The 72,089-nt window shown below is 36.7% G+C and overlaps 1 long non-coding RNA gene across 1 annotated transcript; it reads right to left on the reverse strand.

Moving 5' to 3' along the window:
- Window positions 1–17,589: 17,589 nt before the first annotated feature.
- Window positions 17,590–38,828, reverse strand: LOC123283112 (uncharacterized). Its single transcript, XR_006523623.2, has 3 exons — window positions 38,681–38,828; window positions 32,268–32,374; window positions 17,590–21,211 (listed from the first exon to the last, which is right to left on the reverse strand). It is a non-coding gene; the product is annotated as an uncharacterized lncRNA (long non-coding RNA).
- Window positions 38,829–72,089: the final 33,261 nt, after the last annotated feature.

Genomic DNA, 72,089 nt, shown 5'->3' on the forward strand with positions numbered 1-72,089 from the left:
ACTTTCACTATATGAAGAGAAAAGTAGCCAAATGAGAACTGGGGTCACAAGGCAAACAGCCGATTCAAAATCTGGAGAGAGGAGAATCCGGAGAGCGAGAGCTGAGACCTGCTTACCTGGAACAGAAACGTCTGACAAAATAAACTGGTTTGAGTTCGAACACTTAAATGGTCATTTTGACAAATTGCTGGGGACTGACTATGGACTAGCATGAGACTGAGAAACTCCTGGAGGCCACAGGCTTAGGGAGACTGCCACATTTTGGTTAGTTCTATCTCCAGGAACCCTAGGAGGTTCCCTACAGTGACAAGCCAAGAAAGATCCCCTTGTGGATATGGCAGGAGAGAAAGAGTAACGATTGTGAAATATGCTCATACCTTTTCCATAACAAAAACCTACACTCCAGGGGGAGAGACTGTATTCTGCCCCAGGGAAGGGCACTCCTCAGACTCCAGCACCCTCCAGTAGTCCTATATCACCTAATAGGGTGGGGGTGAGAAAGCTAAGAAATACTTGTGAAGGTCACAATTCAGAGACTCAGACCCATTTAAACACTGAGATATAATCCTCTGCTTACGGAGTGCTTCGTCTCTGTTACAGCTTACCACAACCACAACCGGGATCCGGTATAATCACAGTGGATTGCAGCTGAAAGAGGTGCAAAATGCAGGCTCTATCTAAGGAGTTCTTAGGAAGCACAAACACATTAGGAAGGTTAAAAGCAAGGACATTAGAGGATTTGGAAGCCTCTGGAACATACAGCTACCGCAAACATTAAACACAACTCAACTCCTAGCCAGATAAACATACATTTTCATAATAGAGGCCTACTTACTTTCATTCCTTTTACCCAAAACACCAGTCTTGCTTTGAAGAAAGCACTCCAAGGCACGCTAAAAGCCAAGAAAAGGCAATTTGAAGAGACAAAGCAAGTATCAGAATGAGACTAACACGGGACAGATAGTTGGGATTATCATACAGAAAATTTCAAATAACTATGATTAATATATTAAGGTCTCTAATAGAAAAAGTTGACAGCATGCGAGACTAGATGGGTAATATAAGCAGAAAGATGGAAACCCTAAAGAAAGAATCGAAAGGAAATGCTAGAAATAAAAAACACTAGAGCAAAAACGAAGAATACTTTTGAGGGGTTAATCAATAGACTGGACAAAGCAGAAAAAACAATCAGTGGTCTTGAAGATTGGTCAATAGAAACTCCCCAAACTGAAACGCAAATAGAAAAACAATGATAAAAACGGATCATGCAAAAACTGTGGGAAAATTTCAAAAAGTATAACACATGCATAGTTAGAATACCAGAAGGAGAAAGAACACATAACATAGCCAAATAAAGAATGGAACTAAAAGTGGACAAAGTTTTTCTAAAATTAATTATAGACAGCAAACTATACATCTAGGAAGCTCAAAGAATGCCGAGCAGGATAACTACCCTCTGATCTAAAATGAGCTTTCTAAACACTTTTCAGCAAAAGTGCTCTCTTGAGATTCAATATTACTGGAAGCCCAATATGTAACAGAAGAAGTGCAACAGAAGAGAAGAACTTGTTTAAGGGAGGTTTGTTATGGGAAGGATGGCACTGCTGACCCTCCGTCCCCATATACCCGCATATTCTAGAACAGCTCTGTTAAATAAAAACATAATGTGAGCTGTGTGTGTAATTTAAAATTTCCTGGGAATCATGTTTTTTTAAAAAAGTAAAAAGTCATAGGTGAAATTAATTTTATAATTACCTTTTATTTTACTTAATATATACAAAATATTATTTCAATGTATAATCAACAAAAAATTATTGAGTTATTTTACACTCTTTTTCTGCTACTAAGTCTTCAAATTCAGTGAGCATTTTTTACTTATGGTACGTCTCAATTCAGATGCTTAATTTTCAATGGAAATACGTAATCAGTATAAAGTTTTCAGAAAAATTAGAATTGAAAAAGTATACTCACATACCCGAGTTGTTCTAAATAAAAGTTCTCCAAACTGAGTATCCATTTTAACTTCTAATTTAAATTAAGCAATATTAAAATTCTAACTAAATCTTAAGTAAAATTAAAATAAAAAATTTCTATTTCTTGATTTCACTAGCCACGTTTCAGTTATTCAATATTCATGTATGGTTAGAGGCTGCCATATTGGACAGTGAATTTCTAGAGCTTCATAGAATACATCTTAAAAAACACTGGTGAGGGGTGGCCTGGTGGTGTAGTGGTTAAGTTCATATGCTCTGCTTGGTGGCTCGGGGTTCACAAGGTTCGGATGCTGGGTGCAGAACTAACATCACTCATCAAGCCATGCTGTTGAGGCATCCCACATAAAATAGAGGAAGATTGGCACAGATGTTAGCTCAGGGCTAGTGTTCCTCACAAAAAACAACAACAACAACAAAAAAACCCACTGGCCTAGCCAAAATACTTCTCAAGACTATCATTCAAGAGGCTAACGTCTTGCTCACCAAGAAGCATTCTACTTAGTATTTGCAATCTGGGTGCACTGATGAAATCCTGTTCCTAGACTTATAAGGTGGAGTTTCAGATGTGGACCCAGTCAAATTCACTGACACAATAATACCCTGAGAAGGATCTGGGAATCCAGCTGGCTAGCCCATATTTCCCTGGCAGCACTTCCTTTCAGCATGCATATTGCTTTCAGAATGTCAACACAACATCACTCTGAGATTCGTTCACCTCACAGATGGCAAAGTCAGCTCCTTAAATTAATCAGCCTAACCTGGAAGACATAATAAGTATGAAATAGATTAGGCAGGAGTTCCCCAAAGGCTTGTCAATCCACCAGCTTAAAGCAGAGCTGATCGTTGCTGTAAGAGATGCAGGTAGTTGCTGAAGATAGCAAATGACTCCCAGCTGGACTGTTGAGAGGAGGAAGGAAGCACCGCTTCTACAAAAGCATCATCACAAAGTGAATTATAATTTCAAGCAATAGCTTAATTGTGGGCAATAGAGGGTATAGTAATAGGAAGTGAAGCCATCAAATGAAATTAATGCTGTCTAAACATAGGCTGCTGTGGTTCATGAACTGCGAAAAGAATTCTTCAAAAGGCATTCAGTCTTGGAAAGAGTGAGAATCTTTACAAAGGGTGGATTTCACTTAGAATTTTAGCTGGTAAAATATCCTGAATCCTGGACATGGGCCTTGTAGTAAAGGAATAGACAAGAGGAATTCACTACCGAACACTCATCTTGTTCCCCACCTCATTTTTTGTCTTAGTCCTTCTACAACCCTAGAGAGTGCAAATGAACACAGACGTGGTGATTTACCTTGAATTTCTTACACCTGAACCCACTGTCCCCAGCTATCTTCCCAAAAAAGAGACTTGATCTCATTATGTTTACCTAAGTTTGTGAGTACTGTGAAAAGGAGTTCTATTTAGTGGAATTAGAAATAATACAAGTTAGATATAAAAGGAACAAGAATAGATTTCAAAGAATCACATTGGATGGTATCTATGTGATTTCACTTGCTCTATTGCAGTTAGAATTTTTATAGCCAATTTAGACACTTACATCAAATATCAAATCAGTGTACTACCTTACCATTTGAGTTTTTTATATAACTACAGTATTTGATAATGTCACCTACCTCTCATTAAAAAAATTAAATTTTCCCCAAATCCTAAGCTTAATAGTCAATGCTCTTCACAATATGTTTCCAATCTTTCTTTCCAGATATATCTTCCATTCTAATCTATGTGCCCAGGGGTTAAACTCAAAATACATAATAACCACTATGTTAAATTCACTGACTGATAAAAATTGATACTAGACAGCTTTTGTCTAAACTACGCTCTCTGAGAGCCCCTGCTGTGCCAGGCAGGTTTGTACTTTCGTTCTTGGATCCTGGAGAGAGACGGTAAATCCCAAGGAAGGGTTTGGGCTGGGCAAAGCGGCAGGGCGCATTGGAAGGGCTAGGGTTGAGGCTGGTTATGAGATACAATCACAGAATTTCAATGTTTTAACACTTAGCACGGCTGTATCAGTGTGCACCAGCTGAATGTCAGCCTGCAATGCTCCCTGAATTATGAATTTCAGACTTCTAAGCATTCCTCATACAGAAGATCAAGTAAATAAGTATTTCTTGAATTGAGTAAAATTTCTATGAATTTTTATGTCTTTCAATGTTTGCTCATAAAATTTCTCTTAGATTGCTCTTTAGTTTTTCCGCTATCCACCTTCAACTCATCTTTTGTGAATTGGCTGCAGCACCAGCTCTGCTCTTAAGCCTTTTCAGATCTCTATAGTTGGAATTAATGGCTGCCTCCCCTCAGGATAACAATCACTAAAGTATATAGCCCTAATGACAGCTACCACCGGAAGCCTTTAAATATGGTTACTTTTCAACTTGTTTAGGAGAGGGTTTCTCATTTATTCACTTCGTAAATCTATAACGTGAGCCTAGCTGAGTGCTTTTCCATAATTAGTGCCAAATAAAGAAATTAAGAAAGAAGCCACAAATGCTGGATAAGTAACCATAGTGAAAATTTATGCCCATTCAAAAGTGCTGCAAACAACTCTTTCGCGTATATTAAACCCAATGAGTGTCTTCCCTTGGAAAAAGATAAGCGATTGTGAGCACAAAGGAGGGAAACCTCAAATGAAGGGCTGCTCTTTTAAGGTGAGAGCTGTGCGCTAGTACTAAACCTCATTTTTATACTTTTATGTTTCAAGCTCGTATCACTTTAATAATTCAGAGTGCTTTAATTTACTTTTAATAGTGGAATAAATACTATAATGACCTTTTTACTGGAAAGGAAAAGAAATGTAATTTGTTCCCATTGTCAGACTGAGTGCTTTTTCTCACCTCTGCAGCAGAGGTCATCCAAGATCAAGCTAAAGTAACTGGAAATCAAAATTCCTTAGTGCAGTGGTGTCAGCGTGTAGAAAAGGGGTAAGTCTCATCACGCTTCTTTTCAAGATGACCTTCCTGTAACGCCCATTTTGCTTTTATATTTTCACATAGTTCATGTATAAAGATTCACTGAAAACTATAAAAATTATTCCAACTTTTGGACAAAATTGCTCTTTCAGCTGCATAAAGAGAACATGGCAACCTCACATCCATTACAAGCTTACTTTCCAACTCTCTTTCAAGATATTCACGGCATTAAAGATTAGCTCTCAGTTTTGAAATAAAGTCTGTAATGTGCCAGACACAGTTACTCTTCTCCCCTGTATATCCTCGCCTTGTTTATTTGCTTCTGCGACAGAAGAGGGGAATTTGTTTAAAAGCACTCATCTTTTCTTTCCCATCAATTCTTTGCTTCCAATCTTGAGTTTTCCAACTCTTTGCTACAAATGTCTAAAGAAACTGGGAATAATGAATCTTCTATTGCTACTTTCCATTTTCTAATTTTTGACTTTTCATTTCAATGTAATCCCTTCCAATAAGGACCATTGTATAGCTGCATGTGGTTTCCCCCAGCATGGGTAACAGAAGTGACTTACACAGTTGGTTACCACCATCTGTACCACCTCGCTTCCCTTAGGCTTCGAGGAAATAACCAAGAAATTTCTTTCCTATTACTTTCTCTCCCCTTTCACCTCTGATCCATTCACACACCAAATAAAGGAACAGATAATTAATTCTCCCCTCAAAAGACTTCCAACATCTTATTTTATTTTGTTAATCCTTCTGTTTCAGTATGATATACTGTTACTCAAATAGTTGTGGGGGCAAATCCGTAAGCTAGTGAGTCTTTTCTAAAGTAGGTACTCATATATTCTTTACCTTTTAGTTCCTATTTTCACCAAAAGTTAATGAAATTACAACTTTTTTGGTATATTTTTGTAGCCTATTTCATGTACACTTAATTTTCATTTTTTTTTCCTCCAACAGTTTAAATTATTTTTATTTTTCTTTCTCTGGGATATTTAGAAAACAAAGTGAGTGTGTTGGTGGGAGGAGACACCTTATAATGGGTTTATGTTTGGGTAGCAGAGTAGAACTGAAAAGCATTTTATGTCTAACTCATATTCTGTTTTGCTGCAAGTTAAGCATTTTTCCTCTTGTTTGTTAAGAAGAAAATAATTTGCATTGTTCTCTAAAGGCATGTGCCGATGTAGAGCACATTAAAAGTTTTCCTGGAACAGATATATTTTCTTCCATGTTCCCTCTTCTACACTTCCATATACTTTATCGTGAAATGTGACAGGAGAATAAAATAAAAGTGACCCTAAAAATTATTTGTAACCAGTGAGTGCCCTGTAACAAATGAACACTTGCTAAATCTTGGTCTTGAAATTTTATGAAAAAAAGTAACAGTAATTTATATAGATGTGGCTATAATTACAGATTACATGCTCAAAAAACTTACTAGCCCCGACTCTTCCTTACAACCAAATATGATGCATTGTAATCTTTCTTCTAGCAAAGAGCTAGATATTTCAAAAATTATTCTTGCTTAATCTTTCCAGTGGTTTATAATCCAAGTCATAAAAAAAAACGTTATTGCTAACACAAATTCTTTCTTTTGTAATTTAAACTTTTAGCTTCTTGTTACTGAGATGGAGACAATCACCATCTTTTTACAACATTGTATTAGATACTGAGAGAAAATAAAACTGTTACCTAGGCCTTTCTTTGTTTAGCTTTATTCTAGTAATAAAATGTTCTAGAAATAAAAAATGTTCATATTTTAACGGCAATCCCCTGGACACTTTCTCATTTGTCTTCTGATTTCAAACTTCTTGACCACATACTGACTCAGGAATAAAGGCTGATCTCTCCTTTAGAAGATTTATGAGTGTTTTCTTTTGTTTTTTGTTTCTTTCGTGGTTGAGCTAGGTGAAGACATCTTATCCCACAGGAATGGGTTTAACCTGTAAACATTTTATGCTTGCTTTTTTTTCCCCTTTGTTCTTACTCTATCTTAACTCTTAATACCTATCCTATTACAGAAAGTAATTATAAGAGTTTTTTAAGAAATGCTTTTTCATTTTTCATGTAGGCAAAGAAAAAGAAAGAGATTACCAACAGATTATGACATTTTCTAAAAACAGTTCTAGTCTAATCAAGACCTTTAGCTTCCAAGTAACGCTTAAGGTTCCAAATGCTCAATATTCAGAAACAAGGTGCTTCTGATCAGGACCCAAGAGAGGGGCCTGGCTTACATAACCTGGAGGCAAATGGACTAGCCTGAAGAAGATAATCTTTGATGTTCAAGTTCATTCTACCATTGATCTAGGTGTCTTAAATCTCTGTACTATTTCCAAAATTACCTAAATTTCTCACTTCATCTCAGAGAAGAATAAAAATTCTTTGATCTGCTTTGCATGGAAACCAAATTCTTAAACCTGTCTACCCCATGCCCAGTTTTCTAAAATGCACCTAAATTAGACAAGTTTCCCGGGGAAGAAGGATGTGACAAGTAGAACCAGTAGACTGTAAATCTATAAGAACCAATGGCTCAATCAACACGTGCATAAAGAGAATATGGTTTCTTTCTAATAATTTATAGCACAAGAACATAAAAACCCAGAATATGCTTTTTGTTTTAAGACCCTAAACACTTGAGGTTTTCAAGATGACAAAGGAAATTACCATTTCTACCTGCTTTCTAAAAAGGAAATGATAAAAACAATACATTCCCACCATTTCATAATTCATTTATAAAATATACATCCCAGATTTGTCTTTCAACAAATTGCAAAGAACAGTACATCATCCATATTGGGCTCTATCTTTTGTCTTAGTGACTTCTCATCTTTCAAATGTTTCTTATTGCTTCTCGTTCCCCAGCAGTTTCCTCACCTGGCAACACCCTATGAAGACCCAAACGTCTTCCTGTTTGACAGAGCACCGTCCCCTTATCCTGTCACCCTAGGGAATCTGTTGAGTAAGTGAATGGATGGAGCTTAATGTGATTTTCTCCCAAATGATTAAAACAGATAAAATATATAAGGATTTACTAAACGTAGAGTTCATTCATTCAACAAATATTTATTGAGTCCATTAACTACTGTTGACTGAAATAAAAAGTCTGGGTAAAGGTTAAATGAAGTCTATTCACATAATCGATGTGAGGAATTCAACTCCAGGGAAACAGTTCAACAGAGTATTCTTTGGAACTGCTCCAAGGTCTACAGATCTGAGCGCAGCTTATATACTTTTTAACAAAGCAGTGTCTGTGCAGGAACAGAGCTTACACATCTAATAGTCATATACTTTAAAGATAACATAAGAGCTCTTTGGTTATACATCAAACGAGGCTTGTAATGGTTATCTGTGTGTGGAAGGAGGCAAGGACAAGGGTTGTTATTTTTCCCACAACCTCTCAGAAATGGGGAACATGAGAACAAGGTACCCTTTATCTTTGCTGTTATAGATCTGTCCAGTTGGCGTCTTCACTCACGAGGTGTGGGGTGCAATGATTCTAACACAGGCTTAGGAGGCCTGCCAGGCCGCTGCCCAGGACTGCGTGGATTTTGTACTGACTTTAAGCCTACACAGCACTCTTGCTAGATTCCCCTGTTAGACCAGGGAGAGGGGGTCCACAACTTCGTTCCCACTACTCAGTCGTAAGTACTGCCGTGAGTATAGTCTACAAAGAGCACTCAGATTAGAAATATCACTATCGGGTGGAATATTTTGGTGTGGGAAACCATTTGAGTACCTTTCAAATTTATTACAAATATTAATGCTCCCTATATGCAAAATCTACATAAAATATCATGTATGTGCGTACTTTATAATGAGAAGGAAATTTTCCCCTTATTATCTTGCAAACAAGTATCACAGAATTTTAGGGCTGAAAGAGGCCTGGAGAGTACTAGTTCCTATAGTTTACCACACGAACAGAAAAGGTGAAGTTACACAGCTAATCATTGAAATAACCAGAACTTAATCTCAGATCTCTTGATTCCCAACCCAATTCTCTTTCAAAAATAGTAAAAACAAAGCTTTTTTATAGGCTATTTTATGACACTATATGCTATTTCTCAACAATACTTTAAAAGTATTAACAATAAGACTTTTTCTTCATGACTCTCAAAAGTACACATCAATTTTATCACCATTACTTTGAGACAAAAAGGGAAAGGTTAAAATTTGCGTTACAATGGAACTCTAAGTACAGTTCAATGAATGTGTCTTATATTTTCAAAGACATACTGTCCTTATCAATTTAAATAAGATCAAACCTTACACATTACTTTGGTCTAAGTAGACCTTTTTTGACATAGAAGTTTCCAATCTAATTGCCAAAAAAAAAGGAACATGAGGGGCTGGCCCCGTGGCAAGTGGTTAAGTTCGCCCGCTCCGCTGCAGGCGGCCCAGTGTTTCGTTGGTTCGAATCCTGGGCGCGGACATGGCACTGCTCATCAAACCACGCTGAGACAGCGTCCCACATGCCACAACTAGAAGGACCCACAACAAAGAATATACAACTATGTACCGGGGGGCTTTGGGGAGAAAAAGGAAAAAAATAAAATCTTAAAAAAAAAAAAAAGGAACATGATCTGTCCTTTGAAATTGCTTACTTATTTCCCAACCATGTTGAAAAAGAGTTGAGGAGTTATTCTCTCTTACAAGCCAAGATAGGATTGGTCACATTTTCTATTTAGCACAGAAGGGAGATCACTGGTCTTTCCTCGGCCGGGTTCTCACCTTAAGGCCCAGCCGAGAATCTTGCTCCACGATGAACTGTGGCGACATGGGGTGGCAGAGAAGAGTGACCAGGCTCCATCCTCTGAGCAGGTGCATGGCTCTCCATTTGGAAGCATTTCCCTGTGCTGAGGAGCCTTCCCGCCATTTGGGTCAATTAATTATTTCCATCCAGGTGAACTATTGTGACTCTTTAATGACCAAAACTTCCCTTGAGCTTCCCTCAAAATTAAACCATATCTGCTTGCTATTTAAAATTAATTTCCTCTGGAATTATGAAAAATATTGTTGATGGCATTTCTCATCCAACTGTCTTTACCTTTTAGTACCATATAAATCAGCAAAAGCATCATGGAATCAGGTTCTTTATCTTATGAATAATTAAGCTCCCAATTTCAGCCAATTAATTTGTCTCAACACTGAAGTCTCTAGATTTAAATACAAAAATCTGAAATTATCAAAGTAATTATACAGAAAGAAAGCACTGATATTAATATTTCTAGACATTTAGGTGAAGCAAAAGGTGAGTAAAATTTACATTAATAAAAGCCCGATTCAAAATGAAATCAAAGGAGCTTAAAATCATAATGGCATGATTGAGGGAATTCAAAGAAACGGAATATATGTACTTTCTCAGAGAACGTTACAATAACAAACACTGAAATCTTACTCCATTGATAATCACATTTCGATTACTATGTAATCCTTGGAGTTATATTTGCTCCATTAATCTCATTACAGTTTATGGCAATGGTTCCTAAATACTGTCAATAGATTTAAATTTTTTTTTTACAAAATACGAAGATGTACAATGCTATTATCATGTGAAATTATAGGCTTACGTTAAAAATATATACCCTTTTAAAAGGAAAATACATATTTTTACTAATGTTATATCATATTCAAAATAACATAAGTTTATTATATTGAAGAAGGAAAACTATTAACTACTAAAATACACTAGTTAGTAAAAATAAATCAGTGAATTAAGGTAAAAATGTATGTATCAGCAGAATATTTTAAAGAAAAAACTTCAGGGACTGGGCTGGTGGTGTAGTGGTTAAGTTTGCACACTCCACTTCAGCAGCCCAGGGTTCACTCGTTCGGATCCTGGGTGCGGACCTATATACCACTTGTCAAGCCATGCTGTGGTGGCATCCCACATAGATCAACTAGAAGGACCTACAACTAGCATATACAACTATGTACTGGGGCTTTCGGGAGGAAGGAAAAAAAGAGGAAGGTTGGCAACAGATGTTAGCTCAGGGCCAATCTTCTTCACCAAAAAACAAACAAACAAAAAACAAAGAGCTGAGAAGCTGAGCACCAAATGCAGTCTGGAGGATATTCAGCAGTTTCTGCTTAAAAAAAAATCAAAAAATAAGGAGGACAGTTCCACTGTAGACCCGGAAAATCAGGGACCCCTGTTGTTAGAGTGTCCACTTCTGACCTTACCCTGACCCTGCTTCTCCTCACTGAGCGAGGAGTCAATGGGGCCAATAGGATGTGCCCACACCAAGCCTTTCACTATTCAAGGCCATGCTCTGGACTCCAAGTCATTGGAATGTCTGCTCAACTGCTTGAGTCCACGTCTGGGGCCTTTGCATGTGTCCTCCTGATTCTGCCTTCTTGAGGGACAATGGTGCTATTTGCACACCCAGCCATGATTATGCTCGGCCTTTTTTGTAATACACAGCCTCTGTCAAATGCAATGGTAGGTTGGTAGGCAACAGGAAGAAGGTGCAAAATGAGTAAGGCCAGCGCAGACCTTTTACAATGCATCGCTCTCATCTTCTCTTCCAGGAGACAAAGCAAAAATCCCTCTTTGCCTCAAGGGCAGCGACAATTGTAATCTGATGAATAGTTTCTCATAAACTGCATTAAGCTATGACTTGCTACCCTTCACTGGGACCATACTCTTATTTTAACAAGAATTCCCAAGGTTAACTCAGGGTCTGCATATTCGGAGAGAGTCTGTGAGGTCAGGGAATTTTCAATAGCCCTTCATATCACACTAAATAATGTTATGTCTTTGTTGGCAGCCAGAAAGCCCTGGGACTAGTATCTGCCAGGCTGCACAGCCGTGACAAAGTATAATAATATGTGTTGTCTCTTTCGGCATGCTAAATGCCTTACAGCACTTCTCCTTGGTATGATGGTGATCATGAATTGTTGGAATTTTATATCAGGCTTTCTTCTTGTGCACACAATGAAATACACAAATATTAGATGTCACCATCAAAAGTCTTCATATTTTTTGGGTATATCAAAGAATCATACTAACAGATAGTCCTCACTATTCTAAGTTCTACTGCCTGATAATTGACCACAGTGGGAGTTACTTATAATGGCTATCAATTCAAGAGCAATTAACGGGCAGTAAAGCTTACAGAGAAAGCAACATGGGTTGGAAGAAAGTGCTTTTAGGTCAATATAGCTTTTAAAATCGTCTAAATTTTAGGGAAGAAAAAGAACCCCTGATGAACCCCTGATGAACACAGAATATTCAATCACTTATAAGCATTCCCATCATAACATGAACATGCTGGGGGTTGGTACAGGAAGAAATTCTCGCTTAATTGGGGAAAGGTTATGTTTCAAATTATCTATAACCTTTTAGATGGTGTTTACTTTATAAGACAAGAGAATATAGTGCTTGAAGAGTGAGCAAACTCTATAACCAGAGGTAGTTTCTCTAGTCAATACTCTCATCCTTTGCCCCAGCTCAGGAAAGCTCAAATTAAAGGAGGATTAAATGACACAACTTTCATTTTGTCTCATCAAATGAATTTCTACTATAGCTTAAGTTGGAAATAAAAACAGTGAAGTGGAAGCTGAAGGTATAATTTGCAGATTGGACTCAATCAAGTTAAAAATAATATTCTAAAATTTTAAATGCAATGAAGTTTGCCCTGAAAATAACTGTAGTTTTTATTTTTGGATATTAGTTTGAATACTCATCTAGGCACATAAATTGGTAAGATCTAAGGCACAAGTATTACAAAATAAAAGATTAGTCCAGTAGGGAAATATTTCCATTAGAGTTTTGTTTATCAATGATGACTTTAAGTAGATCACTAGTATTTTCAAATCTAGTATAGAAATCTAGTATAATACAATGAATGCTCCTGACTATTTTTCTATTTCTTCAAAGATTAAAAGAAACATTCTTAAATTCAGGAAAATATTGTTGGATAATATTAGACACTTTGGTATTATGCAATCTAAAACACAAGTAGGACACAAGTACTTCTTGACTGATATGGATAAATGTTAGAATCTTATAAAAGTCCAAATCATGGAAAAAGTTTTTAATATTTCTCATTCTTCACATCATGAATCTGTTCAAGTATATCCACATTTATAGAGGGACTCTTTTCCAAAGCTCTAATTTTGAATTAGGTCAAGTATCTGAAGAATACTTCTGTAGATTATACTAAAATTACGTTAATAAGGGGTGAGCATGGTGGCGTAGTGGTTAAATTTGCATGCTCCACTTCAGAGACCCAGGATTCACAGGTTCAGATCCCAGCCACAGATCTACACATCACTCATCAAGCCATGCTGTGGCAGCGCCCCACATACAATATAGAGGACAATTGGCACAGACGTTAGCTCAGTGACAATCTTCTTCAAGCAAAAAGAGGAAGATTGACAACAGATGTTAGCTCAGGGCCAATCTTCCTCACCAACAACAAAAAAAATTACCTTAATAAGAGAATGCTAATGAAAGTCTCCTTTTAGTTATGATGCAAAGATAATAAAACTTTCACAACACAGTGCTACTTAATATTTGTGGAGAATATTAATGCTGTTTTAGTACTATCTTGCTGGTTATAATTGTGAAAATTACAAATTGAGATAACAAACAGAATATTATTTGCTCTCCCTTAAATTATTTCCAAACCATAGTCACAGAGTGTGCTAGGTGGGGCTCTAAAGTGGCCCTAGTCATTCCTAGTTCTGGTATCCTTTGTATAATCCCCTCTTCCTTGGGTTTGAGCAGAACCTGAGGCTTGCTTTTAACCAACAGAATATGGCAAAGGTGGAGGGATTTTGAAGATGTAATTAAGGTCTCTAATCAGTTGACTTTATGTTAATCAAAAGGGAAATTCTCCTGGGTGGGCCTGGCCTAATCAGATGGTCCCATTAAAAGAGACTCTGGAGATCAGAGAGACGCTCTGCTGGTCTTGAAGAAGCAGGCACTGTGAGTTCTAGAGCTGAAGGAGGTGAATTCTGCCCACACTGAAGTGAGCTTGGAAGAGAACCTTGAGCCTCAGATGGGAGCGCATCCCTGCTTCACCCTTGATGGCAGCCTTGGGAGACACTGAGCAGACGAACCAAATAAACAGCATTCAGATTCCTGATCTATCGAAACCATGTGATAAATTTACGTTGTATAAAGCACTAAGTTGATTGTAATATGTTACTCAGAAAAAAACCTAATACACTGAGAAACAAAAAAAGGACAAAAATGGATATTGACAAAAGTGAATAACCTTATTATGAAGAATGTTCATAGGGGATGAAAAAATCACTTCATTTTCTTCATCACACATCACAACTAACATCTTTTGGATTTATGCATTTATTTATTTATTGTATGAATTATCCACTAGAATATATGTCTTTGGAAAACAGAGACTTTGGTTCACTGTTGTATTCTAAAAATCCAAATAGTGCCTGACACATAATGAGTACTCAGTAAATATTTAATTGACTAATATCAAAAATATATGATTATATGTTATGTGTGTTTGTTTTGAGACTCTGGATATGTCCAGAAATAAAACACAAAAGCGAAAAGAATCGTTAGTATCAGTTTTACCAAAAAAGCGTATTAACTGATGTTCTAATTTCACCCTCTTTCCTTTTAATTTACTTCAACTCTCTTTCCTCTATCTGCAAGGTCACTTCCATCATGTTATTTCTCTGATACAAACAGAGAAATACACTACACACCTCGTTACAGGAGATGCAGTCTGCCTGGTCCTAGAGACCTTCCCTCACTCAGCTCCACCCAGTCTGTCCAATATGACATCATCAGAACCCAGCTTCCCCGTACGTGTTCTGGTCAGGCAGGTCCCCCGCTCTGTCAACCCCCTGAACCTCTGTGCATTTGCTCTCTTTCTTCCTCAGTTGTGAAATGCTTCTTTCCTTCTTTCATTTTTCTCCCTTTCTCTACCCTTCAAAGTCACGTTTGAACATATAAAATGTCGCCTAGTCACACTGTACTGAACCACAATTTCATCCCTCCAGCTAGTTGTCTAAAACCCTTGATGGCAAGACAGTGTACTAGAAAGAGTAAAACAGAAAGGCGATGGACTCCAGACTGTACTAGTTAGTCATGACGTGACTTTCAACATATAGTGGCCTCTCTAAATAACTTTCTACATTTGATAAATGACATAATAATCTCACATAATTTATAGCATGCTTCAACATTAAATCATCCTTTTAGCACAGTTCCTGACATGTTATGAGTTATTGCATATGAGTCCATTTCCACTTATATGTTTTTCTTCTTCCCCAAAACAAATGGTACAAATCAATGTGTTATCTGTTCTCAATAAATACTTTCTGTTTGTCCAATGATTTCCATTTTCCTCAAGAATATTAAAACTATGACTGACAAAACATCAGATCCTATAGCGTCTTTTTATTGAAGAATAATTGACATATAATATCCTATTAGTTTTGGGTGTACATCGTAGTGGTTCAATATTTATATATACTATGAAATGATCACCAATAAGTCTATTTACCACCTGTCACCATAGAAAATTATTAGAATATTATTGACTATATTCTCTATGCTGTACATTACATCCCTATGACTTGTTTATTTTTTAATTGGAAATTTGTACCTCTTAACCCACTTCATCTATTTTGCCCACCTCACAACCTCGTTCCACTCTGGTAACCACCAGTTTGTTTCCTGTCTCTATGAGTCTGTTTCTGTTTTGTTTGGTTTGTCTTGTTTTTTAGATTCCACATGTAAGTGAAATCATATGGCATTTATCTTTTCTGTCTGACTTATTTCTCTTAGCATAATACCCTCTAGGTCCATCCATGTTGTCATAAATGGAAAATTTTGTTCTTTTGAATGGCTGAGTAACATTCCATTGTATATAAAAACACGCCATGTTCTTTATCTATTCATCTATCAATGGACACTTAGTTTATTTCTACATCTTAGCTGTTGTAAATAATGCTGCAATGAACATAGGGGTGCATATATCTCTTTGAATTAGCGTCTTCATTTTCTTTGGATAAATACTCAAAAGTGAAATTACTGGATTGTATGGTGGTTCTATTTTTAATTTTTTTAGGGAAACTCCATACTGTTTTCCATAGTGGTTGCACCAATTTACGTTCCTATCAATAGTGTACTTGGGTTCCCTTGTCTGCACATCCTTGCCAACACTCACTATTTCTGTCTTTTTGATAATAGCCATTTTGACAGGTGTGAGTTGATATCTCATAGAGGTTTTGATTTGCTTTTCCCTGATGATTAGTGATATTGAGCATCTTGTCACGTGTCTGTTGGCCATCTCTAGTCATCTTTGGGAAAATGTCTACTCAAGCCCTCTGCCCATTTTTAAATTGTTTTTTTTGATATTAAGTTGTATAAGTTCTTTATCTATTTTGGATATTAACCCCTTATCAGATATATGATTACAGACTCTATAGATTTCAAAAATAATTTAATGTAAAGTAAATCAATGAAAATAAATTCTATACACACACACCCCTTTAATGTGCCATGAAAATCTCTATGACTGGAAATCCCTCTCTCATTTGTGATGCTTTTCAGGTTATGCCATGTAGGGATTATAAAGGAAATTCAGTTGAGCTCCTAAAGCCATGCTGGCAAAAATGTCAACCTACTACCAAGAAACATCAGAAAATTAAAGAGTATATTGCTTAATTTCAAATAAAAAATATTTCTATTTAACCTATATTATATATAACACATAACCTAGGATAGCTCGTTTTGGATTTAAATACATAGTTATGATGTTTAATTTTGTTCATCTAATAAGTGGAAAACAGCAACATTAAGTGAAATTCCAAAATATTTTTCCCATGGCTTTTTAAGTTTGTATTTCCATGCAACTATTATTATTTGTTAATTATTGACATTTGGAAGGTTTGCATGCTTCCAAAAATACTAAGCACCTCTGAGGAAATCTGGGGTTTATTAAGTGAAAATCCTGCTATTTAATTGTTTCAGATTCATGAGAGAAGCACTCAAGGTCAACAAAAAGAGCTTCAATGCAGGACACACTGCCTACCTCTGACCACGCCTAGAACCTACTTTGAACTTCTGTAAGAAAGAACAGCACTTAGCATTTTAAAGACAACTCTTCAGTTAAAACTGTTTTATTCTGGATCAAAAGTAATTTGTAAAAATGCATAACAATTTTTTGTTGTTGTTGTTGTTTTAGTGCTGAGGAAGATTAGCCCTGAGCTAACATATATGGCCAATCTTTCTCTACTTTTTGCACGTGGGTTGCTGCCACAATGTGGCTGATGAGCAGCATAGATCTGTGCCCAGGATGTGAACCTAAGAAGCCTGGCCACTGAAGCAGAACATGCCGAATTTAACCACTACTCCACGGGGCCAGCCACAGTTATTGTTGTTGTGGTGGTGGTGGTTTTATCAACTATACATACTTATAGTATTTTGCAAGTTGATAGTTAAAGATATGTGAATCAAATAAAAAGGGCTGAGGGATTACTACTTTACACAGGGAGGAGGAAAGCATTCATACATGTAAAAAACATTTATTGTCTCATAAGTACTGAGGGTGAAAAATATGGTTTAATATCTCTGTCCTAATGTTTTCCCTAGCTTTGGAGAGAATAGAAACACACATGAGTAATCATAACAGAGTGTGGGAATTGCAAGTAAAATAAATAACAGAGTCGTTAGGTTGGTCAATTATAGAATAGTTATAATAAATGATTAACATACATATTCATTCCATATACATATATTCCCATAAATTCATTTTGTTTATTCATATGCATTATATATAGTTATACTGTGAAATAATAGAGCATAGATCAATAGGTACAGATCTACAGATACAGACATATACCTGCCCCCAGTTCCTGGCACAGAGCTCCTAAAACCCTCGGAATTTCCTAAGTGATAAGAACACTAGCAGCATCTATTATTCTAACGAGGCAATTCTTGGCAGGCTCCTGGATAACTTCAGGATGGGTGCTGCTCATCAGAAAGATCAAGCTATGAGTAGAAGCTTGGAACTTTCAGCCCCTCCCCCATCCTCTGGGAAGTAGAGAGCGGCTGGAAATTGAGTGAATGATTGGTCACACCTGCATGATGAAGCCTTCAAAAAATTTCCAGAGTTCAGGGCGTTGAGAACTTCAGGGTGAGTAAACACACCTATGTGCTGGGAGAGTGGCACACCCCAACTCCTTGGGGACAGAAGCTCCTGTGCTCAGGACCCTTCCAGACCATGCCCTGTGTATCCCTTTATCCGGCTGTTCATCTGAATCCTTTACATATTCTTTGTTATGTGATAAACTGGCAAACATAAGCAAATGTTTCCCTGAGTTCTGTGAGATCCTTTAGCAAATGATTGAATCCAAGGAGGGGGCATGGGAAGTTCTGATCTGTAGCCAAGTGGGACAGAAGTTGTGGGTGATCTGCGGACCTACCCTTGTGATTGGCATCTGAAGTTGGGGCAGTCTTCTGGGACTGAGCCCTTAACCTGTGGGGTCTGCAGTAACTCTGGTGTCAGAATTGAAGTGAATTGCAGGACACCCAGCTAGTGAAGGAGAATTGGTTGGTGTGGGGAAAAAACCCACACATCTGGTGTCAGAAGTATTGTGTGGTAGCGTGTGAAAGTAGTAGAAGAGGAACACGGGAGAGTGTTTTCTTTACGTATACACACACATGTGTATGTGGGAACTACATAAAAAGTATAATAGATTATTAGGTGTGTAAAACAAGTCTTGAATAATTGGAGATTTGTGGCACATTCTGGATGAGAAAAAATTAATATTATAAAAGTGCGAATTGGCCCTCAGTGACCTTATCTGTTTGAAGCAAATTAAAAATAAAATTCTAATGGGAACTTTTTTACACTTTGACAAATATTTCTAAAGCTCAACAGTTAATAATAAGGCAAAACAAGCCATGAAATTTTTTCACTAAGAAAGTAGTGAAGGAGGACATGATTAAAAAATTGAAAATACTTTAAAGTGCAATAATTTTGGTGATAATCTGATAGTAAAATAGAGAACTAAATAGAAATTCAAGGACCAAAATTTAAACTATATATGGAGTCAGTAAGTGCTCATTTCGAGTGTCATTTTCAATCATGAGGCAAGAATGTATTATTCAAAAATACTCTGGTCCCTCCCTGTGAAAAACTCTCTCAACGAGAAAAAAACTTAACCTACTGATTACAAATATTGTTAAGCAAAAAGATTATAAGAATTAAAAATTGTAAAGTAAAATGATATATTAAGTAGAAGAAAACACAGGCAGTTCCTCATGATGGTCAGTGCATGGAATATGGAGTTGGCCTGGATTGAAATCCTGGCTCTGAGAATGACAGGCTGTTAGGACTCGGGGAAAATCATTTAGTTAAAATATTTCATCTGTAACATGAACAACGACAGTGGCTTCTCATGGGCATTTTGTGAGGACTGAGTGAGTTTGTTGTAAAGAACAGGACCTGACACATAGGAAGCTTCATGGAAATGAAGGAGAAGCGGTGAAAACCATTCTAAGGACTCAACCAGAGGAAGGAGCAACACAAGGAGAACTAACAAGCTTTTTAGAAAAAGGAAAACACTGCTTCCAAAAAATACTCTAAATAGAATTGAGGCAAAATAACAAACTGAGAAAAATAACTAGAACATATAAATTGAATGGATAGTATCCTTAATGAAAACTTGCAAATGAAAAAGAAACAAATGAATCTGCCCAGGGAAAATGGGCAAAAGCAGGCGCTTCACCAAATAGTAAAGTAGATGACTAATCAATTTACAAAGACATGCTTAACCTAGACACATAGAAAATGAGCATTTCCTAATAAATTTTTGACAAAGAGGAACTTAAAACAGCAACAATAGTAGATTTTTAAAAATCCATGCATTTTCACTCGGACCACGGTGTAATAAAATAGAAAAACTTTTGAAGTACTTGTGAGAATGTTAGTACAATCTTTCAGGACGGCAATTTGACACTTTGAATCAAGATCCTTAAGCATGTTCCAATTCCCTAACCCAAAAACTACATGTTTAATATTCCCCGTAGGATAAATTAGGGCTGTGCACAAAAATTTATGCAAAGGTATGTCCAAAGTCGTTTTATACAATAGCAAAAAATTTAAAGCAATATGAATGTCAAAAAATAGAGAAGTGTTAAATTAGGGTATGATATATTCAAATTAAAATTACTTTGTAGAAGAATATTTTGTGGTTTGAGAAAATGTTTACAGTATAGTACGTAAAGGGCAAATGTTACAAAAGCTATGTGAGTAGCGCTATCCCAATTTTGCATAGAACAAAGAGAAAGAAAACATATTCAAATCTTGACAATAGTACTATCAGTGTCATTAATTTTCAGTGACAAATTGTCTCATTTAAATTTTTCTCTATTTTCCTATTTTTTCTATAGAATGTTTTTATTTTGATAATCATACAAATTATAACACAATTTATATTTTTTAATAAAATCTCACTTTCTATTTAGGCACAAAACATTAGAACCCCTGAGTGTTTTGAATCTTAATTAATTTTTTCAATAATGATTTCATTTTAAATATTAAGGCATTTTTGATTTGTACTTTTCTTTTTACAATTACTTGAATCCAATGACAGAAATGATATGCTAATAGTGTGACTAGTTACATTCCCCAACTGACTACTAAAATTGGGCCAAATGATGTATTGGCCTCCAATAAATTCTCTGATAACAGACCCCAGTTATAGCATTTTGATTGACCTATAGTGGACCACATTGCCAAGCATCAAACGAAGTCTTCAATCAAACATGCCTCCTCAAAACAGAGCTTCATTTCTGGGCTGCACATTAGGAACTGTGCAGGTTGGCAGAGCAATCCTTTAATTATTCATGAACGTTGTAAATGTCAACATTTTTGCTTATTATATTCTCTAATTTTCAATTAAACTACTTTTAACAAAGAAGCTTCTATCCCTACAAGTATCCTTTATTTTGCTCGATGGGTAAAAAATGTATGTCCCAATATCCTTCTGATCATCTGTATAATGTTGACAAAGGTTATGAGTGTTTATCTGATATCTGCGCACTTCTGGACTGAACGTAGTTCTCTGCCTCCCTGGATTTGCTCAGCTCCGCCTGCCTCTCAGGTGCTGGCTACTTGCTCAGTAGAAGATGAGGCAACACTGGCGGCAGGCTCAGTCTCCCTTGTGGTGAGGTCCGGCTTCAGCTTGGCCTCCTCTGGCTTCCATGACAGGCTTCACAGCAGCTCTGTCGCCCACTGTCAACCTTTCCAGAGGACTGGAGGCACTGCTATATGGTGCGAGATCTGGCTTCCCGGACGGCTGCATGGAAGGTTGAGGAACACAAGGGATACGAAAAATCCTTTTTTTTTCAAGACAGAGCCTTAATAAAAAGAATACTTTCCAAGAAGTTATATAAATTACAAACTATTTCAATCACTTTTGAAAGTATTTTTCATATACCTTTTAGTACAAGCACAAAACATATATTAAGAAACTGTTGAGTGGAATGCCTGGTTTTCACAGGAACTCTTCTAAACACGTAGTAAAATATGGTCAACAAATAGGACTTAGTCCCTTGCCTCTTTTTGCCCACGATTCAGGTTCAGGGAAGGAGAGCAGCAATTAGAAAAGCAATAACAATGCATACAGCATGGTATTTCATGTTATAAGGAAAGCACGCCATGATGAGACCCGGTCACACAGGGTTGGTAAAACCTGCTGGAAAAAGTGAAAACTATACTGAATGCTAAAGGAAAATGAAGACTTAGACAAGGTGGACACATGCTCTCTTTGTTAATTTATTTATTCCACAGGTATTTATAAATACCTACCATTTACCAGGTACTTTTCTAAACAGTGGAGAGACATCCCTGAACAAAAGAGAAAAAAAGAATCCCTTGTCTTATAGACTTTACATTATATTGAGTGCACACAGAAATTGAAAATAAATAAGCAAGTAAAATACATGATAAGTTAGGTGATAAATGCTATGGATAGAGATAAACCAGGGAAAGCATGTGTCAGTGCCAGGGTGAAGGTGATGGGCAATTGCAAACAGATTGGTCAGGAAACTTCACTGAGGAGGTCATACTGAACAAGCATTTAAGGCAGTGAAGGAGTGAGTCAAGAGGAGATCCAGGGGAAAAACTCTCTGGGCAGGAGGAAGAGCAAATGCAAACTTCCAAAGGTAGAAGTGTTCCTAACAAACCTCAGGCTCCAGCCAGGAATCTCATAGAGAGAACCAGAAGGGCAAGGAGGAGAATACTAGAAATGAGGCAAGGGAGGAAACGAGGAGCAAGATCATTTGGGGCAGATGGAGATGGGAATTTAAATCGGCGAGTATGGGACGACCAGGAGATTAAATATGTACATAGAAGGCAAGATGACCAAGGACTAAGCTGGGCATTCCTGTGTTAACACTCTCAGAGATGAGAGACATCCCATACAGGAGATTGAGGAACAGACTGATAAGATGGAAGGAAAACAAGGGAAGTACATTTTCCTAAAAGCCAAGAAAGGATATGTTTCAAGGAGGAGAAATGACAACTTTGGTGAATTCTACTGAAAGGTCAGTGTGATATATGAGGCTTGACCATTGAATTTAGCAACACAGAGATCACTGGTAGCTGATGGAATTGGAAGTTTACGATGAGAAAGTCCTATTTCCAACATGCGGGAATCTCTGAGGCCTCCTGCTGATGGAGGCATAGATGCCAGGGAGAGGTTTCAAGCGGCGTAGGAATGTTTGCTGGCAAGAGAAAGCCTGAAACTTAACAGGAATGGTGACATGAGAATAAACATGGCTGGTCCCATACACAATGAAGAAAGTGACATGAAATTGAGATAAAGTTAAAGTGACCATCAGTGAACAGAACATGGGGGAACTTGGAACACATCTTAAACACTATGGGCTTTTTCCTAATGGAACTGAGAGAATAGCTATTATAGAGATTTAGGCAGAAGATTGCCATGGACAGGTTGTAGTGTTTGCAACCACATCCTCTCCACAATATGGGTAATGGGTTGGAGACACAGGTGGGCTTTATATAGTTTCACTTAACTAATCTAAAATTTTAAATATGAAAAATATGTTTTTAAAACCATTCCAACAAAGATCTATGAGACAATTAGACATTACTCGTTCGTCATGAGAGTCGAGTTAGGGATGTGGTACATAGGGTCCTTCCCTCTTGAATCCTTCTGTTTGTACATCGCCTCCTGTTTCCTTCCCCTGTGCTTTTAAAGACTGAGCTCAGGAACCATTTCCCCCTTGGACTTCCTCCCAGACCCCCAAGCTCTTTCTTCTTCCACCACAGCAGTTATCACATGTTGTTGAATAGATAATTCAAATATTTTCCTCCTCACCAGAACCTAACCTCTTCAAAATCAGAAACTGTATTTTATTCACTTTTGAATATCAGTGTCTAGAACAATGTTTCATACACATAACTTAATAAGCAAACCTTTGGGTTTAATTTTTATTAAATTTGAAGGGTATGCGAGTTTTATGGGTTATCTAGCTATATGTGTAAATCTCTGGCTCCCCGTTACTGAGAACAAGGGAGGAAGATCCATATGTTCTCTTTAAAGATGTTAAAAATCAGTTCTAGTATGGGGGCCAGCCTGGTGGCTCAGCGGTTAAGTTTGCACATTTCTGCTTCCCAGGCTCGGGGTTCACTGGTTCAGATCCCGGGCATGGACCTATGCACTGCTTGTCAAGCCATGCTGTGGCAGGCATCCCACATATAAAGTGGAGGAAGATGGGCATGGATGTTAGCTCAGGGCCAATCTTCCTCAGCAAAAAGAGAAGGATTGGCAGCAGATGTTAGCTCAGGGCTAATTTTCCTCAAAAAAACAAAATCAGTTCTATTATATATTTAACGCGTATATATCCCCAGTGTTCTTCTTTTGCTGATGAAAGACAAAAGCAGCATGAAAGCAAATTAGCGATTTCTTTTAAACGAAAACATTTCTCAACTGACATTAGCACTTTGTCAGCTAAAAGTTTGATCCAAAATGTGTTCTCAAATAATATTTGTGTGTATATACATATAATTTCCTTTGAAGCTTTTAATCTATCATAATGGTATTATCCTACAGACTTGTTTAGAAAGTTTCTTTTAAGGTGAAGTTTGAATAAATAAACAATGACAGAAATATTCCTAGCTTTTAAACTTTCAGGCCTCTAGAGTCCAAGATTAGGGTAAATTCTGTTAACGGCACTTTAAAAACTTCAAAACTTGCTCTTTGTTGGCATAACCCACTTTTAATTGTTTGGATATAGATTTTAACTTATTGTTTTTTAATCTCAAATAAGTTATTATCAGCTAGCAATTCACTGGATTTGATTCCTCCCCCAAAACACGTGTCAACTAAAAAAAGTCGTTTATTTTCTAAGTCCATGACAAAACTATTATTTGCTTCTACAAAAGTAAAGGATCACTTTTGTTTCAAGGCAAGATGCTGCAACAGGAACATGATTTACTCTTATCTGAAACAACCAAAAAGCAGATGAAACACATGAAACAATGGTTTTCAAGACATTGGACATCATGCAAAAAAAGACAGTGATCCTTGAGAGACAGGACACAAACAGGCGGGCCTCTGACTGTTGCAGCTCACTGCTTTAGGAGAGTTTCCAGGTCATGACACAGAAAAGGAGAACTCATGTGAAGGTGATGGGCTTCCTGAGTTGAGAGCCCAAGAAGATCAGGCAGAGAACCACAGAGCCAAGCACTGAACAGAAAGAGAATTCCGAAGATCCACAGTGGGTCTCCCGTGGGTACTCAGCAGAATACTGATCAACACATATATTGAGCAAACTGTGAAGACCAAAGAAAGAACCACCCAAAAGGAGCAGAGGAAACAACAGGTGATGTTCCCATGTGGCCAGCCAAAGTGAAAAACATCAAAACTCACAGGGCACTGGAAAAGTGTTTCAACTCATTTTTGGAATAAAATCAGCTGTAGTCTAAATGCTGCTCTAGTCCTAAGACATTTTAAAATCAAGAACTGAAAGGATCAAACTGTTTACAAGTAACTTAGCTACATCTCAGAACAAAGCTCAAAAATATTTACAGTAATACAAAAATACCCAACCACCCAAAGGTAAAATTCAAAGTATATGGCGTTGAAGCCAAATCACCAGACATCAAAGAAGAAGGAAAATATGAATCACAATGGGGAGAAAGAGTCAATTAACCAAAACAACCTGGGACTGACACAGCTGTTAGAATTGGCAATTAAGGACATTAAAACAGTTATTAAATTATATTCCCTATGTTCAAAAACCAGTGGAAATATTGAACAAGTATAGACATGGAAGTTAGAAAATAGACTCAAATAGAACTTCTAGAGATGAAAACTACAATGCCTGAGATGAAAAATACACCAGATGGAATTATCTGCAGATTAGACATCACAGAAGAAAATGTAATAAAGCTGAAGACATAACAGTAGAATTAATCTAAAATGAAACATATACATAAAAAAGAAAAAAATTGATCAGGGGATTATTGAGCTGATGGACAACTTCAAGATGTATAAAATATATACAAAAACAAAAGAGAAAAGGAGAATAGAAAAAAGAAATACTGATTGAAATCAGATAACGTTAGTATTGTATCATTCTTACATTCAAAAATTGTATTAGCTATTCTAGGTCCTTTGAATTTTGTTATGAATTTTAAAATTAGCTTTTCAATTTCTACAAGAAATCCTCCTGGGATTTTGGTTGGAATTACACTGAATCTATATACCAAATCTGGAGAGAATTAACACCTTTCTTCTATTTGGTTTTCTTTTTCTTTTTCTTTTCTTTTGTTGAGGAAGATTCACAGTGAGCTAACATCTGCTGCCAGGCTTCCTCTTTTTGTAGGTGAGCTGCCACCACAGCATGACCACTAACAGATGAGCGGTGTAGGTCCACACCCAGGAACTGGACCTGGGCTGCAGAAGCGGAGCGTGCCGAACTTAACCACTAGGCCACCGGGGCTTGCCCTATTCAGGTTTCTAATCAATGCAGACAGTATAACTTTCTCTTTATTTAGGTCTTCTTCAACAATGTTTTGTGGTTTTCAGTGTTCGGGTCATATACATACTTCATCAGATTTAGTCCTAAGTATTTGAGATTCTTTAAGGCTATCATAAACAGTGCTGATTGTTTAATTTTGATTTCCAATTGTCTGTTGCTGTTGCATTTTAATATGATTTATTTTTGTACGTTGATTTTATATCCTGCAGCCTCGCTAAACACACTTGTTAGTTCTTACAGTATTTTTGTAGATTCCATCGAATTTTCAACATAGATGATCATGTTATCTTATGACAGTTTTACTTCTTTTTCAATTTAGATACCTGTTGACGACACAAAGACAGACACGCATGGAGGGAAGACGCTGTGAAGATATAGGGCGAACACATCTACAAGCCAAGGAATGCCTGAAGCTACCTGTAGCTGGGAGAGAGGCATGGAGCAGCTTCTCCTTCATAGCCCTCAGGAGGAACGAATGCTGCTGACACCTTGATTTCATACTTCCAGCCTCCAGAACAGTGAGACAATAAATTTCCATTGTTTAAGTCACCCAGCTTGTAGTTCTTTGTTGTGGCAGCCCCAGGAAACTCATACCCTCTATCGGGTTGAGAAGTTCTTTTATATCCCCACTTTTCTGCAAGATTTATCAAGAATGGATGTTGGAATTTGGCAAATGCTTATTCCCTATCTATTAAGTTGAGCATATGGTTTTCTTTATATTTTGACAATCTGTTTAATTGTATTAACTGATTTTTAAATGTTAACCCAACACCGTATTCCTAGGGTAAATGTCACTTGGTCATGATGTATTTTCCGTTTTATGTATTATTGAAATAAATTTGCCAAAATTGTGTTTACTAGGTATGTGGAATGTTGCATAATTCTGAATTAGCTCAACATTTTTATAAGAACTGCAGGAGATAAGTTGCTAAATCAGAAATATGTTTGTATGGCTGAAATGTTATTAATGTCTGTGCATGTGTCAGCATCTATATGCTTGTAGAAAGGATTGGCAGGTGTGCAGGTCTGGCAGTGCTATCCCTGTCCGTAACACAGTCTGACCCCCGGGGAAATCCATCAGCAAATCCTGGTGAAATAGTTGTGTACTTGATTCCAGCAAAGAATTTTAGTCCTCTCCTTTCTTTTATCATTTGTTACTATAATAAATTAGCTACATCTATTTAGTCTCAGCTGCAGATGACTTCAGCTTCCCTAAAGGCTCACAGGCTAGATCTTGGATCTCTAACAATGAAAGGCAACCTCAGAATATTGTAGACAAAGTGAGCCAAGTACTCTCAACTATTGATATTTGAAAGAATAGACCGAGCTTCAAAGATGAGCTCTGACACCGCTCAGACGTCTGTCACACTGCGCCGGGGACTGGCAAAACTTCCAGGACTCACTTTACTCCAAAACATGACTTTGTGAAAGGAGAGGCTCGTCCCAAACCCGCTCTTACAAGAATTAATTACTCAGGACGCAAGAGACTCATGAGTGAAGAGTAGCTGTGGTAATTTTGGTATACTGTGGGTATTATTTTTGAATATCTTTTTTAATATGCACAACAAAAAACCCCTTTTTCTTAATCTATTTTCAACTTTCAACTTAATATACGATTCTTTTATCAACTGAAATTAAACTTTTGGAATGGTACCTGATTCTCACTGCTGCTTCAGAATTCAGGAACAAAAAATTTACTGAGGACTCTTTGTAATGATTTTTTCCCCAAAATCCTTCTGTGCAGACATCATTTTTATTTCTTTAATTGAGGCAAAATCCACATAATAGAAAATTAAATATTTTTAAGTGTACAATTAAATGACATTTAGTATATTCACAGTGTTTTACAACCACTATCCCTATCTAGTTCCTAATTATTTTTTTATCACCCCAAAAGGAACTTCTGTACCCTTTGGGTGGTCATTCCCTATTTCCCCTCCTCCCAGGCCTCGGCAATCACCAATCTACTTTCTATCTCTATGGATTTACCTATTCTGGATATTTCATATAAATGGAATCATATAATATGTGACCTATTGTGTATATCTTCTTTCATTTAGCATAATAATTTTAAGGTCCATCCATGTCGTATCATGTGCCAATACTTCATTTACAGCTGAATAATATTCCATCATACGGATACACCACAGTTTTTTTATTTGTTAATCCATTGATGGACGCTTGGATTTTTTCCCCCTTTTGGCTGCTGTAAATGGTGTTATGAGACACTGAGTTTTGTATAAATATTTTTGTTTGCATGACAAAATTTGCAGTAATGTAAAAGAGAAGGACAGTATATGTATATGTTCTTTAATGGAAGTTAATTACATTATTTTCCCTTAGGGATGTTCTGGATAATCTATCTGAAATTGTGGCAGATTCAGGGAGAAAATATAATCCATATTGTTTAATGGTTGTGTAAATAAGGCCATGAGGGACTATTATCGGTGGTTGTACTAAAAGGACACTGTATCTGATGAGGTGAGTCCATAGGTCTTTCTTAAGCTGCTTAGACTGGAGGTGAAAATGTATGTTATAAGGAAATTTATAGGGTGGAGAGAAGACTATATAGTCTGTGAATGCCATTCCGAATTTGACTGGATGCGTGAGTGAGTAAAGGGATGGATGGCAAGATACGGTCAGTCTTGTTTCGGTGACCTCAGAGTTTAGTTGTACATGCATGAAATGTATCTGCTAACTTATATCTAGTAATAGAATTTAAATCTCTGCAAAAGGAACAAAAACATTACAGCAAAATGTTTATCAAATTGAAAAAAAGAAGTGGGAGACCATCTTCACACCTACTATTAGCACTAGGTTTAGATTAATGAATATTTCCAAAAGCTACATTTCTGAAGTCATTTTCATCCAACTATTTGGTGCTTGACACATAATAGGTGCTAAAAGTATTTTTGGCATCGATAACTAAATTATAACATCTTAGGCTTATATCATTGCTGCAGCTAGTGTCCTGTGGTATCCTTAAAGTGTTCAAATACATGCTTCAATTACTGAAGACTGTTGAAAGATTTAACTATAACAGCATTAATTTGTGTTTTTTTTTTCCTTTGGTGAACAAACTAAATGGCTAATGATAACATATCGGTTATTTAGAATAAGATACACAGTCCAAAGAAATTGTGTTTAGTCATGAGCAGTCATCTCATGGTGAAATATTTACTGTTATGCACAATGCACAACTAGGTGAAAAAGAAGTTTCAAATGATAAATATAGCTGAAATCTAGCAAAATTTTATTTTGTTCTTTTTATGTCTGTGTGTGTGACATGTGCAAAGTAAAATGACTAGAAGAATATACAGGAAGATGTTAGCGTAATTATCTTGGAATATTGAATTTAGTGTTTTCCATTTTTCTTCTTTGCTTATATGATTACATTTTTTTCCATAAACATTTACAAGTAGCGCCTGTATGTTATTTAAATAAAATATGTTTCTATTCTGAGTTATGTTTTCAAACTGCTTTAGTGCAGGAGAGACTGGATTGATCATGTATATAGACACTCAGAGAATGATTCATTGACTGTGTTTTTTGTGAACTGCCTATACATCGCAGGAAGTGTCCAATTTCTTTTCGTATCGCTCAATCTGTCTTCCAACAACTCTCAGGAAAGAGGCTTCCACTTTAAATGAAATGTACTTGATTTATCTTGGAAAAAATTCAAATAGGTATTACTTTTTACCAGGTTTCTTTTCCTTCTTTGCCGAGTATTCATTTGAGGGGTTCCATTGTATCATATTTCTATATTTTGTCACGCAGGGAACGGAAGGATTTATTCTTTTAAAAGTTCTCTGCCTTTAGCAGCTATTCTTTTGCGACCAGACTAACGAACTGAGATTTTTCTCCAATCAAATTCCACAGTAGGGGGAAAAAAAAAAGATTTGTTTTTTTTAAATAGAAAGCCTATTATGTTGAAAACCAGGTTCCTGGCTGAAGCATTATTGTCTGAACGTCCTTCACGTGGAAAGAAGGGAGGGGAAGACTCAAAGTCGACGTCTCTCCTCGGTTTTAGAAATTCTCAAATATTCTTCAGTGGAAGGAAATAACAGACTCACTCTGCAAATGCCAAGCCAACCATGTACTCTGTCAACTCGGACAACTATCACCGGGTTCATATCCCAGTTCTGTCACCAATCCCAGTGGCTGTGCCACTTGGGCAAGTTAAATAACTTCTCTGTTACCCAGGCTCCATATGAAAACCATACATAGATGATAAAAGTGCTCATCTTACAGGCTTGTCATGAGGATTAGGTTGGATAATTCATATAAGGGGTCAGAATAGTGGCTGAATCATTATAAATACTCAGTAGGTATTAGCCATCATTCTATTATTATTACATTATCAATATTATATAATAGAACACATTACTCTCAATGTTATCATTGTTATTATAGAGAGTAAGGATGTTTAACTAATCTACTAAAAACTTACGTGGTATAAGTTAAGATTACCTAAGTTGTTCTATTATCAGAAGACAGCATCTGTCGAAAGCCACTTATTGACATGGGTAAATCAGTTTCTTTCGCTTCTAAAGAGCCCAGACTGCCCCCTTTATACATAATCAAAGCCAATTAACGGTAATGTTTACCAGGAAAGGTAGACTGGAAACGAGGATTCATAAGGACAAATGAATCATCATTATCTGAAAATGCACCTCCAAATATTTATCGTGCATTTACGGAAACAATATACATTTAGGCATCAGTGATTAAAAGAAATTCAAGATACAGTATTTGACCATTAGCAGTTTACAAGTCACAATTCAAGTATCCATAGATAATGTTTCTGGATACAAGTCTAATTCAAGAAAATTTCATTGCTATTAGATATTTTGATATCTATCTATCTATCCACATAGGTATATAAACATACACATTATACACACATTCATGCACCACATAATGACATCTCAGTCAACAGTAGACTGCATATCTGACAGCGGTCCCGTAAGATTAGAGCCGTGTAGCCCAGGTGTGTAGTAGGCTATCCCATCTAGGTTTGTGTAAGTGCACTCTATGATATATTCACACAAGACGAAATCTTATCCCCGTTGTTAAGCAACATATGACTGTCATTTTCTTTTTGAGAATGTTCTTTGATATTCTAAATTGCTTATTTTTCTTCTTAAAATGCAAATTTATGTAAAATTCCAATAAAATCCAATTCGAGTTTAACTGAAAGTTCAATAATCTTATGACTTAAATTGTAAATGATTGGCATTTTGAGAATCAGGCATCAAAGTCTATTATTTTATTATATTTTATTTCATATTCTCAAATAGACAATGGATGATTTTCTATATTTTACATCATATATCTCTCGATTAATCTATTATGACATATTCTAGTCATATTAAGAGATTTCAAGTAATTAATATTCAAATATCTACCAGCCAGTGTACCCTTGGTGCTCCTTAAATACACCTCCTGAAATTCATTTTCTCTGTCTGCTTTTGCAGACATGTACTATACCCTGATTCTAGCGTTGATCATTGACATGTAATCCTTTACATGTTTCTGTAAACAATTTATAATGTTGTTTTTATTTGTAACATTTATATAAACTGTATCATCTTGTATTTATTCTTCTGAAACTTGTTTTCACTTAACATAATGTGTGGGAGATTTATTAATATTGATACAGTTTTCTTAGTTCAATTATTTTTACTCTGGCTTATTTTCTTTGAATCAATATAACATTATCTTTTCTCACTTTGATTAATATTTGGGCTCTTAGGTTATTTTCCTTTTTACTGCTATTACATATAGCATTTCTGTGCATATTCCTACATGTAGCTCCTTGCATCTGAGTAAACATTTCTTTATATATACCTGTAGAAATTGAAGGCATGCTTCACTGAGCATGCTTTCTTTAACTTTTCGAGAAACTCCAATTTACTCTTCCAAAGTCTTTTCACAAGTATTATTCCCACCAGCTGTGTATGATGGTTTTATTCTTCTGCATCTTCTTAAATATGTGGTATTTTGAGATTTTAAAATATTTTTCCACTACTGTGAGTGAGATGGTATCTTCAGTTAGGTTTATTTGTCAATTACTCGATTACTCGTGAAGCTGAGCATTTTTTTCATAAACCTGTTGGCCATTTAAGTTTCCTCTTTATTAGTTACCCACTAGTATATTTAACAACCCTGTGGAATTTTGACTGAAGCAATAATATGTACAAAGGAAACCCCAACGTGACATGTCACATGACCAAGATGTCCTTAACGTTCCCCTCAGCTTGACCTCAGCTTACACTGTTTCTTCCTAACTATAGGCCCCTAACCTCCCTTTTCTTAGAGCATTTCCTTTAGAAAACTCACCATTGTACGTTTTTTTCTCTGTCCCTTTGAGACGTAAATCTTCTTCCAGCCTCTTGGCAGTTTTACAACCTAGAAACTTCCTTCTCAAGGACCTGGGAGGCATCCCTCTGAAACGTAATCAAGAAAGACAGAGCGCCGGTCTCTCAGTCTCTGTGGGAGGATGGGAGCCTAGCCTCCAGAAGCACCAATTAGTAAACACAGATGGCCTAATCACAGTCACCAACCTCCTCCCACTGTCCTCCAGGACTTTCCCACTGGTTCATCCCAAAGCTTGGACACCCTCCTGCCTTTTCTTTCCACAGAGTTGTGTTCAGGTCTCTCAGCCCTGTTGCAAGAGTCTTGGCCTCTATTGCAATACTCTTGAACATACTGCCTTCTTGAATAATATATCTTAACTCCATCTGGTGCAATTTTTCTTTGACACAAATTAAGATTCACATTTTCCAAAGGAAATCTGAGAACTGATATTATAGCTCAAACACCCCTTATTCATAACAATGGATTGGTGGTAGTGGTTTTAAGAGGATAATTTAAGGAAATTTTCTTTGAAGGTAGTTGACCTGTGACTCATTCAGCTTCACCATAGTGTCTGAAACCAGATAGGACCAGAGAGGGTAGCAGCAGACATTGTGGAGGAACCAGAGGGAGGGATTACAAAGTTGTATGAGGAAACATGAGGGGGAGGTGTTTATTGCATTGCTTGTGGTGATGATTTCACAAATGTAGACATGTCTAAACTCACCAAATTGTACACTTTAAGAGTAGTTTACTTGTCAAGAATGCAAAAGAAAAAATAAAAAAGGGAAAGGAAGAAAGAAAATAAGACATAGCCACAGAGACAGAATCTGCCTGTCAGCTAATCCAACGCTAAAGTAAGGTGGTGAATAACTGATTAGATCCAATTATGTGTGGGCCTGTTTTTATTCTTATTGTCATTGCTGTTTTAGAGCTATACATGTGAGGAAGCAAGGAGGACAGTAAAGAGGGGGAGAGACCTGGTTGCAATGAGCCGAGCAAAGACAATGACATTCCAGACTGAGGCAGAGGGGATGGAGCGAGGAGCGTGTATTGAAAAGACATGTTGATGAAAATTGGTTGCATTTGGAAAGCAAATGAACCTGAGTGGTGACGGAGAGGTACGAAGCAGGCTAAGAAAATGATCATTTTGTGATTCTCTGTCAGGAGCACGATTGTTACTTTTTCAGGTATGTTTTTAAGTACAAACATAGCAATATGTCTGAAATTATAATTAACACGTAAAATGAAACAGATACATGTGGCATAGTGCAAAGAGTAAGAGACTGGCTGTACCCCATGCATAGCCTGCTGCTGTCCAGCTTCAGACTTCATTGTTGGGTCCTTACTGAATTCTACACCCAGAAAGTCTCAACGTTGAGGAAGCCACCCTCGGAATCAGACAGATCCGAATGTGCATCCTTGCTCATTTACTGGCCATATAATCTTAAGCCAGTTTTTCCTTCTAATATTTAGTTTCCTACATAGCAAAATGAAAACTAATATCCAAACTTCTTGGGGCCGGTGTGAGTATGGAATTATATTAATATAAATAAACTGTGTAACAATGTCTTGTACAAAATAAGTGCTCAAAAGTAGGATTAATTTTATTATAATCTCTATTCTCCTCCACTTCTTAAAATCAGTCAAAATATTTCCATTGCTGCTGTTATTTGTGACTTTGTAACTGGTGGTTTTATGCTCATAAAACTGCTTTAAAATGATATGAGTAATAATAAAACTGTGACTGTGAATACATGAGAAGAATGAGCAACTGAATCATGAGAAATAACTGAAGTTGAAAACTCATAAAAGCCCTTTTGTGTATTTTAGGAGAAAATATTTGGGATTAAAATATGTTTTAATCTCTCATTTTCCAGAACTACATAGAAAAAGCATATTTTCAAGCAATGGCATCTTGTAGATCAATTTTATTTTTCTCAGAAATGTTTAATGTTTTCATTAATGTGTTCTGAACAAAAAGTAGTTTTGAAGTGGTAAAATTATAAATATATCTCTTTGCACATATTTGGCACCTCAGCCAATCATATCAGTGCCATTGACAAAGTCACCTAGTACTTCGAAAGGAAGTTTACTTCTTTATATGCCCTTTGTCCTTTTCAATCATTGGATCACTGTTTGGTTTTTACATAAGCCACTTTCACCTTGACTCCTATAGAGAAAGATTCTAACTGTGCACAAGTTTTATATTCACCGGTATTATATTTTTACGAGGTTATCTTTTAAATAATAAAATTTGGAATCATTAGCTTAAAAATAAAGTCATATTTATGAAGTCAGGAAATGATATATATTTTCCTTTGTAATAATTTATGAATTCATGGAAGAGCCTCGCACATCAGATAATGCCTCCAATATAAAGAGTAATCAGCTCCTGCTTAACCACAAAAGGAGCAGGCATCCAGTTGTGGTGTGACCCCCACCGCTCACACAAAATTGACAAAATCATCTAATTGGACTGCTAAAAATTTCAACTGAGTATAAAATATATTCAAATGGCCCAATAGTGTCTTCAACGTTAAATTCGTTAAATGTTTGAGTAGTTTTTTTTTTTTCTTCTTCTCCCCAAAGCCCCCAGTACACAGTTTATACTCTAGTTGTGAACGCCTCTGGTTGTGCTATGTGGGACGCTGCCTCAACATGGCCTGATGAGCAATGCCATGTCCGCGCCAAGGATCCAAACCGGTGAAACCCTGGGCCGCCGAAGTGGAGCAAGAACTTAACCACTCAGCCCACAGGCCCGGCCCCTGAAGAATAGTTGTTTTAACTTGCAATTAATAATGTGAGCCAACAGTTATTAGTTATTATCGGAGTTAAATTGTTCCTGGAAATAAAATAAAATATCATTTATTTATACATATTTTTTTGCCAGAGGGAAGTATCTATTATATAACACCATTTAGGATTTCATTTATTTTTTAACCTGGATGTCAAACTCTCTTTAAACTTCATGTAAACCAGTCTACAGAACTGAATTTTCAATAACTACTGCATTTGTATAAAGAATATTATAACTTTGTGGTCTTTGAGATGTACCTGGTCACACACATTTGGTATTTTTCTTCCTAGTCTCTATTCCTCTGTGCTAATTTGTATTTTCTAAGCAGTAACCAGCCTCTTACTCTTTTCTTTATTTTGCAAAGCTATCTTGCTGCAAAGAACCTTGTTCTCCATTCCTATGCTTTTCAAGCCATAAGACCTAAGGCTTTGGGGTACGTTTCCAGTAGAAATTTGAATGGGAATCATGTTATTCATCTCATTCCATTTTAATTATGTACTCTCATCTTTTAGACATTTATCATTCAAAAATTTTATTCTCTCCAGTAATAGATTAAAAGAATGTTGAATTTAAAGAGTATAAGCAAAAAATGTGATTCATATATTGTCAGTTGGATCATCTGTAATTATTTCTACAATATTTAGGAAAAGTCTCATGATATTGATGCCAAATGTATTTAAGCTGTATTATTTCAGTAGGTAAAACTGACATAAGATGTCGCATAGATTGGGAAAACTATTTCTGCAAGCCTGGTTTTCCCGTTACTTCAATTTCACAGGAGATAATAATGACCTCGGAACTAAGGGAGACAGAGTATCTTTTCTTCTTGATTCACCAAACTTCTAGATGTATGAATATCCGCTACTACAAGACACTAAATATATCTTAATATTTATGCATCATATTTTTTTTTCTTGTAAACTCTAGATAATTACAAACATTTTTTCCTTGTATTTAGAAAAGGCTGCAGGCTGGCACCGCCTTCTAAATTCAAGGTCTCTCTTCTGTATCTATTGACATCTTCTTTTGGGCTTCAGCATTGACAGCACAAGTCCTACCCACACATCAGTAATGCCTAGTTCATGTTTTCACAGCTCATAAGGCCTTTCTTCCTTCCCTGGATCCACTGAACTGCTCTCTCAGTAGACTCACTCCACTGACACTAAGCCTATGTTTTCTGGCACAGTCAACCAACCAACACGCACCTCTGGATCAATTGTAAAAACTAGCTTCTTAACTTTTATGACCGGAACACAGAGAAATGCTGGAGAAAAACAAGAATGCAAGGTTTGGGTTGATAGCACTTCACATCTTCATTTCTTTATCTTCTTCAAATCAACTTAGATCTCCAGCGTTGCTCCATAATTTTTTTTTTACCAGTTTTCTTATTTGACTATGTTTTGAGTCTCCTTTCATTGCTATTCTGAAGATGGGGTGCTGGTTACACATGCAGATGTCATGTCCTGCCCTGCATCTACCAAAGCAGAATGTCAGGGGAGGGACCTGAGCATCTGCATTTTAAAGAGGTCCTTGGTTGATTCTTACAGGCACTGAAGTTTGAGAACCCCATGGTGAAAAGCTAAATATATATATATACACACACACACACACACACACTAATTTTTAAAAATATTAATTAAAAATAAAAATAGATATAAAATTAAAAATAAACATATATAATAACAAGCCATGTAGGTGTATAGGGTACAATTAGCATTAGTGAATTAAGTTCTTTATCTTCCAGAGTAGCCAATCAATTGTATCAAAAAATAACTCGTAAGTAGTTACATCCACATGCATATTTACTTATAGGTGAGGCAGTTAATAAGTTGCTATCTGTGAACAATGGCAGACACAGGATTTGAAATAGGAGAGAAGTTAGGCAGAAAAATGCAGATAGTTCTGGAATATCAAATTTTGCTTTTTTTGGAATGTATTGATCAGCTAGTTTCTAACAAAGAAGGTTTGCGGTCAGACACCTCCTGCTCATGTTCAATTACTATCTGCTCATCCTACTCCAGCGTACCCAGTTCTTTCTAGCCTTGTTTACTCCGCTCTATAAATGAAATTCCTTTCGCCTGTCCTTCGAGATGCTTGCAAATCTTGTGGTTACTGTTCTCCCTTTTCATTAGTCTTTTGGAATAAAGTCTCTCCCTCAAGTGCAGATTTTTTTATTATTATTATTTGACAATAAAACAACCACAAACTTCCACTTGGCTGCCCCTCCCTTAGTAACAGGCAATATACTTCTGATTGTTTCTTTTCTAATCTGGGGTACATGGTTGAGTGTTTCAATAGTTTTCCTGCCCATTGATTAATTTTGATGACGGGCCCTGATCAATGCTGTTCAACAGACATTCTAATGCCATTCAGCAGGTGACGAGCATTTGTTGAGCAATACCCCAAACATCGTTGTGTAGAAGATGCCTGAGAAAGAACTACAATGGCTGTTTTACAAAGAAGTGCTTAGGGTTAACTGTTCAATAGTTTGGCAGACATGCAGGTAGTTTTCCAGCCAATACCTTTACCTCTTGGTCGTTGGCATTGTCTGTTACCTTTGGACATGCTGGTCACAGGGTTTTTAAAATCTGTCCATTAAACAGATGCTGACTGCATCAAGTTATACCTAATATTCATTTCATCTTGCTAAGAAGAAAAGATTTCTAAAATCATCCGTCTCCTCCAAAATTACTATTCTCTGTGCTTATTGACAGAGCAGAGTGACTATGAAAACTGGATGGAGGGTAGCTTCAGGATGCAGAAAAAATTGCACGAGTAAAGGAAAAGTAGAATTGTGATGAAACACAGGATCTCGAAATCTGAACGATGGTCAACAGTAAGAAACCTAAGATGATCATGTGCCATAATTAACTGACTCCCAATTCCTAAAGCTATGATTATTTTCTAAAACAGTTTGGGATTTTAACAAACGTGATTACGTATTGCAGTCACTCAGCCTATCGACCCTCCTGAGTCCTGTACTCCAGTATGGTGTAACAATCTCCTGCCTGGATCCCAAAGCTCCCCCAGAGCCACTTTTGTCCATGGATGACTGCCAAATTATTGTTGCTGAGGGGGCACATGAGCAGGGGTTTCTTATTCTGTCACCTTGCTGACGTCTCAAGTCACTGTAAACCCTTTAAGCGGAAGATCTGCAGTAGATTGGTTTACTGGAGCCAATTCTCCAACCTCCCTGTATCAGCCCCTATTACCTCTTAACTCTGGATTTGGCCATATGACTTGCTTTTAGTCAAAAAAATTAGGCGAAATGATAGCTTAAGCCTAATGCTCAAGAGACCTTGTGGGTTTCTAATTATCCCTTTGTGGCTTTGTCACTGTTGGGCGAAGAATATACCCAGGCAATTATGTTGATCCCGTGAAGAGAATGAAGACAAGTGGAGCTGAGCCACCCCAGCCAAGTCCCGCCAGGTCAGTTAATCCCAACCAGCCAGACAAGTATGAGTTAGCCCAGCCTAGATCGACTACCCCTCAAAGAACCCCCAGATCTATAAGCATAAATCAGTATTGTTTTAAAGCACTGCATTTTTTGGTTGTTTGTTTCACAGTATTTTTGTGGCAATGGCTAAGTGATACATACCACACAGATCTCTAAAGCCAAGCATGGTCGTCTTCATCCAGTATTCATCTTGGTAGTTACAAGCATGTACTCAGGAGCTGACTTGCAGGGGTTTGAGTTCCAGCTTCACTATTTAATGTGGGCTTTCAATAAGTACCTTAAGTTTATGTCTCAACCATCTCATCTGTAAAAACATGCTAATAATAGAGTGGTAGTCACTGACTGTTGGAATGATTAAATTAAAAATAGACAAGATATTTTAGATCTGGCACCTATGGTAGCTATCATCATTCACTCAACCAATCTTTCTTACACATCATTATATTTTTCCTTACCTATATTCCATTTTAAATGTTCTATAAAACATAAATACATAACTTAAAATAAATTGAGTGAGAAAAACAAAGTGAGAGACAACAAAAATAGGAAAGCAAGATGACATCAGGAATGAGTTGGTACAAAGGTCATACCCTGAAGACCTATGTGTGTACTGCAGAGTCGTCACAAATTCACTTGTAAGCTTTCAGAAGCAGTGTGGATAGGAGAGAGATCCTCTACAAAGTACACAGTCCCCAACAGATAAAAGAAACTAGTTAGAAAATTATTTCAGTAATATAATTATCGGAATAATGTCATTGTTGGAATAATTCCTCTCAAAGATTTGCATAGAAAAGTGTGGTTTCTAACTCTGTGACATACGGTCCTTGATCTCAAGGATATTACAGGACCGAAGTGGGGATACCACAAATTCAAAACATTTTACTTGAGCATGACACTTGAAAATAGCTCAAACAAATGCACCGTGGCAAACAGACACACTGTTTTCAACACTATCTGCAATATTTTTAAACCCATTGTCTTTTTAAAAACAAACAAAAGACCCTTCACTTACCAAATCAAAGTGTCTATTTTGCATAAAATATTTTATAGATTGTATTGAAAAGTATTTAGCCTTTAACCATGTGGAACCACACTAAAATAATTTAACTAGCATGAACTCTTGTCAAAAAATTCTATAATAGCAAGAGATTTTAGAAGTTGTAATTTAGATATGGCTTTAAATCAACTCTAAAGGCCCATATGAAAAAGCTCCTACTCTGAGGAATTTTTAAAAAGTAACAAAATCTAGATAAAATGAAGAATTTTTCATCTCTAGAACAAATTCACAGATACATATGATTCATGTGAGGATGTGCCAGTGTGTTTATTGGGGGTAAGCTTTAAAAAGATTTATATATTTTTTAAACAAATGTAACCTACTTAAATAACACAAAAATTTTAAAATAGACTAAGTTTCCAATTTTAATATACCTATTTAATTTGGAAGTCAGTGCCTGGCTATAAAATTATTAGAATTATTTCCATTAAGAATAATCGAAATAAGAAAAAAGCACTTAAAGCTCTTAGTAAATAAAGTTATATTTTTCCCACATGTTAAAAAAAAGAACTTGTCCTGTGGATGTATAAAATTTTGATTTTTTTCTCCCCATTTTTGCAGCTATTAGTGTGGGGGAAGAAAAAGAGTTCTTCATTAACAGATTCATGTTTGAGGAAGACAGTCTCATGGCCAGAAAGTGGCCTTTTAGGTCATTTAAATGGATTTTATATCTTCCATATATTTCAACTGCTTATTATCAAAGATATTAACTATCCCAAGTTGATAAATTATATAGTAATAACATTAATATAGAATAATGTGGTTAATCTTATTTTTATTTCTCAAATATTTATTTCTGATTCTTAAATGAATGGCTTTACTTTCTTATTTCCCTGGTAAGCTTTGCCTGTAAAACCAGTTTTATGCAATTAACCATTTTATTTATATTCAACTTTTCGTATGTGCTATGAAACTCAATGAGGTCTTTGATTTTTTTCATTTGAGTAAATAATCATTATCTAGAAAATTGGCATTCATTCTATTGAGTTATTCTTAGTAATAAGATAATAGTTGTAAGGCTTCTTTGTAAAATGCAAAGCACTATACAAATAAAAAGGATTATAATAGAAATTTCTGCAAATAATTAAAGATCAGGTAGTATTATGAACCATCTTAAAAGTATTAGAAATATATTCATTATACCTGTAAGAAATACTCATTTTAATGAAGTGAATTATATAATACATGATTTGAATACAATATCAATGTTTATTTGGTTAATTAAAATTTTTCCTATTTTATTTACTTCAGAGGAATTTTGCTTTTCTTAAATGATTTGAGCTTACATATAAATTAAACATAATTAAATGTACTATCATTAATAATAAAAATAATGGAGATCCTGTGGATGTGTTCTGTTTGTGCTTTTCATCTACTATATGTCTGGTTCCATCCTGCTCTCTGGTGTCTGGAGGCTGACTTACACAGATTTAATCAGAGCATTCTATTCCCCTTGTCTTCTGATTGGGTGTGCGGATCAGAGGACAGGCTGAAGGATCAGATTTAAGAAGAGACTCAGGTGGGGCAGTAGGCCTTTGGGTTGTAAAGGCTTCCTACTTTTGCCAGCCCCTGAATAACATTATCTCTTGTTGGTTTCCCTACCTTCTGAGTTACCTTGGTAAATAGTCAACTTTTAAAACTTTCTCCTGCTAACCAGTTTGAGAGTGCATCTTTTTCCTGCTAGGACTTTGGATAGATAGAAAAATTATCTGTGTTTTCACAGGAAATTGATACTAGTAAGTCTCATAGACGAGTTAATTACCATACTTTACAAATGTAAATACATGTAAATCAATTAACCTCAAAGGGAAACATGATGTTGTGATTTGCTTTTATTTCTTAAAAAGAAAATCATAAATAATCTTCAGACATTTTCCTGAGATTACACTCAAATATAAATATATCTTAAAGACCTAAGCAGAAGGGACATTGGTACCATGGTAGACAATATTTAAACCACACACTTATATAAGATGCAAGAATTCTGTTTGAATTCCTCTTGTCTTTCTAGAAAAGAAAAGGTGGCATTAAATCATCTTTCAGTGATTTTTTTTAATGTAGGATCAAGATTGGACAGTCACATGGGCCTTGGTGACTGTGGCGTTGCTCTCGGTTCATGTTAAAATCAGTGCGCTGTTTCACCGGGATGGCTAATGCAGTGCTCTCTGTGCTCTTTCAGACTGTCCCCACCACTTCAGGAGAAAGCGAGCAGGGATACGTAGAGTATGGCTGCCATACTACATGATGTCATAGATAAGAAAAGAAGCTTTAGGGACTACTCTTGAAAATATAGGGAAAATTTCATTCAGGATCTGAAGAGGATATGGAAAAATTCACACAAGATCATGGGCTTTTTGTTGCTCTCAAGAGCACCCCAAATTCTGTCGCCCTTCTCTGGTCATCTTGTCATCTTTTGTTCTGACAATTCTGCCCTTGAATCTTCTCTCACTAAGAAAGTCTTCAAGATGAAAGAAATATATGATTTAATCCTTTTCAAGTGCAGGAATGCTTCTGTAAGCTTCTTTTTAAATTTTGCCAGTATCCAATTTTGGACAAGTTACTAATGTATTATGCAAAACTTATACAAAATAGCAAAAATAATGATTTCAGTTCAATACCTGTACAAGCACATAAACCATTCTTTCTCTTTCACAAATGAAAGTTTGCTATATAGGGTGCATTCCATTTTTTAAATACTCTAATTGTAAAAAAAGTGTTTGTTAAAACTGTCTATCTGTTAAAATAGAGTAAAATAATTTTATTAATGTTGCATTTTAGATGTGACCATCTGAGATTTGTATATGTGCTCATATTCCAAAAATTTCTGTATATAAATTTTACTTACATAAATAAAATAGGAAAATTTTAGTTTTCCAAAGTAATTGGAAAAAACATTTTCCATGTTCAAAATCACAATGAAAGTGTTCGGTGTATATGATAGATTGTATTATTGTTCACAGTACTCGCTCCCCCACCCCTCCCTCAAGAGAAGCTTACTTTCTCTTCTGACATATATTTGGTTTGGCAATATGACTTGATTAGGGCAATGAAATTTGAGAAGATGTGACACATTCTAGAGTTGACCCAAAATAAGTGCTTAGAATAGCCACTTGAAATCATAGGACTGGTCTTCACTAGCATTGTCTGTGTTATGAAAGAATAATTTTTATCTCATTCCTCAATTTGGATTTTTTCCTTTTTTTTTTTTTTGTGAGGAAGAGAATCCCTGAGCTAACATCTGTTGCCAATCTTCCTCGTTTTTGGCTTGAGGAAGATTTGTCCTGAGCAAACATCTGTGCCAGTCTTCCTCTACTTTGTATATGGGATGCCTCCATAGCATGGCTGATGAGTGGCGTAGGTCCTCACACAGGATCTGAACCCACAAACCCTGGGCCTCCAAAGCAGAGTGCACGGAACTTTAACCACCCAGCCATGGGGCCAGCCCCTCATTCCTCAATTTGAAAGCTCCAATGTGTGTTTATTGCTTTCACAGCCAACTCAATTCACAGGGAGAAAATAAAGAAAGCTTTTAATCACTTCTTACTTCTTTTCAAAATCACACTGAAAAGAAAGGTACTTAGTGGGCATCATTTGACCAAATTCATTTTTCTTTCTGTGTACATCAACATGAGTAAGATTGGGAGGACTTTTGTTGCCTCTAACTATTCTTTGTGTGGATTGGCTTTTAGGTGCAATGTTATTTATTCAAGTAGCAAAGCCCTGCTTTACTGTACACACAGCTGGAGCCTATCAGATTCTCCATACATCTACCATTCATAAAACTGCATTTACTAGGGGCCAGCCTAGGGGCAAAGCAGTTAAGTTTGCACTTTCTGCTTCTCTGCGGCCCAGGGTTCGCTGGTTCGGATCCCAGGTGCAGACATGGCACCACGTGGCAAACACCATGCTGTGGTAGGCGTCCCACATAAAAGTAGAGGCAGATGGGCACAAATGTTAGCTCAGGGCCAGTCTTCCTCAGCAAAAAGAGGAGGATTGGCAGTAGTTAGCTCAGGGCTAATCTTCCTCAAAAAAAAAAAAAAAACTGCATTAACTAAAGATCTCTTCTATAAGAGAGCAAAAAGTTGCTAAGCACACCTTCCCTGTGTGTGCGGCACGCTTATGGCAAGTGAAGATTCATCCTCTTCTCAGTAAATTTTTCCAGCTGGAAAGGCAAATTTCTGCAAGCAGGCACACGTGGCAGCCACTGTTCTCCCACACGGTTTGCCATTGATATTACGGGCATCCAAAGTTGTCACGTGATAAAAGGGTTGTATATGTGTACGCGTGTGTGTTGGCTCTTCATCTATATATTTAAGATATGCATGAAAGTTATTGTCTTTGTTATTTCCATTCTGTTCTGTTTGATTTCCCCAAAGTAACTAGGTTTTCAGTAATATACATCCTATAAATGTCAATTCCAGTATGGTTTTAATTTATTCAATGTTTTCATTTTGTACTCCTATTAGTTTCCAGAACTCTGCTGGTTTACTTTACATCTTCTTATATTATCTTTTACAAAATACTTTCTTGTAAAGCTTTGACAATTTCTTTAAATTCCTGTCACTTTTAAAGTATGTTTCTATTCTCTTACTGTACCACTATTTGACAGTGGTACTTTTCAGTTTGTTATTCATTTTTAGATGGGGCTAGATGTTTGTTGAAGAACAGTGTAATAAGGGGCAAGGAAAGGAACTTGAAGAAGCTTTCCATCCTATTAAGTTTACACTCAGTTATTGTCTAATATAACTGGTCATTTTCTTATGACTTGGAGCACGTCTCCTAATTAAAGTCCTCTTGGCTAGACAGCTAGTTTAGAAGGCACATCAGCATGGTTTCTCCTTCAGCATCACTCGCCCTATTAATCTATGTTATTGACCTACGTCGCCATGGAGACTGTCCTCTAATCCTATGGCCCACTCACAACTCTTGAATTATGGTTCCAATCAAAGTATCTTCAGAACCACGAGCTTCACTTTTGGGGAAATGTGTTTTCTGCTTTAGGTAATAGAGGGCGTGTATAATTATGGACCAGATTTTGTAGGAGCATCAAGAATATATTTTTTTCTATGAGTGACTTTTCTTTTTTCCTTACAGATGGAATGCTTATACCCTCTCAATTTTTCATTCTTTGTAGGTTATTACAGATTTTTGGAGAAAAGTGGGTGAAAATATCTCAACTTCACCTTCTTTCAACTACACACTTTCACATCCTTTGGGGTGGGAGGAGATGGGGAACTAATTATGCCCTCAAACATTTCATGTAATCCTTCTTAATCAGTATTTTTAGGTGAAAGCTCTCTATTTTTCATTCACTCATTTAAACATTTTATGATGAATTATGATATATTAGGCTCAGTACTAGAGAGTAGAAATAAACAAATGAGTAAGACAAAATGCTCACAGACTAGTGAGGAAGTGAGAATGCAGAGCGATAAATGGGATTCCAATAGACATACCTAGAGATGCTGTGGGATCTTGGTGGAAGGATTGATTAGTTTTGCCTGGCTTGGTGAGGAAATGGTGATTAATGAGGTGACATTTGTGCTGAATTCTTGAAGGGTGAGAAAGCTTTCACAGGCAGAGAAGGGTGGAGGAGAATTAAAGGTAAGCAGTAGGCAGGCACTGTGTTGTGAAAGATGCCATGATTCTGTAGAACTACCAACGGTCAGTGTGGCCGGGGCACAGAGTGGTGGGACTGGCTCTCTCCCCCTCTCTTCCACTCAAGGACTTTGCTGAAGCAATTAACACCTCTCCGTGCTGCCTCAGTTTATTTTCTCTACTAGATCGCTTCCATTAATTCACAAACTAAACAAAACAACCCATCCCAAACTGCTGACCAAAACAAAATCCCCAATATCAACAACATACAAAGCCCTCTCCTTGGCCACATTGTTCCCTTCCTCAACCGCCTACATCTCTTCTACTTTTACAACAAACTATTTGAAAGAGCTGGATATACTTATTTCCATGAATTACTCCTATTCTTGTTCTTTAAAATCATGATTAGCGGCCAGCCCAGTGGCGCAGCCATTAAGTTCTCATGTTCTGCTTCGGTGGCCCGGGATTCGCTGGTTTGGATCCCCGGTGAGGACATGGCACGGCTTGGGAAGCCAGGCTGTGGCAGGGGTCCCACATACAAAGTAGAGGAAGATGGGCATGGATGTGAGCTCAGGGCCGGTCTTCCTCAAAAAAAAAAAAAAAATCGTGTTTAATATAAATTCCTTAAAAACCAAAAGAATATGTATAATTTATATATATGATATTTACATAATAAAAGTAAAAGAACTCTCACATGGGCTCCAGTTCAAGAAGGTGACATAGGAAGATCCTGTGCTAGCCTTTTCCCATTGACACACTGAATCTACAGCTACATGTGGAAAATGTCCTCTGCAAAAAATTCAAAAACGAGCTGAGCAACTGCTACATATCAAGTGAACAACAAAAAGGCCTGCCCTGAAATGGGCAGGAGAGGCTGAGACGCAGTCTCACCACAGACGCCCTATCCCTGGTGCTGTGACCCACAAGTGGGAGCGAACTCAAAATTCCAAGCTTTTCCCTGAGGAGCAAAGAGTTTGAACCCCACATCAGTCTCCTCAACTTTTAAGACCTGAACCTGAGAAATGAAGCCCCAAAACACCTAGCTTTGAAAGTCAATAGGGTTTCTGTCCACCAGACCCGCAAGGATACAGCAAACTGAGAAACAGTTCTTAAAGGGCTTGCACGTGTAGAATCGCCCCCCTGCCCCCAGGGGCTAATATAGTTTGAAGTCACTCCCTGATTCCAAAATATATTACAAAGCTATAGTAATTAAAACAGTATGGTATTGGCATAAAAACAGACTTATTGTTCAATGGAGCAGAATAGAGAGCCTAGAAATAAACCCACACATATATGGTCAATTAATTTACAAAAGAAGAGCCAAGAATATGCAGTAGGGAAAAGACAATCTCTTCAATAAATAGTAATGAGAAAAGTGGACAGCCACATGCAAAAGAGTGAAACTGGACCAAAATGAACCACTATCTTTCAGCATGTGCAAAAATTAACAAAAATTAACTCAAAATGGATTAAAGACTTGAACATAAGTCCTGAAACCATAAAACTCCTAGAAGAAAACATAGGCAGTAGTCTCCTTGACACAGGTCTTGGAGATGACTTTTTGGGTTTGACACCAAAAGCAAAGGCAACAAAAGCAAAAATCAAATGGGACTACATAAAACTTAAAAGCTTCTACACAGCAAAGGAAATCATCAACAAAATGTAAAGGCAACCTGCTGAATGGGAGGAAATATTTGCAAATTGTAGGTCTGATAAGAGATTAATATCCAAAATATATAAAGAACTCATACAACTCAATAGAAAAAGACAAACAATCCAATTAAAAAAAAAGAATAGAGGACCTGAATAGACATATTTCCAAAGAAGATATACAGATGGGCAACAGGTACATGAAAAGGTGCTCAACGTCGCTAATCATCAGGGAAATGCTAATCAAAACCACATGAGATGTCTCCTCATACCTATTAGAATGGCTATTATCAAAAAGAAAAGAAACAAGTGTTGAGGAGGATGTGGAGAAAAGGGAATCTTTCTGCACTGTAGGTGGGAATGTAAACTGATGCAGCCACTATGGAAGACAGTATGGAGATTCCTCAAAAAATTAAACTAGAACTACCGTATGATCCAGCAATTACACTTCTGGGTATTTATCCAAAGATTGTGAAAACACTAACTCAAAAAGGTATCTGCACTCCCACGTTCACTGCTGCATTCTTTACAACAGCCAAGACACGAAAGCAACCTAAGTGTCCCTCGATGGGTGAATGGATAAAGAAACTGTGGTGTGTAAACAGTGGAATGTTATTCAACCATAAAAAAGAAGGAAATCTTGCCATTTAGAAGAACAGGATGAACCTTGAGGGCATTATGCTACGTGAAATTTCAGACAGAAAAATATAGATACCATATGATTTCACTTACATGTGGAATCTAAAAAAAAAAGAAAAAGAAGAGCTCATAAGTACAGAGATTGGTGGTTGCCAGAGTTGAGGTTTGGGGGTGGTTGTAATGGTGAAGAAAGTCCAACAGTACACACTTCCACTTATAAAAATAAGTCATCGGGCTGTAATGTACAGCATGGTGACTACAGTTGAAAAGAACAATTTGTAACAATGTATGGTGATGGATGTTAACTAGATTTATGGTGGTTATCATTTTGCAATAGATAGAAATATTGAATCATTATGTTGTACAATAAAAATATTTTTAAAAAGAATGCCTGCATGCATCCACGATACAAGCAAAAATATGAAAAATTAATAATATCCTTGAAGTCCTATGTTCTCTCTCTAATCCCATCTCCTTCTCCTTAGGAATCAATTCTTTCTAGAATTTTGAATTTCTAGAATTTTCCTTGCTATTATTTATAATTTTACCACTAATGTATTCATTATTAATGTATTGCTCAATTTTGCACAGATTAAAATTTCTTGTAAATTGGAACATATCAAATATCGTATATTCTGTGACATTTGTCTCAGCTTTTTGTCCTGCAGGATGTCTGTGGCTATAGTTCCTATTCTTTAACTTCTGCACGGTGTTCCACTGTATGAACAATGCACAGATTACCTAACTGCTCACCTCTCCTTAGAAATTCGAATTACTTCTAGCTTTCCCAGCACATGCAATGCTACTATGGTAATTCTTGAATATCTCATCTTGAGTCTATGTGCTAATTTCTCTAGGGTGCATGCGCATTTGTTCATCTCTACCCAAAATAAATTGTTTTCAAAAGTAGTTGTATCAACCTATAGTCTTCTAGTAGTATATAAATTGCACTGCTGGATCACATTATTTTGGGGACTTAGAGTTATCAGAATTTTTTTAAAATCTTGCCAGTTAAAAAAATCTCATTGTAGATTTAATTTCTATTTCTCTGTTTATTATTGATTGGAGCATATTTTCATAAATTTATTGGTCTTATATATTGCCTCTTCTGTACTGTGTCAGTTCAAGTGTTTGCAAATTTATCTATTTGTTAGTTTACCTGTTTGTGTGAGTTTCAGCTGGGTTATCAAGCTTCCCCACTTGTGAGATCCTCCTCTGAGAACACTACCCTGCAGATAACTCCCTGGGTCTCTCTTGCTCTGACTTACAGTGGCAGACGGTCTCTAAAGTAACAGTGCCACAGGCTCCCTCCCCCCTCCCCTACACACATTATTTTCTATCTCATTATCATTTTACAATTTTTTCCTCAAAGCTCCTATTGTCTAACACTACGTAATATCTCTATTTGTCATTTACACATTTTTTGGATAGAATGTAAGCTCCACCAGGGCAAGGATTTTGTTTTAACGTCAGCACTGTGTCATCATTGACTAGAAAGAAAACCGGACTTTGGCGTGTGCTAAAGTACCAATCACTGCTGAATAAATAAGTGTGTCGGACCTTGTCACGTGCTTCTACAACAAATCTCCCCCTTTTTTAGCAAATAAACAAGAAAAAAACTTAAGAAATATGGTAGTATTCAAAATAATAGTTTAATCATGAAAATAGCACATTTGTGATGTATTGGCATAGAACCTGAATTTGTTTCTCCATTATGTAGATAACATGTCCACTTTGAACCTTACTCTCATTTAAAAGTTGAGTTAATAATAGTTCTTAAATGCTTGCTGTGCATCTTAAATAAGATAATGCTTACAGTTGAAGATTTATAAACCTGCAAATTCTTTCCTAATGCTGGGTTTAATTAAATACAACTTTTATTACAAATCTGTTAGAAGAGGTTTGTTGGAATTGCAGTAAAATAAGGATTATAATCAATGCCTTTCATCTGTGTAAAATATTAAGTAGAATCCAACACATTGATGAATAAAGGCTTTGATATTTCTGAATTTGTCTTGCAAATTACTGGTCATAACATTAGAAAAGAAGAAATTCAAATCACAGTTAGAAATCCAAGGCTATGCAAAATCAGACAAAATAAGCTGGAATTGCATTTAACGCTTCATCAATTTGGGTAGTTGTCTTACTGGAGGAACATAGGACCGCTGGTTAGACTATCTTAATCATCAAGCTTTTTGCTTTATAAATGAGTTAGAATTATTTGTCAAGTCACACCAAAGTCAGTTGTTATGAACTCCCTGAAGAGTATTTACCAGGCTTCTGATGAGAGCAAATGGAAGCACCTCAACATCGGACGTGTCTCTTGTTAGAGCAAATGTTTCTGTGAGTGGGCTTGTGCTGTTAGTCATTTTGCTATAAGAAAGGGTCTGAAGGAAGAAAAATTTCAAGTGAATTTATGGGTTTTTCTATAGGCTAATAAAGATAATAAGAATAAATGTTCCATTTAAATGCGACCAATTTATGTAAATATGTAGAATTTTCCTGCTGTTGCAATTATCTACCAATTGCCATAATTCAGATGCTTATTTGGAAAATTACCAAAGACATATTTCCTTAAAGTCACTTTTCCAAAAAGAATAGTTAATCAAATCAAATAATTATCTGAACTTTAAGTATTTATTAAAAAATAAAAATTTGTAACCAGTGTTTTTTGTTAGAACATGGGTCATTTTTATGAGTTTCTATTTTTTGGCACTTATTTTCATCTTGATGATAAGGTGTAGAATTTTCAGAAGGATTTAGAGTTGTCTAACAAGCTTCATAAATCACATGTTTTTATGTTTTTGTTTTTTCCTATTTACTATTCAGCAAATGTTTTTAAAAGTTCAGAGATCTGCTTTCTAGATTATACATCAGACTGGTAAGCAATCCATTGCTGGTTTATGACCATTAACTCATATGCTCAGTGCCATTCACCATCTCATCTCGTGTTCCCTTGAGAGCTTGAAATCACCTATCACAATAAATCAAACCACAAACTAACTGAAGTCATGAAGGATTTCTCACAGCGGTGCTGCATTGCCAACATCCCGCACTTGCTTTTTCCTCAGCCCATCAAACTGAAAACAGTGAAAACCATGTTTATCATTTATCCCCTCTGCTACAATAAATTTCTCTTCCTGACTTCCCTGTATCTGCTGATGGCACCACTGTTCTTCTAGTCATCTGTGCTGAGAAAGCTGTGCATATATTTTAACTCTTCCTTCTCTTTAGATAGCATGTCATTAGACCCCATCTTTTGTGTACTGAACCTCCATAAGGTCACTTCAGTTTTATTTCATTACCTCCATAAACTTACTTAAGTCCCTTCTAACCTCTCATTCTGTCTTTTACAAAAAGACCCTAAAATAGAGCCACAGCTTCCGCTGGCAGGCCTTGCATCCATCTTCCCTGTCAGATAACATCCCCAAGGCTCACCCTGACTGTATCATCACTGCTGCTCAGACTCCATCAGCTGCTCTTTGCCTCCTAAAAAGACCACATCTCAACATTTGCTCTCAGTAGGGAAGAAAGGTAGAGTTCTTGTAGACACCACTATAGTAAATTCTAAGTTCTAAGGGGGACCCAAGGTGAGGAAAAGTCATTTGTCAGCTATCCAACAGGAATGCAAGGAAAACTCGGGAAGACACACTACCAACTTTTCTGTGGATACTGGTCTTTTTTTGGATTTCTATTATAAAGACTCCTTCCTATTTTAGAGGCAATTCTTCACAATGTGAGTGTCTAGAAAAGGCAGAGTATCTACCTACCTTGACAGCCTAAGAGAGACATTTTCCTCTCCCTACACCCTGCAAACCAAGCTTAGGGCAAACAACCCATGTTCAGTCAATTAGAGGTAACCACCTAGAAATATGATTCATGAAGAAGTGTCATAAGGAAGAACGGAAGAGAAGTTTGAATCTGTGGGAGCAATAGCAATATATAGTTGTGTACAATGACAATCTCACTCTACAGATGGTCAGTGTAGGGGTGGCCTCTGTCCACGGTGGTGTTGAGGCCAGATTGTTGTTTTGCTCAACTTCCATCAATTCTTAACCATTTTTAAAATATGTTTCTCAAGCTTTCTTGCCAACTTGGGAGCTATGCAAAAATACTTCCAGTGAAGTATTTTCTGCATGAGCTAAGTAGGTCAGTATCCACAGATGGAACCAAGCACCATAAATGGACTGATGAGGGAATTTCCTCAGGGAGAGGTGGGGACTATGATATGGTAAACTGGGCTGAATATGTTGGAGGGCAGAAATACCGTTGCTCTCCAAGAGTTGGGATCTAGCAGCAGAGGGGAAACAGCTAATTAAATAATCACCCATAGTCGCCTGAAAATTAATTAAAATGTTGGGGAGTCTTGAGGCCCCTGTCATAGGAAATTATGAATAGTAGGAGCGGCACGTGAACTTCATGGGCATGGAATGGAATGACTCCTTCGAACAGAATAAGTGTGGAAGGAAATGTACGTAGATGTTGGATAGTCGAAAGGTAGACCTTTTTTTGTCATTATTTTTATTTTTGTCCTGTACCTGAACATTCATATTTTGGAGGAATGGTCCATTTTCTAAATGTTGGTGACTGGTAGGACCCAATCTCTCAATACAATATGGAGGATGAGGGCCATACCTGTAGTAAACTACATGCTGCCTTGCAGAACTTTGAGTCTTGAGTGAGTAACGCAAAGAAAAACGGACAGGGTGGTTAGACTCAAGGCGGAAGGTTGAACCGCAGCTGCACCCAGTGGCAGCAGTAACATCTACGGTGGCCAGTACAGAGGGCTCTGTATGGCTCCTGGGACAGCGGTAGCATTCTAGTATGTTCTATCTCCATTGGTTCCTTCCTTCACACAAAACTGATTCTCCACAAATTTTGTTTTTGTTGTTAATCTGTGGTAGTTCTCAAATCTTTCCAATAAATTATGTTTCCTGTTTAGGTTAGCCATACTCACTTTTGTAACATGTCACCAAAAACTATGATTAATCCAAAGTTCAGGTGTGAAGTTTGCACAATCACTGCAGTCTATCTCAGAGGTTGGAAATGCCATGAGGTAACTCATTCGTGAGGATGCAGATTGGATATCACTTTGTAAGTGCAGAGCAATGATAGCAGATGTGTTGGAGTCAGCGTCATGCCAGACATTTTATCTGAAAAAAAGGCAGGGAGAGGCAGAAATAAGGCCAGTGCCTTCAAAATGGCCTGGCAGTAACAAGCAAGTTGCCTTGCATAGATTATTTTTCCTTTTTCTTCACAGTTTACTGATTAGTTTCCTAGATAGGGATAAAGCAACCCTGCCTTTGAGAGTCCAAAGGACAGCAAGTCATAGAGGTGATGTGGCCATTCCAGAAGAATAGCCAGAAGTTAGAGGATGTCAAGAGATGTGTGATGTGGAGGTTAATGATTTCAGAGTAAGATTCAGAAATTCAGATTCAGAAATGGTACTCCTAAAATGTACTGGTCTCAGGAAAGAGACTTCTGATATGCTAGACAGTGTCACTCCTTGCTTCTAGTAGAGAGATTGCAAAGACAGTAAATGGCTGGGGATTCATTCTGAAGAACTGGGGTGGGACCAGATGTGTGGTAGTCTGTAATCTGGCCTTCATTCTCCCATGTTAGTAGTTCAGATTCCTACCTTACTTTCCAGTCAAATAAACTTATGACTCCTTGAATATTCTGTACACTTTCCAGATGCTGGCTTTTATTTATTTATTGTTTGACTAATGCTGTTCTTTGTTTAGAAAGCACTCCTTCTGTGGCTTTGTCTACCAACATCCTAGCTATCCATCAAAGCCAAGTTTAATGGTAAATTGTTCCATGAGGTCTTAGCCATTTACCCACCTGGAATCTCAATTCTCTCAGCATTTTGCACTGGGATGAATACTTGGCCCTGGTTAAACAGCAGGCTGAAGTCTATTGATGAGTAGCAGAAATCAGCCAAGGCAGGGAAGAGTCCTGGGGTGTGGATTAACACGAGGACTTGCCTCAGCTTGGTAGTAAAAATTCAGAATTAGCAAGCTCGACACTGGGCCTGTTTGCCAGAGCACGGCACAGGGCTGGGGAAGGTGGCTAAAGCCGGGCGTGTGCAAAGCACCCAGGGCATCCCCAGCCACGAACACAACTGCTTTCCTTCTTCATCTCACTAGTAAATGGAAATGCTTGCCATTCTCCTAGGCCTGTGTGTCTAGTTGAAGAGCAGGACAGGGCCGCACACACACTGTTGTTGCTTGCACGTTGGTGGAGTGGGGTAGACAGAGACCGGGAGCACAGTTCTCCTATGGAGCATTTACTATCAGTACCATCGCGTAAGTTATAAAGGCAAACAAAACTTTCTCAATCCTTTTGAATTTCCCACAAACCACAATGTTATGTATGTAGGAGCAGCTTAGTATAACCTTTTTGAATAGCTAAATAAACGATTATCGTTATAACAAAAATAATATGTATATACACACACCTGTATCTATCTATCTATGTATCTATCTGGTATCGAGGTGAGTGTATCAATGTCTATTCACTTCCCCCATATTTCCTTTTTAGCACCTATTACTGTAATCTATAGAAATTATTTCTCATGCTCTATTTCGATTTAACACTCAGAAAAATATTACTCCAGTTCCTCTAATCCATGCTATTTCTATTTCTTGGTCAGGATTTCAATGCACTTTTGTTATTAAATTTTAGTAGCAGAGTTAAACTTTTCTTAAGTATGCACTCTTCATCACATTAACCCAAAAATCAATGGCATTTTAGTGACTTCCACTGTATTTCTGTAAATTACCAGGGATTGATAATTATAACATATTTTCACACCTTAATGCAATAGAATCTCAAATCATAAAATCAGATACTATGGAAAATGTAGTTAACTCTTCATGAAAAAAATTCCTAATATCTTAAAACTGCATTTTCATCTTCTTTCTGCTTGCACGTAGGAAAAATAAATGGGCCAATGAATTGCTGTATTCCCAAACTGGGTATCTTTAAAAGAGTAGAACCTTATCATCTGGTTGATTTTGTTCCAGGCAATTATGTTGAAATGGTCATCATGAGCTATAAACTATGATTGGTTTTCCTTTTTGAATCAAGCCCGTATCAGAGATATCAAAAAATTTAGAGGGAAGATGCCACTTAACTAGATTGTCAATCTATGAAAATTAAACATTAAAAAGAAGTTTCATTTAACATTATGACTATTTATAGCCCAAATGGTAATTTAACTTTAAACTTAATTTTATAGAAAATATTTTGAAATCATACATTTTAGACCATGACATATGCCAGAACTATTCCATTTCTATTTTGGCAGTTCTTATAAACAGATTTTCAAAGGCTTACTGCAGATTATATTTCAAACAATCTACCTCAAAATACTGTTGATTACGAAAATCATACCTATCCAAATGCAATTTTCTAATTTTCATACTCAACTATACTTGGCTATATTTAATTGCATTTCAAAAGTCTTAAAATGGCATTCCCTATGTGTTAGGTAATTTAAAAAGTCAATGTTATTTCATTTAGTCCTTGTAGTAAGTCTTTAAACGAAAAACTTCAATTTCAAAGCAGTTTAATAACCTACCCAAAAGTCAAACAACTTGTGACATAGTTTGAAATTGTGTCCTCTAACTAGAATCATACAATTTTTTAAAGATATTTTATCGTATTTCATATGTGCATTATATATATCACACATGCCCGGAACAATTTTATTTATCCAGCATCATGGAAATTTCCTATAAAAAGTTCCTAGAAATAACTTTTAAATCCTGGAGCATGAAGATGTTATTTAATTTTACAACTTATGTGGAAGAGTTTTAAGATATACATTATTGTTCTTTTATATCCCTATTAAATAGTGCATAGTAAAATATGTGTATCTTTTTGTGTGTTTCAAGGTCTCCAACAGGATCGTCAGTTTTTGTAGGGAGCAGGAACAGTCATGCATCAAGTGATATGGAAGTTCTATTTGTCCTCACCCTGGTGGAACCTGGATGATTATGTTTATTTTTGATAGCTACTTTTTTTTCCACTTTAATTATTAGATGGCTCAATAGCTGGGGGTCTTTTTGTTGTTGTTGTGAGTGTGCCTGTTTTCTGGAATGCTTCATTTTTTAATTTCTAACCCGTTCACTGGAATTTGTAATACACAGAAATGTGATTTCACCAGCATTTTCAAATTGCATCTAAAGTATAGGTTCACTGGCTCGGTGTGAGGGCCTAAGCATCTCTTAAATGAAACTTCTCCAGTTCAAGGTATGCTTTTCAGTGCAAGACCATTTTCATACTCAATTTACATACTCGGTCAGTCATTCATCCACAAATATTTAATGACCGATTACTACATGTCAGAAACAGTCCTCGGTGATGGGGATTGGTAGTGGATAAAACAGGTGATGGTCCAGGCTTTTAAAAACTCACATTCTATTTGGAGAAACAAGCAAAGGAAATATTAAAAAGTAAAATGTTTAATGATGATAATTACCATGGAGAAAAGTCGCATAAGAAAGAAGGCTAGAGAATGTTGTGGGGGGATGCAGTTTTAGGTGGGGTGTGCAGAGAAGACCAGCCTGAAGGGAGCCATCTGAATAAAGGTGGTCCAGTAGGAGCATTGGTCCTCAGATCCATTGCTCAGCCTTCCCCTGCTGGCTTTGTACTTCCAGGATTCTGCCCTGAGCCAGTGACATCTAGCTGGGCTTGGCTAATGGGGGGAACTAAAGAGTGGTGGGGGTTGGGTGGAGAAGTCAGGATATTTCCTGCCCCCACCCTATTTTGGGCAGAGCCTCCAGCAGCTGCCTTACTTCTGTGGCTCTAACTCCTACTGGATGGGTTGGCTGGAGTTCAGGATTTTTCTGGTTGACTCCAGCCTTAAATTCTAAGAACATTGCCTCTTTCTTTTGTCTTTCTTGCCTAGAGCTAGAAGGTTTTCTCCTGTTGCTAACTCAAGGGTTCTCAGCACTCTCATCACTCATATAACCAATTCCATGTGTTAAATCTCTTCCTTTAAAACATTTTAAATGCTTATTTTAAATACTTTAAAAAGTTTGCGAATCAATATTTGGACCCTGATACTACAGAAGGTGGGAGACAAAGACTCATGACCATCTAGGTAAAGGTCATCTCAGACTGTGGAAACAGCAAGTCCAACAGTTGGGGAGAGAGCTCCCAGGAGTGCTCACGACAAGCAGAGAGGACGGCGTGGCTGCCACTCAGAGAGGAAGGAGATGAGTCCAGAGACGGTAAGAAATGGGTCCAAGGAAAGAAGGGATTAAGGATGAAGCATATCTTCCAGAACCTGGTAGGACATCTTTCTGATTTTGGCTTTTATTCTAAAAGAGATGGAAAGTTATCAAAGGTTTTTGAACTGGGGAGTGAGATGATCTAATTTTTGTTTTAACATAATCATTCTTTCCTGGCAGAAGTAGGGAGACAGATTTAGAAGATACTGAAGGATTTTGGTGAAAAACAAATAGCAGTGGTGGTGGTGAGGAGTTTCAGATTATGGGCAGATTTTGATGGGCAAGCCAAGAGGATTGGAAGATGAATTGCATATATCAATGAGAAAAGGGCACATTGAGTTTCAAAAGTATATTAGACCTTTAAGTGGAGATGTTGGGTCTATGAGAATGAGTTATATGAGCATGAGCTCAAGCAGAAAGTCTGACCCAGAGACATATATCTGGAAATCACCACCTATAAATAATCTTTTTAAAGCCATGAGCCTGAACTACAGCACTAAGGGTATTTCTTGCTTATTTGCTGGGGTTTGGGAGAGCTGAGCTTCTCATTAAATAAAGGCTTTGTAACCTATACATTAATAATATGGAAAATGTATAGATTCCTTTTAACGAAGCTATGGAAACTTATATTTTTAAATGTTCTTGCTAAAGTAGTCACAACACGGAGGCATATATTTATTCTAAGTATTTTTGAGCTTGTCTCTCAAGCGGTTGTTGGTACTATTTAAGTCACTGTTGCAAAGCCAGCTCGGTCTCAGCAGGGACTCTCTAGGATCCTTGCGTGTCTAACAGACTGTAGGACAGCACTGGCAGGGCTTGCCTACGCTCAGGGCCCAGCTGTGTCCCTTGCCTCAGAGCCTCACTGTATGCCGCATCGTCCCCTTTCGCTGTAGGCCTGCATTTTCCACTCGGCAGAAAGTGCACTCGCCAACAACTCTCCATCTTTACATCTTATGTCTTCTATGATTCAGAGGAAAAACAGCCCTCAGAAAAATAAAGAAGACGGAAAGTACCAGAAAAACTGCATGTTCAGGACAGTTTTCAAAGTCAATTTAACAGTCTCTTAAGAAAATGTATTTTTCATTCATTCCCTAGGTATATGTTGAATGTGAAGTTAATATTTCTCCTTCAAAAACATGTAAGCATAAAAATAACCGCATTAGCAACCATTTTCACTTTATACATTTTTTTAAACAATTCTTCGCACTTTATCCCAGATCTCATAAAGAGAGTTAAGATTGATGTAACAGCTCATCTGCAGAGTATTTGATCAGAAGACAACAATGAAGGCTAGCGTCAGTGACATTCAGAAGATATGATATTCACTAGAGAACTACACAAGCAAAGATTATTTAGTTTTAAAGCCCACACTCCATGCCACACTTTAGGATTACTTAGATAACTATAGTAGGGGAAAAAAATGACCTTGAAGCTGGAGAGCGTGCTGAACTTACCAGAGTATGATGTGATGATAAATTATTCAACACTGCCTGTGAAAATAGATCTGCAAAACAGGAAAGAGATACATTTCTGTCATTTGTTTTTTCAACAGGCATTTATTGAATTGTCTCTTCTTTTCAAAAGATGGCAGTATTCTGGTTCTAGAGGAAGAAAAAATGAACTGAAAAGACAGATTTGTGTAACTGCAAATATTACAAAGAAAAGAAGCACTTTGAGTTCGTTAATTAGGGGTCCCATCAATCTATCCAACCAATCTATCCAGAATGACTTCCACCACTGCCACCACATGGTCTAACCCCATCTTTTCCCCTGACCACCAGTGCAGAAAGCAGAACCAGCCTTGATTCTATTCTTGCTGTGCTGACCATCCTCTGCAAGGAACTCAGAGCCATCCTCATAAAACAGAAATCAGATGGAGTCACTCTCTTTGTGTCAACCCTCTGATCATTTCCCTACATTCTTAGAATTAAAATGCCAAGTTCCTCCCTTGGCATTCACCATCTGGTCCCTAGCTCACTCTCAGAACCATCTTCAATTCCCCCCCTCCTCTTCCTCTTACTTGCTGTGATCCATCCCTTGGTCATTTTGCTTTTCCTTGACTGTGCCAAGTATGTGCCTAACTAAAGCACGTAGACTTGCTCTTCTCTCCACCTAGAATACTCTTCATCCACATGTCTCCTCTGGTCATTCCACATGGCATTCAGGTCTCTGTTTAAACAGCACCTCATAGAGTTCAATCTAGACCATCAACTCTCCACCCTTTGGGTTACTTTAATTTTCTTCATAACATTTACCTCTAACTGGCAATATCGTGTATATTTATCTGTTTAATATATTCCTCCCAAAATAATATGTAAACCCCTGGATAGCAGAGATTTTTGCCTCTTTGTTGTATCTTAGGACATAGAAGTGCACGGCACACAGGTGATTTGCAATAAATTCTTGTTTAATTCATTCATTTATTTATTAATTGTACCTATACATGCTGTCATGTAATCGAATATGAATCCCAGCTGACCACTCTCTAACTCTCAGAGCTTGGGCAAGTAGGCAAACCCCCTTATCAAAATAGTAATAATGACACATTTCATGTGCAAAGTGCTTATAACATTACCCTGCCCATCTAAATGTTTACTAAAGGCTACTTATATTTTATTTTTTTGTCATTGTCCACATTTCAAAAATATGTTCTGCATGCATATAAAGGGAAATGCATATATGTAAAATATATATAAATATAGGGTCCTCATTAGCCTATCAGTACTAGATTCCTGCTGCAATGAGGTTTCTTGGGGAGGCAAAAGTCTTTATTACACAAAAATGTTTACTTATAAAATGACCAAAAACAATTTCCCCCCAAAATACTTGAGGTATTCTCTGTTATAGTTTATACTCCCACTCAAATTCTGTTACAGTTCAAAAAGTATTTTCATAATATTTATTTTCAATTTTCATTTTTTCTCTTCAAGTTGACATTTTCCCAGTAAAATTATTCTCAGATTACACACATCTTTGATCTTCCGCTTGTCTTCAAGGACCAGAGAAATAAATGCATATGGATAATGTTTCAGATGCAATAAAGCCAGATGTGTCAATAAGCTTTCATTTTTTATTATCCACGGCAGAATAAACCTAAATGAATAGAACTTACTTTTTTGTGCACTTTGCTTTTGAGGGAAAAACATAAAGACGTGAGAGTATAATGTCAGTGTATTTCTTAAGATCGGTGCGTATCCAGTGTAACCTCCCACTGCTTTCCACGGATGATCCTCTGCAATGGCGTCCTGTCTTCTAGCGATTGCCCTTTGCACTGTGTTTGGAGTTCCTCTGATATGTTACCATGTTATTCCATATGGATCCAACCACAAAAAACTTTATCACTTGAAACTAAGAAAAGTTTCTTTTTTGTTCTGCAACAAAAATAATTGAGAGTTTGAACATCAATTCACATGGTTTTGCATTGACCTAGTAATAATATTCTGAGGATTGATTGATTTTGCTGAGACCAATTTTCCCGGCAGTCAGCTAAATGTTACAATGGAGCCCTATAAATAGCATTACTGTACTGTGAAAAGGCAGTAGAAACAGCATCCATATCACTAGTCCAATGTCAATCAAATCATTGCTGCTATTGCTGGTGAAAAAATATCTTCAGATACTTAATTTTTTCCAACTTTGTTAACAAACATCATTCAAGTCCTACTACTTCCAGTATACAGATTGCCAGACAGTTTTACTGACATTGGATACGGATTTATTTCAGATAAGTTTAAGCAAGATGTGGACAAGAATCTTACAAAAATTGACCCATCAGGGGATTGATTAATCTTACAGAATGGGAGAGGATACTTACTGTTCCCTGAAGTACTTGCTGGAGATCTACCAAGAAGATTGAGGGTGTCGCATAACTTAATATGTTATTACCTATTTAAACAGAAACGACTACCACTACGATTAATAAAAACAGTTACTTTTTTATTCAGCTATCTTACTATGTACCAAGTAAATAGCAATATTTAGTTTGCTGTATAAATTATCTTATTTAATTATCGTACCAACACTGTTTAATACTTCCATTTACAATTGTGGAAACTCAGGCTCCTGGAGCTTATTTACTTTGCTCATGTGGTAAATAGGATTTATAGTCAGGGGCATCTGGCTCTAAGGCTCATGATTTTGATGACTTAGGTATACTTACATTGAAATAGACTAGAATTTAAACCAATTTGCTTTTTTTGTCTTAAAGAGAAATATTTTAAGTAAAAAATAATTTCTGCTAAGTATCACTTTGTCTACTACTAGGGCATAATTGACCTCAAAAAGAGCTGATATTTGGAAGAATCAATATAACCAAACTAAGGAATATTTCTTCCTTGTAATTAAAGAATTGGAGTCTAGCTCATAAGATGTTCAAGTAGAGTTGTACAGTGTGACGTGAGCAGGTTGACAATTGTGAAGGTATTATACACTCAGGTCAACTTGATAGAACCAGAACCATTAAATGCTCTACAGTAGAGCCGTCTTCTGTTAACTGTTAAACTATACAATTGAATAGTCAACAGAGGTGTGTGATAAACCATAGAACTAGTCTGAAAGTACAAAAGTTGAATTAGCTGATATGATAAAACTCATTAGCCTAACCCACGCAGTTATGCTTGTTGCTATTGAAGTGCATAACACATTATACACTGGGAGAGAAGTGTGCTGAACCTGAAGTCAGAAGTAAAAATAACCTCTTCTGAAGATTGTTTTGAAGGTAAAACTATTATAAAGTGAACACATAAGCTTGATGTCATCCCTAGCACAGAAGTTCAGAGGTTATTTTAAAGAAGCAAGGAGGTGGTAGAAAAATAAATATTACTAGACAATAAATTTCCCTTTAATTCTTTTTTAACAAAGTTTTCATTGGTCATCATTTCACATAATTAAGAATTTCAAGAATAATCTTCTTTAAAGAGCAGTGAGTTACTGTAGCAAAATATCATGAAATTATATCAAAGGATGCTAAAAATCTTCTAATGTATTTCCTATATCTAATACATTTGATATAAATGCTGCCAAGTTTTAAGTAAAACATTAAAAGGTATGTATAATAAAGATAATTTATCAAAAACCAACCACATATTTTTCCAGGTAAAAAACTGAAACAATTTCAAGTGAAGTCAGGAAGTATACAGGGATGTCTACCATCACCATCACTATTCAGTATTTCTTGGAGTGTCTAGAAAATTCAGTAAGACCAGATCATGAAAACATGGCAGAAAAAAATGAAAAACAAAAGCTAGAATTGTCTTCTTTTGCTGGTGATAAGACCACATACACAGAGACTCAAAGAAATTCTAGTAACAATTTTTTGAAATTAGTAAGAAAATTGTGAAGGTGATCAGTGATAAGTTTCACCTATTCAAGAAAAAAATGTAGAATAGGAATTGGTGCTGTATTCAAAATAATGACAAAAACCAATAACATTTCTATAACTATACATATTTTAAGGCACAATTGATATATAACTTATTCATGTATAATTCTGCTACTTTTGACAGGAGCATATAATCAACATGTAGGATAGATTCTTCACCCTCAAAATTTCTTCTGTGCCCTTTACAGTCAACAACTCCACCATGTAGATTCAGAGATTCACAGAATATGTAGCCTTTTGAGTCTGACTTCTTTCACTGAGCACAATGCATTAGAGACTCATCAATATACGAGTAGTTCACATGTTCATGGCTGAATAGTATTCTGCTGTATGTATGTAGAATAGTATATCTATTCCACAGTTAAGGGACTTTTAAAATGAGAGACAAATTTTTTAAAAAAGTAGGTTAGTTATGATTATAATGAATTATGTAAAGGAAAACTGTAGGTACCATTAACCATACAATTCAATCTGACATTTAATCTGAGACATGAAGAATAATTAGAAATTAGCTGAATATTGGGGTAAAGGAAAACACGTAACAGTTTCCACCAACTTGGCAGACCCAATAGGGGGAAGAATATTTTAATAAAAAAAAATTATATCCAAAAATAGACACACATAAATATAGTCAATTTATCTTTGACAAGGGAACAAAGGGGCTACAATGGAGAAAAGATAGTCTTTTCAATAAATATTGCTGGAACAACAGGACATCCACATGCAAAAAAAAATGAATCTAGACACAGATCTTATTCAATTCATAAAAATTAACTCAAAATGGATTATAAACCTAAAAGTAAAAGTACAAAACTATAAAGCTCCTAGAAGATAACAGGGGAGAGAACCTAGATGACCTTTAGTACTATAATGACTTTTTAGATAGAACATCAAGGGACAAACCATGAAAGAAAGAATTGATAAGCTGGACTTCATTAAGATTTGTTTTAATTTTGCTCTGGAAAATACAGTCAAGATAATGAGAAAACAAACCACAAACTGGGAGAAAATATTTGCAAAACATATCTGATAAAGGACGGTTACCCAAAATGTACAAAGGACTCTTAAAACTCAATAAGAAAACAACAACCCATAAAAAATTGACCAAAGACCTGAACAGACGCCTCACTAAGGAAGATATACAATGGCAAATAAGCATATGAAAAGATGCTCCACATCATATGTCGTTAGCAAAATGCAAATTAAAACAATAACGAGATACTAAAACACACGTATTACAATGGCCAAAATCCAGAACACTGACACCACCACATGCTGACAAGGATGTGCGGCAACATGAACTCTTGTACATTGCTGGTGAGAATGCAAAATAGAACAGCCACTTTGGAAGACAGTTTGCCAGTTTCTTACAAAACTAAACATGCTCTTATCATATGATCCAGCAATCATGCTCCTTTATATTTACACAAATAATTTGAAAACTATGTTCACACAAAATCCTGCACACAGATGTTTATAGCAGCTATATTACTAATTGCCAAATGTGGAAACAGCCAACATGTCCTTGGTTGAAAGGATAAGTAAACTGTGGTACATGCCGACAGCAGAATATTATTCAGCACTAAAAAGAAATGAACTGTGAATCTATGGAAAGACATGGAGAAACCTTAAATGCAGATTACTAAGTGAAAAAAGTCATTCTAAAAAGCCTACATACTACACTATTTCAACTAATGACATTCTGGAAAAGGCAAAACTGTGGAGAGTGTAAAAAATCGGTGGTTGCCAGTGGGGAGCAGAGCAGAAGGATGAATTAGTGAAGAACAGAGGAATTTCAGAGCAGTGAAACTATTCCATATGATACCGTAATGGTGAGCACATGTCTTTATACATGTGTCCAAACCTACAGAATGTAGGACACCAAGAGTGAACCCCAATATAAACTATGAACATTGAATGATAATGATGTGTCAGCGTCAGTTCATCAGTTGTAATACCTATACTATTCTGGTGGGGATGCTGATAACGGAAGAGGTTCAGGGCCGGGGAGATGCATAGGGAGTTAACAGGAACTCTCGTGTTTTCTGTCTAATTTGCTGGGGACCTAAAACTGCTCTAAAAGATAAGGTCAATTTATAAGGAAAAAAGAAATTACAACACCAAAAGTAATAAAATGAAAACAAACCAAAAAAAGTCTGTGGAAGGAAATAAAAGCTCTGAACTTAAAAATAGTTCAACAGGGGATGGCCCAGTGGAGCAGTGGTTAAGTTCCCACGATCAGCATTGGTGGCCCGAGGTTTGCTGATTTGGATCCCGGGTGTGGACCTACACACCACTTGTCAAGCCATGATGTGGTAGGGGTCCCACATACCAAGTAGAGGAAGATGGGCATGGATGTTAGCTCAGGGCCAGTCTTCCTCAGCAAAAAGGAGGAGGATTGGCGGCAGATATTAGATCAGGCCTAATCTTCCTCAAAAAAAAAAAATTAAAAAACAATAGTCCAACCAATGACCTGCAAACAAATGGTCATCAATGAAAGTTAGATATTTGTTTTGGAGATCAAGTAAAAAGGCCATGTTATAAGGCAGAACAAAAATACAAGGAAAAAACATTATACATGAAAAAAATTCCTGTAAAAAAAAAGAAATATTTTTTAAGGTAAGAATAATATATCCTTGAAATAGCAAGAACTCAGAAAATACATTTTTTTAAAATCTGTGATAGGAAAGATTTTCTTAAGATAGAATATGCACAAGTCATATGGAAAATATATATTAATACAACCAAAGAAAGCATGTTCATTTGTATGTAATCAAAGATCAACATAAAAGATGAATGTCAAGCTGAGAAAATTTTACAACGTTCATGAAAGAGAAGGCAACTAACCTCTAACACATACAAGGATTCTAAAAGTTGCAAAGGAATAACAAAACCGACCTAATAGAAAGATTAGCAAATTATGTTAGTAGTAACTCATCTCACAATTACTCAGGAAAATGTAAATTAAAACAAGAATGAGATACTGTCCATTTATACCCATCTGATTGGGAAATATGAAATGAGTTATTAACATTCAGTAGAGGCAAGGACTAAGGAAATGAGTAGTCATACGTTGCTGGTAGGAACAGAAATAGCTTCACCTCTAGGGAAAATAATCTGAAAGGAGCTACCAAAATTGTAAATGCAGGGCCAGCCCGGTGGCACAGCAGTTAACTGTGCATGTTCTGCTTTGGCAACCCAGGGTTCGCCGGTTTGGATCTCAGGTGCGGACATGGCACGGCTCGACCAGCCATGCTGTGGTAGGCATCCCACAAATAAAGCAGAGGAAGATGGGCACAGATGTTAGCTCAGGGCCAGTCTTCCTCAGCAAAAAAAGAGAAAGATTGGCAGCAGATGTTAGCTCAGGGCTAATCTTCCTCAAAAAAAAAATTGTAAATGCACATAACATTTCACCCAGCAACCCCACCCATCTATTCCCGTGTTCCTCTTTACTGCATATTTGTCTGGAATTCCCGATTTTATTTAGTTTTTCTGGATCTGTTCCTCCAACATTGCAGACAACAAGGCAGCAAGTTGACTAAGGAAACATATTCAATATTGAGTTACATTTAGGGCCCAGAGAATATGATGGTTTGATTTCATGGATGGCATCACCAGCATTCCCAGCTGCGTGGTTTTCACAGCAGGTTGAGTTGCTTAGCTGGAGGCGTAGAAAGGGCAGAGGGTTTGCCTGAGCATTGTGTTTGGTTTGGCTTGATTTTTCCAAACAGAATAACAGAAAGAGAAATAGGCAAAAGTTAATAGTAATGATAAAAATGTAACTAAAGACAAGTGATAGCTTGTTAACTAGAAACACAGGGAACTAAGGAAAAAAAACATTTCATGAACAGGGAGAGAACAATTGGGTCTGTGGTCTAAAAGTCTTCTTGAGGTCAAAGGACAGTCATAGTGGGTATTGTGGGCCAGGTAAGATGTAATAATAAGAGACCATCATCAAGCAAGGAGTTCCTGTGTTAATTATTCCGTAAGTCCAGGCTTTTGATGATGAAAACGTCTGGATTGTCAAGGACAAGCTCAAACTTGGTAATGAGCCATGCTGACCTTTCTTTGTCTCCAGAATGGGGATAGGAGCCTGAAAATATTTTCTCCTTCCCATGTGCAGTTTTACAGTGCAATTTATATGAAGAAGGGGAAAAATGAAGAAACACCATCCTAGAGTGTGACTGTGGGAGTGAGGGCAGGCAAAATGGTCACTAGAGGAGAAGCGGCCAAGGAACCAAAATACCAGATTGTTCAGAGGATTACCAACAAAGACACCAAAGTCCCTCAGAATGACTGCAGAAATTTGGGTGTGCTAGAAGATTGTGAAACAAGGCCCAAATCATCAAAGAATGCAAGAGATTGTCCAACAGAGAAGAAAATGAAGAACATGGAGATTAAAATGTGATTAGTACACAGAATTAAATGGTAACCTGGTTAACGATTTTTGAGTCTCAACTGACTTTCATTCTGGCCAGATAGTCTTATGGAAATAAGAAATTGCTATCAAGAAAGTTAGAAACCAAGGAGAATCTGAAGGTCTTCTTGCTGTCGTTAGAGAAGGTGCAATACTGCTCAGAGGACTGCTTCAATTAAAATCTCCAGATTTTAACTTTGGTATGACCAGAGGAGAGTTTCCAGAGAAGCATCTGCACAATGTTACATCGTGGTTGCAGAGGGCACAAGTAGTCACATTAAGGCTCCTTTGGACAAAATGATTGTGCCCTTTATTATAAATACCATAGTGAGAACAGACAAACAAGAAGACATATCTAATAATGTCATCTCATTGTACAATAATTAACCCCATTATGCTTTCATAAAACAAACAAAATTTTAAAAGGAACTTCAGACTCTATGTAGTTTAACTCTCACAGTGCAGATACTTTCTCTGAACATACCCATAGTTTTCATGAGATGAGCAACAGTTCCTTTCTTGTTCATCACTGTGTTCTGGTGCCTGTCAAGGTGCACGGCACATTGTAGGCACGTAGCACACATCTACTGAACGAACAGATTTCTAGTGATGCTGCCTGCTTTACCCAAGGTTGATGCACAGTTGGATCCTCCCATTCTTTGCTACCATGCAAGTATATTGAGACATACTCCTCTCACTCCAACTCCTGATGCTTTTTCTGGGCATGGTTGAGAGTACATTCCCTTAACATGCAGACAGTCCTCAGGTGGGAAGCAGACAGATCTTGCTTTCCAACCTGGCCTGGTCACTCCTATTGATGAAGAAGTTGATGGAGAAGGGTAGATAGTAATACAGATAGGGAGCTCACTCCCTGCTGAGTCAGCCACTTCCATTATCACTCGTAGGAAGACCGAATATACTGCCCTCGTCCACCTTCAAAATAGTGCCAATATTTCATGTTGCAATATATAAAATTCCACTAACATTTTAATCACCTAGTGAATCACAACTACAATGTTGATTCCTAATCTTTTATCCCACTCTCTTTTCACTTGAGATGTTAATATGCTATATTATTTTTTATGTCTTCTGTTTTACCTAAAATAAGCAAATTTATATTCTGTGAGCATTTATTTCAGACTTGTTCTGATTTGTGTTTTACCATTTCGTGTTGAAAGCCAAAGGTAGGATGTTTCTAAATTCATAATCCCCTAGGGGTCTTTTGCTCTTGACTGTATTCTGATAAAGTAACACTGTGCTATTCAATCTAATTTCCTTTCTCCGAAAGTTTTTCTATGTGGCAATAATATTAATTCAAAGTTTCTTCAATAGGTTTTGTCCTAAGTAAATCACTGAAAACTGCATGGGTTTTTACTGCCAACTGACCTCCTCCTGAGAAAAACAGAGTACCAGGCTCCATTCTCCATTTCTGTTGCAAGAGGCTGCAAAAGAGTCAGGTTTAAAATTCAAAGACTGTGATTGAATTAGAAATACATATGTTTTAAAAAATCCCAGTGGTTGGTGTACTGAATCACTTTCATTTGTGGCTTTTCTGTGTGTTTTTCACCATGCACTCCTTGGGAAAGAAGTCATTAAAAATTAATCTCCAGAAAATATTTTTGTCAAGGGTTTACTTCATTTACTGAAATTTTTGAAACTCCAACAAACATCCAACAATAAACGGCTATGCAAAATTGGACCAAAAACTAAAATTTTTTTGCATATGTCTACAATTTTAATAATATGTTGGGGAAGAGATAGGATGGGGAATTGAGAGAGTTATAATTTGGTGATTTATTGCAAGATTAATGGCTATTAATGGCAATAAATAAAGGAATGCATAATGAGTAAAACGGATGAGTGAATGAACATAGACTTTAAGACTATTACCCTTCCTGGCCAGTCTTTTCTTCATATTCCTCACAAAAAAATTTTTTGTAACATGATTTGCCATTCAATGAAATACAGTAGAAAGAAAATGTAAATAAATACCTATTTGTGTTGGAGTTTCTGTTCGATTATGTCTATGATGTTCATGCCTTTGAAAGCAAAACATCTATGTCTCCTGATTAATATCAATGGCCCCTTTAACCTATCAATCTAAACATTCTTCCTGGATTTTCTCTGACGGTGCTTCACATTCAAAGCTGAGGGAAACACACTCAAAATGCCAACAACCAGTATGGAGAGGCAAGATTGTTCATTTTAAAAAGGCAAAACTGAAAATGCAGCAAATGAAAAGTTTAACTTCGTGCTTTTATCTCCTCTGTGAGCAATATTGAGCTAACGGAAAGCAGGAATAAAAGAACGCTCTTGGTGTCTTAATTAATTGAGTATTGTCTAGCAGTTCTTTTCATAAGGTTGGTGCAAAATGTTCCCTCTGGTAACTTTAAATCCATTTTTATAATTAGCATTTAGTTGTATTCTTGAAATGAAACTAGCTTCTTTTTGTCTGCCAACACCAATTTTCGGCTCAGCAGCTAAAAAATAGGTCCTGAGCATTAAAACCAGCAGGTTTCATGTCAAGTTGTAATAACTTATGGAAATTCTGTCATCATTTTACCCATGGAAAATTAATTTAGTTTCTTCTAAATCTGATCTTTATTTATGCATCCAAAATTCTATTTGTATTCACTTTTGACAAAAATATAGATCCTATGCTTACAGGCTGAAGATTATTAATTGGAAACAATTATTTGAAATATAAAGGGAATCTTTTCTAATCATTTTTCTAGTATACTGAATATATATGTACAAAATTTCCTTCAAAAATAATAAAATAGGATATATATTTATTGAAATTTATGCTCTGTTCCTTGAAAAAAAATCTCCATCCTAAAAGGTTCAAATGCATTTATTTCATCTAGTTCTTTTGCCAAAATACTATATTAATAGTGATGACCAAAATAAGATTAAAAACCTGATAGAAGTAATCATCCTTTATGAACTGAATCAAACTCAGGAAACCTTCTAAGTTAAGAATACTTATCTTTAAAATTTCTGAGATGTTTACCAAGTCACCCACCTTAGAATTTATACTCAGGAGTGACAAAGAAACTGCAAAATTCTCCATGTTTTAGAGTATCCGAAATGGGTAAGCAATCAAAATACAAGTGCTCAGTGTTCGCACTCAGCCCTCGGCTAAAAGACAGTGCTGGAAAAACCGACCTCAGATGAAAACTGCCCTCAGACTCTAAAATTTATTTGAAGAAATGGGAAAAAATAAAAGAAAATATGAATTAATGACTATATAAATTAGAGTCAAAATGGAGTTTCAAAAAGGATATCAAAGTCACAGAATTGTCTTGCTTCTTTGATTGTTGGGCTGGTATCTGTCTTAGTCAGCATTGGCCACCATAACAAAATACCACGACTGGGGGGCTCAAGCAACAGAAGTTTATTTTCTCCCAGTTCTAGAGACTGGGAAGTGTCAGATCAAGGTGCTGGCAAAGTAGGTTTCACTCTGAGGCCTCGTCTTGGCTTGTAGGCAACCACCACGTCACTGTGTGCTCACATGACCTCTTCTTAGTGTGCGTGTGGAGAGGGAGGGGCAGGAAGAAGGTTAAAAGAACACCCCCTGGGGCCAGCTCCTCTTCTTATAAGGACTCAGCCCTATAGGACTGGGGCCCCACCCTTATGACCTCTGTTAACCTTAGCCTCTTGAAAGGCCCTAACTCCAAATACAGTCACATTGTGGGTTAGAGCTTCAACATATGAATTTTGGGGGAATGCAGTTCAGTCCATAACAGTATCTGAACCTTGATTAATGAGTCAAATCTAAATAAGTGAGAGACAGAAAATAGGTATCACCATCAAGGATTAAAAATCACAAAAAAAGGTCATATATGTTAATGAACAACCATATATTTTCTGGAATTAGATAAAGAGACAGATCTAAAGTGGAGGGTTGGTAATAAATAGTGGAAAAAAACTGTTTACTCAGAAAAGAAGACCAAATATTAAAGAGTTTTAAAAATCCAAAGCATATTTTAAAATCTCTTTCTCTCTCTCTCTCACACACAGTGTCTTCCTTAAGCTGCATATGTGTTATTATTCACAAAAGTTTGGGTTTTATATAATAATATTTTGAGAATATTTAAGTCACATATTGAAATCAGCTGCATGAAGTATGACGGAAGAGTGTGATGGAATAAATATATAAATACCAGTGCTAATCATTCGGTCGTTGTCAGACGTAGTTGAAGATGATGAAAAGGTCGAACTCTTGCTTCCACACCGCCTACTTTAATGCGTCATCTCATTGTCACTGCTGTATTACACAGCAGTTCACATAGAATATATTTGTATATAAGAAGCTTTGGTCTTACTTACAAGAATGTCTTGAGAGAAGGAATCATTTAGACATTATCAGATATTAAAATCAGCACCTAATCAATATATCTACATTCATCCTGTCCTCTCTTTAAGGACAAACACCAAAGTTTTGAATATTATTTCACTCCTAAAAGAAAAAAAGAAAACACAACCACCATGATTTAGACAAGTACTGGGAACATAACGCTTCTCGTTAATTGATCAATTATGGCTCTTTTGCGTGATCTGTTTATCAGTCTGCTGGGGCTGCCATAAAAAATCACCATAGACTGAGTGGCTTAAACAACGGAAATTTACTTCTCGTGGTTCTGGAGTCTGGGAAGTGCAAGGTCAAAGTGCCGTAAGGGGCAGATTTTGGTGAGGCCTCTTCCTGACTTGAAGACAGTCACCTTCTCACTGGGCGCTCACATGGCCTTTCCAGGGGGTATGGGATCTGGTTTCTGGTCCTCTTCTTATAAGGACAACAGTTCTATCAGATTAGGACCCTACCCTTATGACCTCGTTTAACATTAATTGCCACCCCGAAGGCCCTATGTCCAGATATAGTCACGTTGGAAGTTAGGGCTTCAACATAGAAATTTGGGACCGCAATTCAGTCCATAACAATCTATATTTAATTTCAAGAGAAGTTACTTGATTACTTCATACTTTGGGGCACTTCATACTATGCCCCAAAACAAGGCAGAGACACCAACTTGGAAACATAGAACCCATCTCCAATGAAACTAGGAAATATCTAACTCCTACACTGAGAAATAAAGAACAGCAGCCAAAATGATGAAGATTAGTGAACTGGTGGGATCCCATCAAGAGAGGACATCTTCAGTGTAGGTCTCAGACAAGGCCTGCAAAGTATTCAACATGCAGAGAGGTGAACAGGGTGTCCTGGCTGGTGAACAATAGGATGTGGGCCAAATATGTATTAAAAAAAAAAGGCAGAGAGGAATTTGTCAAAGACAATCTATCTCTCCTTCCAAAAATAAATTCTACTGGGCTTAAAAGCATTCACAGGGGAATTCTCAAAAACTCCTTTAAGAAGCTAACACATTTAATGCTAGATAAACTATTTCAGAGCATTGTGGAAGAAAAAGGAAAACTTCAATTAACAAAGCTAATATATACTACCCAAAAAACAGTCACAAGGAGGAGAAACACAGAAAAATATCACTCAGAATATGGATACAAAAACTCTACAAATATTAGCCTATAGAATCCAGCCACCAAATAATAAA

This window comes from Equus asinus, chromosome 2 (assembly GCF_041296235.1).
Source record: "Equus asinus isolate D_3611 breed Donkey chromosome 2, EquAss-T2T_v2, whole genome shotgun sequence".
Lineage (NCBI taxonomy): Eukaryota > Metazoa > Chordata > Mammalia > Perissodactyla > Equidae > Equus > Equus asinus.